The sequence below is a fragment of the Elephantulus edwardii genome, unplaced genomic scaffold (assembly GCF_000299155.1).
Source record: "Elephantulus edwardii isolate Elephantulus edwardi_28Jun2011 unplaced genomic scaffold, EleEdw1.0 scaffold00054, whole genome shotgun sequence".
Classification (NCBI taxonomy): domain Eukaryota; kingdom Metazoa; phylum Chordata; class Mammalia; order Macroscelidea; family Macroscelididae; genus Elephantulus; species Elephantulus edwardii.
The window spans coordinates 16,667,562-16,739,650 of NW_006399804.1; the positions used below are offsets into that span (position 1 = coordinate 16,667,562).

Consider the following 72,089-nt stretch of genomic DNA (forward strand, 5'->3'; position numbering starts at 1 on the left):
TGCTAATTAATCCAGAGAGAGTTTAGAACTTGGAGTGTTCAGAGCAAAAACAATTGTTCTGTTGTGGTTTTTATTTTGATAAGCAAAAGACTATCTCTAAAATCCTTCAGGCCCTATTGCTGAACTCATTATAGCAGTATATTTGGCTTTTAACAGATGTTGTTTTTCACCCTTTGAATGGGAAGGGTTATCTCACTCATTAAAACCTTGCCATTGTGCTTTGTTTCAAGGGTCTGCTGACTTAAGGAATGTTGAGGGCCCCTCACTGCCTAACCCCAGCAGTTCAGGGAAGGTCTGTGTTTTAATACTTGGATACAGCTTTTTTCTCTAAATGCTAAGTGCCATTTAAAAAAAAATTATAGGAGACACAAAATACTAAAACATCATTTACTGCATTTTCAATTTGGATATGTATCTTAATTTTCTTTAAGGATATTTTTCAACTTCTGTAGTTGACATAGTTTGCTAAAGTGGCAATGATTGATTATCAGGCCAGCACATATTCAGATATTTATAGGTTACCTAGTAGATTGTCTTCTGTATGTCAATAAAAGAGTTTAGATATTGTTAGGAAGAGACACCAAAAATGTTTCAAGGGGAGGATAAGTGAAATGTATAGAAATAATGATTGGAGAAATAGAAATCACACTGTAGTTAATGGGTTATCAAACAGTGGGGATTTGGGGCACTTCTACTTTTAAACTACTAACCTTTTGCCATCACTTTATTTGAATCTTGCAATTAAAAATAATAAAAAAGTATCAATTACGTGAAATAGCTTAAACTCTTAACAGCTATATAAAAGACCTTGACTGCTTCATTCTAGAAAGATTTAAAAAAGAAATGTAAATTTAGTAAAATAGTACATGCGGAATTTAATATATATGATGATAACGAACAAGCTAAACTGGTGCTGTCAAGTGATTCTGGCTCTCCCTGACCTGTAGGATGGAGTAGAACATAGAACTGCGAGGCAGGTTTTCTGGGTCTGTCACAGAAGCAGACTGCCTGCCGTGTCTTTCTCAAGAAAAGCAGTTTGTGGATTGGAACTACCCACCTTTCCTTTGACAGCCAAGTTTTTAAACTACTGTGTCGCCAGGGCTCCTTATTATGTATAATGATGTTAGAATTGTATTTATAAGTTTAACTCATGCTGCTCCTTTAGCACCTGTTGTTGCTGGATGCTGTCCAGTCAAGTGCGATTCATAACAACCTTGTGAACAACACATCTGAACCCTGTCCTATCGAGGTGCCTGAGAAGGCTGTAAATATGATGGGAGGAGATTGTTGGGCTTCTTCCTGAGAAACTTTTGGCAAATTCCAATTGTCAGAGAGGAATGGCCTTTAGCAGAAAATTCCCTACAGAATATGCCACCCGAGCTCTCTGTAGGTGTGACTGCTATTGCAAATAACCAAAAATCCCGGAAGATTTCAAAAAAGAAGAACTCTCCTCCAACTTCAGTTTTTTCTTAATGACTTCTAATCTTTCTGAAGTGTTAATGAGGTGCTTAGGGTCTCATAAAAATGCACTGAGGAAGCCAAAAAGCAGTAACTGTGTGATGGAGAATTTAGAGGTGAACGAGCAAGCAGGAATGTACATGTGTGCCCACATTAGTTCCGAGGAGACTCGGATGAGCTAGGTAGAGACAAGAGTTATGAAAAAAGTAAAGCGAATAACATTTGGCAACTCCCTGCCTCTCCTCGTTTTCCTCTCCCTCTTTTTGCATCAGTATTTTGACACTGCCTGACCCAAGCCAGCAAGATGAGTGTTAAAGATCTTTTTGATCTTAGGCTGAAGTTTTTCATTGCTTTTTTAGTGGAGAGAGTGGGGCAGTCACCTTAAAGGAATCTAACTCATGATGGATGCCCTGCTAAAATGATTACTTCATAAATGAAATATGCTTTATTCCGAGATTTTTAACAGTTTTTGGGCTCTGGCAAAACTGGTCATTGCACTGTGTGGTATGGTAAAAACAGTCTGTGAGAACTTACTGTCCCAAGACTTAAATGGGAACACTGGAGTGTATTTAATTATTAAGACTGAAAAGGGAAATGACAATCTTATTGCTCATAATAAAATACACAGTCTTACCATGAAAGAAAGAAAAAAAAAAAACCCACACAATAAAAGCTGTAGAAAACCTTAAAAATCCATGTGTCAGTTAGCAACATACTGTATTCTGGTTTGTTTTATGTCTTGGCTATTTACCTCTTGTTTAAAGAAAGTACTTTGTTAAGTATTAATCATAACATTAGACCTAAAGTTGTCAGTTGAAGAAATATTTACACTGAACTGCCAACAATTTGAGGAACCAATTACATCTTAAGTGTGGAATGTCAGTGAATACAACTTAGAAGTTTTAGGTTGTTTTTTTTTGTTTGTTTTTTTTTAGAAAAGTAACAATGTCTAGTCAAGATCTTGGAACTCTATTTGAAATCTCATATTGAACTTTTGTTAGCAGGGGGAAAATTAGGTTTACTAGAAGCAGATTATGTGTCTCTATTGTAGATAAGACACATTTTCTATATTTAGCTTTGTTTCATTAACTCTTCAATTATTATTCATTGTCATTTGTTAGTTGTTACAGAGTGTATTAAATATATATTTTCAAAGACATAGTATCTCAATCTGGTTTAAGCAACTCTTTCTCTTTTATTTTTTTCTCTGATGATGAAGTACTGTTAGGTTAAAGTATATATATGAAATTGCAAATATTTGACCATTTTAGTATATATCATAGTTTGACCTAATATACTTCATGCTGGGACATGAAAAGGGGAGAAGCACATAGCTCAGTAACAGTGTTGACACTGCCATGTTTCCTGGTAGTTTCCCTCACTGCTGTGTGCGTGTGTTTATGAGCTTGCATGTGTACGTTGCTATATATATTTACTGTATATGGATCACGTGAGCGCTGAGCTTTTGTGAGCTGTCTTTATTGTTTTAATAAACTATTTTTCTGACTCATTGGTAGCCTAGGAGTAAGGAACTGTGCTACCAACTCAAAGGCATGTGGTTTGAATCCACCTGTTGCTCCACATGAGAAAGATGCTTAGTCTCTTCCCATGTGATTTACTGCCACTGAAAACGCACTGAAGGGCCTGCTATGGGTCAGTCCCATCTCAATGGTACATAGTAACAATTATATATTTAAAACAATAGTGTTACACATCCCTATGTATGGTCTACCAGATGAATGTATTAGGATTGCATATAAAGTACAATTTTCCCTTACTGTAACTCTGCGTATCTGACTATTTAGTTAGGATGGATCCCAAGAAGTGGAATCACTAGTTCATAAGGTTTCAGATTATTCAATATTCTTTAATAACTTTTAGAAGAGAAATTATTTGTGCTCTCCCCTGAAAAAAAGAAAATCTATTAACATACAACTCCCCATTTGTATTCTCACAAAGAGGGGAGTCTACATAGTTTACCTATAACTCTCAGCAAAGCAAACATTGTCTAAAAGCTTCCGATAAACTGAAAAGGAAATGATGGTTTCAATTTAATTTTTATTTCTTTGGATATAGGTGTAAGTGAACTTTTCCCTATTTTTAATTGGATATATGACTCAATTTTCATTTTATGATCTGGACAAATATTTAAAAGGAAAAAAAGGTTCGAGCTGGTTTAATGAGCTGATTTTGTTTTATCTCACTGTGTTGAGGAACCTTATAACTATAATTAAAATTTCTCTTTTATTAGGATAAAAAATTACTTTTCATATGGAAAAAATGATAGTTGTCAAATAATGGTCACTCCCTTGTTTTAAGCTCCAGTGATGTGACTATTCATACTATATCAGTTGGATCATAACACCCTTAAAGGAAGGTGTTGCCTAGGTTTTATCTGCCTTTACATTCTCCAACACAGAGTGCAATACCTGATGCATCCCATGCAAAATCTCTTGATATATTGAAGTTGGAAGGAGTGTGCAGCACTTCCTTCCCGGCCTGAGTCTTCTGGCTCCCCCAGCTCCCTAGTCCTTTCTGTTGCTCTGCGTGGTGTGGCCATTTAGTTTAGCTCCACTCTCTTAGTTGGCCTCTGTGGAGTGTTAATGAGGCCAAGGTCAGAGGTTCTATCTTCTTATGACCTATTTAAGCTTTGTTCTGTGTTATGGCTACAAGCTGTGCTCTTTACTGTAGCCAGCTGTCTTGGAAAGGCATGATGTTCATCACAGGGGAGAACATGCTAGAGAGAGTGGGTAGATTTCTAGACCTCAGAGAGCTTTTAAACAACCTCTGGTTCAGCCTTCTCGATTTTCTCTTTCTGGAGAAGATTACTGATGTCCAAAAGTATAACTTTCTTTTCTCATTCAGTCAGGCCAAATCAGATAGAGGTATGCCCCATCTTTTAAAAGTTTGCTTTACACCACTTCACGTTTACAAAAGGTCTATGTTAGTACTTATTTTCACTAAACAAGAAATTAGAAAAGGATGTTAGATTTGATGAAAAAAAGATAAAAAGCCACTAATTACCATACACAATGAGTGCTATGTCACCAAACTTAGCATCTCCACATTAAGCAGCCATAACTTTGAATGTATCCATGAACTCTCTATTTTGGTGTTACTTTAGATTTTGAGTGTTTCTTGATATGATCCAGTAGGTTATTTTTTGGGGTCTGGGAAGACTAAAAAAAATTCCCACATGCCATTTCAGCCCATAAAGATTTCATGGGAATGCTCTACTTTGGTATAGTGGGAAAACTTGTGCCTATGTGGGAAAATAGAAATTCACTCCTACAGTAATGGCAGTGGACGACTCAGCTTCATGCTTGGAAGCTATTGGATTGTTAGCAACTGCCTACATTAATAATCTTTTCATTTTAGTATAAATGCTGCACACCTACTACTTAAAAAGCTTAGAAATCTACCACATGATTATATTACTTTAAGCAGTATTTTAAACTTGAAAGTATTTAAGTTCTTTGGAAGTTACGAATAATTTTTCTTTGATAGAAATCCATTTGATAAGAGTTTCCAGAAAAAGGAAATTGTATGTGAATTATTTGGTTAAAATAAACTACCTTTCATCTTCGTAAACCGGTAATTTCCAATTTCTACATTTCTTTCACTGTGAGTTGTATGTGACTGGACAACACCTAGCAACAACAACATTTCTGTCAGTGAATTGACCTTTATTCCAATTATCAAGGCTAAAATCCATTATAATTCTTCCCTTTCAAATTGTTTATTATTCTTCCCCCCCCCCACCTCTTGTATGCCCTCTGCTTTCTGCATAATACATACATTACAAGGTTTCTGACTATAGGTCCTCCGTCCTCTATTCCCTCTTATCACTGTTGTCTGTGCTTGCTTACCAGGTTCATCGTAAAGCACTCATCCCTTGTCCAATACCATTTTTGGTTTACCATTATCTACTCAAAGTCCCAATTACATTAACGTTGCAGATATGAATGGCTATTTCTAGGGTGAGAGGACGATCTGGCTGCGACATCTGTCACCCCATTGATTGCCAGGGTTGATTCTTCCAATCTGGCTGGCTAGGCTGGTGTCCCCTTCCTCCTTCACCTAGCCATGTGTTTCCCTCCCGAAGGTGCATGCTGAAGAAGACTTCCATCCCTGATAGATGGAAGACTGTCCTTTGGTTAAGGAAATACAAGTAGCTGTACACTCCCTTGCTAGAACCTCCAAACAAGCTCTCAAGAATGGCTATCTCTATATAAGTTTTTTTAATGTTTATTGTTATGGTTACTCTATTATTATTATTATTATTTTATTTTTTTTTATGATGTGCTCCTTGGAGGCTAGGATTTTGAAGCTCTGTCTCACATACTTTGGGCATATTGCCAGGAAGGACCGGTCCTTGGAGAAGGACATCATGCTTAGAAGGGTGGAGGATCAGCACAGGAGAGGAAGACCCCGGATGAGATAGATTGACATGGTGACTGTGGCAATGGGGGCAGGTGTGTCAGAGATGGTGAGATAAGCTCAAAAACATTGTGGTTCAGATCTATTGTGCCTGGGTTGCTATGAGTCGCAGTTGACTTGATGACACATAGAAACAGCATTGTGAGTTTGGATCAAGTATGACTCATAGTGACCCCATAAACAACACATCTGAGCCCTGCCCTATCTATCCTGTGCCAACTTCATAACCTCTGTCACACTCAATCTGATTGCTGCAGTCACAGTATCAACTCACCTGGTTGAGGGTCTTCCTCTCCTTTGCTGTTCGTCCACCTTTTCAAGCATAATGTCCTTCTCTAAGACATAGTCTCTCCTAACAACATGCCGAAAGTATGCAAGAGGAAGCTGATTCACCATCCTTGCTTCCAAGGATCAGACTCCCATTTATCATACACACAGTATATGTAGTTTGATTGCTTTTCAGCTTCACACAACAAATGCTTTGGTAGTTCCAAGTTACTAATGAAGAGCTGGAAACCCCAAATGATTGAAGAGGTCTGCTGAAGCCTATAAGGCATGGTACATTTGTGAACTAGTCATATTATTCAGTATTGAAGAGATAATATTAATGTTGCTTGCAGCCAAAGGATTGTAGTCAAGTGAAGCATCAGCATTGTATGATCATGTCTGTGTGTTAGGAAGCAGTGATCCAGAAGAGCCCTCCTGATAATAACAATAAAAATTACTGTTTTTCTTACCTTATATACAGTGGTGTCAGAACCAGCTCTTAGTTGACCCTCTAGTGGGTTTTCAGAGGCTGTAAGTCACAGGGGAGAAACTGCCCATCTTTCTTCCATGGAGCTGCTGCTGTATTTGAATCAAGTGCCTTTAAGTTAGCAGTGCAACTCCTAACCCACTCTTTGTCGGCATATAGTTCTTATTTTGATGCCACTATGGTTTCAGTCTTTTCTTGTTTACATATTCTTTGGAACATTAGCAAACTCTGTGTTGCTGCTAAGGAAGGAAATAGAAATGAGTAAGTCTAAGCTAGTAGCATGGGCTTTGAAGCCAGACAAACGTGGGTTCAAACTTTGGATCTGCTATTTATAAACTGAATAACCTTAGACTGTCAGCCTTAGAATCATTGTGTGAAAAATAGGAACCATCATATCTACAGCAGCAAATGTGCTGGAGTATAAAATGAAATAAAGTATGCCAAGCAACTAATACAATTAATGCACCTAGTACCTTAGAGTCTGTCTGTCTCATGGAAATCTACTGTCAGTTTTCCAAGTCTGTAAACTTTACCAGAAGGTATTGCCCATTTCTTTCTCTTGAGAGGCAGACTAGAACTGCCAGCGTTTTGGTTACCAGCACAACTCTTAAATCACTGTGCCATGATAGCTCCTTAAGCAACTAATACAGAATCTGGTATTCCAGATACTCCAGAGATAGTTGTTCTCACTATCTTCCATGTGTCCTACTATCCAGAGTTGAGAAGGTAAGTTTTTTTCCTTTTGGTTTGTGTGTATATATTTATATATATTCATTTTAGGATTTTTTTTTTTTTTTAGGAAGAGGGTTAAAAATTAATTGGAAATATTCTTAGTGAACAGAAGCTTACCCATCTATTCCAGAGGTATTTTGAGCACTTTCCAGCCTGCCATATATATCCTCAGAGGGTAAAAAGGTCACAGAATACAAACCTAGTAATGCCATGAATCAAACAGAAAACCTTAGCCAGATAAACATGGCTTTTCAGCATTGTTATACGTACACCTCCCCTTAAACTGTCTAAATTAGAGACTATGCTAGTCGGCACTTCTTTCTTGGTCTCATTCCACAAAAAGGTAATTTAAGGCAGTCCAGTGGAGGTAAGCAAGGCCATTGTTAGTACACCCTCCTTCCCAGCCAGTGCAGGGCACTTGTGCTCCTTGGCCTTCACTGCTGTTTCAAGCACAGTGTGCATTCTCATAGGTTGTCAGGAAGCATTCTAATAACACAAGAGAGAAAGCCTCCAAAAAGTTTACACTTATCTGTTTTTTTGTGAATGAATATTGTTTCCTCTTCATGAAATCTTTCTCCTGGGAACAGATAGTTTTTCATAACTTCAGATTTTCTTCTTTTTATATACTCTCTTATTGGGTTTTTTAATTAACCAATGGCTTGTTTTGCTCCAACCAAGGTAGGGAAGCAGAGGGCTGAACGTAGATTGGAGGTTCTCTGAGTTGGGTTGCTGAGCTTAGTGCTCACTCCTCACCAGGGGAACAGAGAAATACTACTGTCTTAGTTACCTGCTGTTGCTGAAACAGAAAGAGCACAGAGCTCTATCCTTAATAACAAAAAGCAGTTCATTTCTCACTGTTTAAGAGGCTCCACTGTATGCTGCCATTGAGTTGATCCCAACTCATGCTGTTATGTGTCATTAAGTCAACTACCACTCATAGTGACCCTGTGAACAATGGCTGTGAGCCTTGTCCTATTCTAAGCCAACCTCACTGTCTGACACACTTGACCTCATTGCCACAGTCACTGTGTCAATCCATCTCATCCAGGGTCTTCCTCTCCTGTGCCATCCTTCCACCCTTCCAAGCATGATGTCTTTTTCCAAGGACTGGTCCTTTCTGGCATCATGCCCAAAGTATGTGAGATGGAGCTTCAGAATCCTTGCCTCCAAAGGAGCAACCTGGTTTCACCCTCTCCAGGACAAACCTGTTTGTTCTCTTGGCAGTCTTTGGTATGTTCAGTGCTCTTCTCCAGCACCATAACTAAAAGGCATAGATTCTTCTGTGATTCTTAGTCATTGTGCAGCTCTTGGATGCATAGCAAGCAATTGAGAAGACCATGACTTGGATCAGGCACATCTTAGTCTTTAGATGGACCTCATTGTTCTTTGTCACTCTGGAGAGGTCTTTGATGGCATATTTTCCCAGTAAAACTTGTCTTTTGATTTCCTAACAACTGGAGCCACATTGTGGATCCAAGCAAGATGAAATCATTAGCTACTTAAATCTTTTCTCTATTTATTATGATACTGCCTACTGGCCCAGTGGTGAGGATTTTTGTTGTTTTTGTTTGTTTGTTTGTTTTCATCTTACAGTATTACTCTTTTTAATTTTATTTTTTATTTTATACTGGTTTACTTACAAAGTTCATATACATTGTTTTTCACACTGGATCTTTCCCTTTTCTTTACCTACCCTCTCCCTTGCCATCAAATTGTGTGACCCAATGATTAAGCCCCCCTCCCTCACCCTTTCCACCCTGCGTATCCTCACACCTCTCCTCCTTCAATCCACATTGAAGGCTGTAGCCCCTGATCATTTGCAGATCAGTTTTAGTGAGCAAGGTATTGGGTTTTGAAGACTGTAGATCTTTACAGAAGAAGAGTGCTCATCTTTTTCCTGCAAACCAGCTAGTGGATTTGAACCATTTAACTCTAGATTCACAGCACACAACATAATGCAGTGTGCCATCAGATATTGGCGTTCAGGACACCAGCTCTTGGGAAGGCTTTCCCTTTCTGTCAGCTCTGAGAAAAGGCCCTTATCTCTTTTCAGCTTCTCCTTTGAAATCATGTGGCAGCCATGTCTTTCTCTTTTTTTTGCTTGTTTGGTTGTTTGCTCAGTGTGCTCTATATCCATCTCATGGGAGACTGAGTTCAGATTTACCTTCCACTAATCCTGCCTTTGGGAGCTCAAGTGGCTTAGTGGTAAGGAGTTGTGCCTTCCCAAAGGTACAAGTTCAAATTCCCCAGCTGCTTCGCAGAAGAAAGATGAGAAGTCTCCTCCCATCTTGTGTGATTCTCTCTGCCTCTGAGAGCCTGCTGGAGGGTAAGCTATGATTTTGTTCTGACTCGATGGTACATAAACAACAATTCTTATTAATTTACCAAAATAAAGTCATTTCCAAAAGGAATTGTAACCCCAGGTATAGACATTAGAATTTATAATACATAGTTGAGCAGTTCTGATGGCTGAGTGGTCAACCCAAGGTTAGGCAGTTCAAATACCAGTGGCTTTGCGGGGAAAGGATGAGCAATCTCCTCCCATACAATTTATTGCCTCTGAAATCCCACTGGTGAGTCAGCTATGTCAGTTCCAACTTGACGGCACATAACAACAATACGTATTTTGAGGGCACACAATTAAGTCTGTGAAAATTACCCAGTTGAATAATAATCACCATCATAATATTTGAAAGGTTCCTATAGCCATGTATTATATACAGATTATTGCATATAAGTCCTTGAGAGAAGTGGGAAATCATCTTTTTATAGATGAGAAAACAGAGGTCACGTGTAGGATAAAAGACACCTAGCAAGAAGAAGAGCCGAGAGTTTCTGCTGTCTAGGCCTGTGCTGTATTTACTGTGCTCTGTGCCCCTTGCTCTGTGCTTATGTAAGAGGAAGGCTTATGTAATGTCCACCTAAGATGAGAAAAAACAGATTAAGTATACAGTGGTTCAGTGGTAAAATTCTTGCCTTTCATACAGGAGACTTGTGCTTGACTTCTGCTAGTGTTCCTCACACACAAGGCCACCACCTACCTATTAGCGGAGGCTTACGTGTTACTCGGTGCTGTGATGCTGAACAGTTTTCCACAGGCTTCCAGATAGGAAGAAAGGCCTGACAATCGACTTCTAAACATTTTTCTCTCTTTGCTGTTGAGTTGGAACCATTATAGCTGATCCTGTAATGGGTTTCCAGAAATTATAAGTCACATGAAACAAAATGCCCTTATTTCTCCCATGGAGCAGCTGGCAGATCAGAACTACCTGCCTTTAGGTTAAGCTACCGAAAACCCTATGAATCACAGTGGTTCCATCTGGTTGTGAATGGGGTTGCCATGAGCTAGGGGGCAATTCAGCAACAGCTAGCAACATCAGCCCACATAAACAGATGCATAAGTATGCACATCTCTTTTCTTAGATTGGAGAGGGACATCATGCTTGTGAAGGTGGAGGGTTAGTGGAAGTTTAGCGAAAGAGAGGAAGACCCTCAACTGCGTGGATCGACAGAGAGGGCAGCAATGGGCTCAAGTGTCTCAGCTGTTGTGAGGATGAGACAGGATAGGTCAGAGTCCCAATCTGTTGTTCATAGTGTCTCTATGAATTGTACTCAACTTGATAGCACCTAAAAAAAACCTATCATTTATGGAAGATAGAAGAGAAAAATATCACAACTTATTACAGGAAATAAAGGTCAATATTTTCCGCTTAAAGTATTGATTGATGTGTGTGCACACATCTACAGTGAATTTCTGTAAAAACAAACACAAATGATTCTGAAAATCTCTACCCAACTTGGGAGGGACTGGAGAGTATTATGCTAAGTGACCTGAGTCCCATAAGGACGAATACTGTATAAGACCACTATTGTAGAAACAGAAAGATAACTTAGTAAAACATGTATGAGGGCCCTAGGGGCGGAGGGGGAGGCAGAAGCGTGAAGGTGGGGGAAGGGGTATTGTTAATCAGAGGGTCACATAATTTGATGTGTGAAGGAAAGTGTGGTTAAAGGAAATGGGAAAGTTCTGCTGTGAAAATCATTGTATATGAACTTTGTCAGTAAACCAGTATAAAATAAAAAATTTTGTTTTTTAAAAACAACAACAACAAACCAGTTACAGGTAACTCTGGTGGCCTCGTGTGTAAGGAGTTGTACTGCCAACCCAAAGGCTTTGAATCCACCAGCTGCTCTACAAGCTAAAGATGGGCAGTCTCCTCCTTTGTGATTGATAGCTTCTGAAAACTTGCTAGAGGTTCTGTTATGAGTCGATTCTGATTGAACACATAACAACAACAACAGTACAAACATACTAGCTGCTGTCAGGTTAGTTCTGATCACAGCAGCCCCAGGCTTGTCAGAATAGAACTGTGTCATAGTTTTCAGTGACTGAGTCTTTTTAAGAAAGAGAGTACTTAGACTTTCTTCCAGGATGCCACTGTGTATGTAGGCTTGCACTTCCAACCTTTGATTGGCAGTCAAATGTGTTATCCGCCCACATCACCCAGGTTACCTTAAGTTCTTTTTGAGAGTTACTCATTTTTGAGTTCACCAATTTTAGAGGCACTCTCTCCCTCTTTGAACCGTTCTGTTAAAGTGTTTGTTCTTAGATGGAGTTGAATGTCTTCCATGCAAAGAAGGGAACTCTCATGGCCTAGTCTGTAGGGAGTTGAACTGTTAACCCACAGACCTCACCGCTCTTGATCTCCATCTGCAGCTCCATGGGTGAAAGATGGACAATGTCCTTTCTATGTGATTTACAGCTTTGGAAAACCTACTGGAGGGTCAGCTGTGAGTCATTTCCTGCTTAACAGCAATCAGTGAGTGAGCGAGTAAGTGAGTATAAGAGGATACTGCCCCCTAGATGGTTGAGCTGGTGGCGGGTCCATTTGTCCCTTGCAGTTGTATACTTGCTCAGCAATATCAGAACATTTTGCTTCTTCTGAGATTATTGTCTACTCATCCACATATCTTGGCCAGTCTTTTTGATGCTTCACTCTGAGTGTTTAATACAAGAAACCAAACCCACTGCCATCAAATTGCTTCTGACTCACAGTAACTTTACAGGGCTCTGATCTCTGTGTTAGCAGTCTGGCGCTTAACTGCGCCAACAGTAGAGCTCCCTTATTTGATAAAAGGGGATGGTAAAAAGTGGATTCTGTGAAAGAGAGTAGCTCTGATCTGGCTGGAAAATGAAACTTGCAAAGTGATCTTAGGGATGGTTTGAGAAAGAGGACTTTTTTTTTTTAAAGTAAATCCTAGAAGGTGTCCCTGGGTGCTTTGATGGGTCTTTTCCCGGTACCTCTCTGTCACCCTGTACATCACTGAGCTATGGAATTATGGTACACTAACATCCATAGGTTTGGGAGAAAGATGAGCAATCTCCATACAGTTAACTGCCTCTGAAAACCCGCTGGAGTGACAGCTACGGCCGACTCTACAGTATCCAACAACAACAACAACATCCATAGGCTATGTTTTAGTTGCCTGATTTCTGGTCATCTTAACTAAGCAGCCAACTCCACAAGGGCAAGGATGGTTAAGTAGTCTCAGTGTCTGTGCTTTATAGATGCCTAGATTATGTTTTAGGCTCTCTATCTAAAATGCCCTGGGTGATCTGTTTGCATGTTGACATGTCATTTACAAGACAAGGTATGTGATAACAGAAAGCCAGCATGACCTTGAAAATTGAAATCAACATGCTAAATGTGTTAGGCCAAGTTAGGAAATGGTCTAAGCTGCATGGTAGAAGTTAGTACTGATGTGAAGTCTTTCATAAAGCAAGTAGCCCTTTGAAGACAAACTAGAATCATTATTGCTTAATAAATCCATAATTTTATATTTGCCTAGTGATTTGCATATTTGCATATTCTTATTGGCCCTTGAGATGACCTCAGAAGATAGGAAGATTATGACGTACATACATTTTTTTATAGATCAGGAAGCTGAGGCTGGGTGAGGTAAGTGAACTGCTCTGGGTGTCAAGCTCTGGGTGGATTTAGAACCCAGGTTGTTGCCCCGTATTCTTTTAATTATGTGTGCAACCAGATTGTAAAGTGTAAAGTTGTGTAACAACCATGGTAACTTGTATATTGTGGATTTTGGAGGTGTGTTTACTCTTTGCAATAGCCTTTTGGATCAGTTAAAATGGGCATTACTCTTATTTTTTTTTTTTTTAATGAAAAGTGCTTGGATGATAGAGTTAAATGCTGCTGGTTTAAAGGTTCGTGTCTCAGGTTGAAAAGAAACTTTATTTTCTCAGGAAATTTGGTCAAGATACACAGCACAGTTTACAATTGTTCAATAATTTCTACACATGCAATTCAGTGACATGAATTACATTCTTCATGTTGTGCAACCATTCCCATTCAACTTTTCTGAAATAGTCACCCATCACATTGCCCCCTGAGCTTCCTATTTTACTTTGGAAAAATAAAAGGGCCACCCTTCTGTTGCAGCAACACTACATGTCTGGACCTTCTCAGCACCTCAGTCCTCCCTTGAGGGGCTGCTGTAATGGGTGTGGTTGCGACGAGGAGCTTGCTATTTCTTGAAGAACCTCATTCTATCTTAGGTAGGAAAGGATGCAGGGGAAGCAAGCACACTATGGCAAGGAGTAGGGCAAACGTGGGGCTGTTCAGAAATGTGTATACAGGAAGAGGTTACTGTCTAGGGTGGTTGTGGAGATGGGGTGGAAGCCCAGGCTCCGATGGGATGGCCAAGGGGTAGATCTGGGTTCAGATGTCTTGTATGTATGTTGAGTGGGACCAGTCATGTAGGTTCTCCACCAGGCCTGTGTTTTTCTCCTCCATGGCATCTCCATCTCCTGCCCAGTTCTATGTACTGAGCCCTGTGTATGTCTTATTCTTGCTTTCCACAGGCCTCTGAGAGATGAAACCCAGCGAGAAGTTTCTGACACTCAAAACACCTTTGACCTTGAATGTCAGAGTTTGAATCATTTTTGAAATATGGGGGGTTTTTTTTCATCTTTATCTAGAAAACTTGGCCATATTGGACCAACTTACCAATATGTTGATCAGAGTTAAGTGCTCAACCTGCGAGTCGACATCTAATACATAGCTGGGAGCTCAGTGGTTCAGACTCGTCTAGATATGTCACAGAAGGCAGGCCTGCCTGGTGATCCGCTTCCTAAAGATTACAGCCTAAGGAGCAAACCTAGTCCACATGCATAAGGGGTTGGGATCAACTTGACAGTAGCCAAAAACAACTTGTCTATTTTGTGAGAGCCATTCGTTCATTAACTCCTTACACATTGCAGTACCAACCAGCTTGAAGCTGGGCACAGGCCTGGTCTTCACTGTATTAGGTGGCCAGTTCAAATACAGCGTAATTTGCTTTTAAGAGTCTCAGACAATTAGAGAGACTATGTGTCCTAAGAGCTAAACTTTGTGTGTGTGGTAACCTGGATATGTGGCACTGAGACAGTGGGGGGTCCCAGTAATTTGTTCAGCTCATAGAAAAAGAAATACCTAGTGTCATTAGCACTTCCAAATCTATCTAACGGAATGAACCACACCAGACAACTCCCTAAATGAGTGTGTCAGAAAAGGCACAGTTGTTGGGGAGAGTTTTCTATTAGTCCAGTAATTGCCAGCGCTTGTCCACTTCCTGTATAATGTGGGGACATGATGGAAAGTTAGACATCTCCAAAGTTTGACAATGCTCCATGTTGACAGCTGGGGCTTTTATGCTGCTGCAATCTAGTGTGTGAGGAGTGAAGACACGCATGGTCAGCAGAATTGTGTAACAGACCGAGCAGACTTCCCATGGACAGGAAGCGCACGAGGCTTCCTTTCACCTGCACACCAAGTGGCAGGCATTTCCTGGACATTGTTCATGGTGACGGCGGCAGCTCTATTTCTGTCCACCACCCCAGTGTCACTGGGGCTGGCCTAGCTCCCTGAAGAGCCTGGCTTTTGTGGATGTCTTGCCAGGCCAGAGTCTCAGCCTCTGTGGAGTCATTCACTCCCTCCAAGGAGATGCCAGACCAAAATCTGCCCCACCCTGTTAACAAAGGGGGCTTAGGATATTAGAGGCTCTGGTATGAAAAGAAATATGGCTGCCCCACCTCCTTTCACACAAGCACCCTTAAGTAGATTGCCATCATCTTTATTTTCTATTAGTGGTCTTGCTGTTGGGTGGCTCCATCCCAGGGGAGTGGCTTCTGGGGAATGAATGTACCGTGACAAGTTCTGGGTGTGGACACACTTGACTTGGAGCTGCCAAGCTTCCCCCCAAAACCCTCTGGGGTGCAATTTGATTCTTGATTTCTTGTGGATCAAGGTTGTGTGGTGGTCTGGGTGTGTGCCCTTGATGAGTGAGCTGTTTTCTCATTGTGAGCCCAGAGCCTTACAATCAGATAGATGCTAGTTAACCACCGTGTGGGAGAGCCTCTGGATACCATTTAGACTGCTTTCCTTCCAAAACAGAGCTTGGTTCTTTGCTGATTATAAAGAATAGGCTTTGCCTGTTGTGAGCAAAAGGTAGGTTTGTAACTCCACACAGGCAGGGATCATAAAGAATAAGCTGGATGTTGGTAGCTTCTCTTTTTAGAAGCAAGAGGCACTAATTGCAGTGTCCTGAATCTGTGTTTATTTTGTCCTTGCTCCACATGCCTGTTGACTTTAGATGAGTAGAGGGCAAGGGAATGGTCTACTCGGTTAATCATTTCCTTACTTAAATCTGCTACACGAGGCATTCATCAAAAAGTGAAGCACTCTGATTCACCACCACATCCTGGAGGGCCATTGTGGCCTCCACCCCACTTACCTGAGTAAAACTGGGTGTCGCTTCAGGGAGAGCTGTCCATGTTTCTGCTTTATCTCTGGAGACACCGTCCAGGGTTCATCTGCTGTGGACTAGTTTGATGCAGGTGCTTGGGAGGAAGAGACTCAATTTCAGGGAGAGCTGGTGAGACAGAAATAGTGATTCCTCACAGACTAAGTTCTCTCTTTTTTGCCTTTCAGTGATGGATTCTGCCAGCAAGATATTTCCAGCAGTTGAGTTTTGATAAACCCAGCGCACCATGTACAGTGTGGAAGATCTCCTGATCTCTCATGGATACAAACTGTCACGGAACATGCCGGCACCACGCAAGGACAACCATGAGCAACCTCAGCCTGAGAGAACGAGGACAAGAGCTGGTCATGGCATGTTGAACGGGTATGAGAACGATCCTGCAGCCTTTGCGCAGAGTAAGAAAGCCCTCAGAAAAGGATGTGTGAGCGACTCCGAGAGCCGCCGAGGCACCCCGCGAAGCCACGGGGAGCCCCCAAGTTCGGCTTTCAGAACTTCGGAGGTGGGGTAAGTCTCATAGTTTACTCATCATTTTGTTTTGGTTTGAGGCGTTGGCAGGGAATTATTTATATATGTAAACTCCTTTAGCACCGTGATACTGGCTGGGGGTCTGGGGAGAAAAGAAGAACTCGGGACAGAAATATTTTTCCACTGAAATATTTGTGATGTCCCAGTAACATGAGCACAGGGCTTGGTTCATACCAGACTGTTAGTAAATTGAAGGTGAATACCAATCACTTAAAAATGAGGAAGACCCTCAACAAGATGGATTGAGGCAATGGCCACAAATATGGCCTTAGACATACTAATAGTCACAAACACAATGCAACACCAGGTCATATTTCGTTCTGTTATAGGGCAGGTTGTCTTGAATTGGAACTGACTCAGTGGCAGTAAAGAAGAATAGCAAAGGAATTCTATTATGCTATACATTGTATTCTAATGTTCTGCTTTTTTATTTCCTTATAATCTCTTCATATGGCCTTAATTAAGTGAAAGCTTGTTCATGTCTTACATTAACGTGGCTTTTTTTATAAAGATATAGCAATATTATGTAAGTTTAACAAAGTAGAAAGGGAATATGATTCCTGTCTATCTATAAAGAAGAAACTCTTTTTTTTTCTGCTTTCATTGGCTTCCAACCATCTTTCTCTTACATATGCATTCATCCTGATGTGGTTATCCCATCTGAATATGGCTGCATCTGTGGATGTTTGCTTTCAGTAATAAACTAAAAAGAGGGTAGTTGGCCACATGAACAGAGTGGCTAAAAGAAAAGAAATAAAATGCCAATGTAGGCAGCATGCCACAGAGCCGGCCTGGGAGAGGAACCTTTAAACTCCCATCAGAGCCATTTTAACCTGGAGGAAACCTTTGTCATCGCTTCATAAAATTGTGTTTGTACTTTAATGCTGTGTGAAGACTGGGGACAAACTGGCTGTGGGCATAGAGAGCAGATGATGTAACTGTGGAACAGGCAAGAAGTGGATAAAGGAAGCCAGCTGAAGCAGAGTTCCCTCCTTAAGAGGAGCTAACAGACGGAATGAATGAAGCCTAAATGGAATGACCTGACCCGCTGTGGTGGTTGTGGTTATTCGCTGCCATCAGGTCATCTCCACTCATGGAGACCTTGTGTATAACAGAACACGATGTTGCCAAGCCCCGTCTTCAGATGGCCAGTGTGTTTGACCCTTTGTTGAAGCTGTTTGGCAATCCGTCTCATTGAGGGTTTGCCTTGCTTTCCCAGATCCTCTACCTTGTCAGTCCTTATGTCCTTCTCTGTTGCTTGATCTTTCCTAATGACAGATGCAAAAGAAATGAGCTGAAGTTTCACCATCTTCTAAGGAGCACTCTGGTTATATTTCTTCTGATACAGACTTCTTCCTTTTTCTGGCAGTCCATAGTATATTCACTACTATCATTATTTTCACTGTTGTGTACCATTGAGTTGTCTGACATACTTTGGGCATGTTGCAAGGAGGGACCGGTCCTTGGAGAGGGACGTCATGCTTGAAAGGGTGGAGGGACAGAGAAAGAGAAGGAGACACTCAAATGAGATGGATGGTCTCGGTGACTGGTGTAATGAGGGTAAATGTGTCAGGGACAATACAGTTGGCACAGGATAGAGCAGGGTTCAGAGCTGTTGAACATAGGATTGCCGTGAGTCCCAAGTTACTCGATGGCACATAACAATAACAACCACGATCGAGTCAGAACCAACCCAAAACGGACCCTCCAGTGGGTTTTCAGAAGCTGTAAACCACACAGGAGGAGATTGCACCTCTTTCTCCTGTAGTGTCACTAGTGGATTTGAACCGCTGGCCTTTGGGATTGCAGTGCAGCTTCTTGTCAAGTCATTTCTGACTCAGAACCACAGTGTGCCCCACACAACAAAAGACTGCCAAATCCCGCACTGTCCTTAAAATCTCTGCTGTGCTTAAGTCTATTAAAAAAATCAAGCACATTGTCTTTGATTTGGAATTGACTCATAGCTGGCCCTCCTCAGGATTTCTGAGGCTGTAAATGACAGAGGAGAGATGTTATTTTTCTCCTGTGGAGCTACTGGTGGATTAGCAGCAGCACAGCTCCCCTGTGGACTACCCCTCCAGAGCTCTAAGCCTGTCAGTGGTCACCTTTCCAGAGCAGATCTTTGTTATTAGTTGACAGTTTCAGGCGGAAAAATAATGGGAGCGATTTTTGTTCTTATAGTTCAAAGCACTTAACACCTTGGCTATTTAGTCAAAGCAAAGGAATCAGCTAGCTCTTTATACTCTGTTGTTCAAGCATTTTTATGCTGATGAGTCAGACCTACTTCTCCATGAGGGGGCAAGCACTGCCAGTGATTGTGACAGATACAGGAGGAAAACACAAATGGAAAAGGACTTGTACCTCTTTTATTTAACTTTGTCCTTCATAATGCATGTCTCTGTCCGTACTGCCCTGGGCACATCTCATATATGCTAATGCATCTCATTTATTCTTTCCTACCATGGTAACAACTTGGGAAAAGCAAGAAGCTCAATTTCTAATGAGACTAAGATAGGAAGACTGGTGTCCCTGTGAATATGCTCTATGAACTTGAGGGGACAGAGACGGGTCTCAGAGAGGGAGATTATCGAATCCTCTTGAGAATTCCGTGTTGGAGGTATGCTTTCCAACTCCTTCCACTGTGTGCTCAGAGTTTCCTTGTGGTAACAGGAAACAGGTAACAGTGGCCCGGCTTCTGAGTGGACAGACCTGTGAGGGGAATTTTTTCCTATTGTCAATGCAAGAGTCAGATACATGGATTTGGGCAGCACTGGGATATCTTTTGTATAATGACAGCATTCGATGAAGTTGACTGATTAACTTGAGAGATGGATGATGTCATTTGGCTTGTAGGTTGCGTTGTCAAGAAGGGGTGGGGGGAAAGCCTTTGTGTTTGCAGAAACCCACCCCAGCCTTAGACTAGCTTATGACTTCCTGGGTTGAGATGAAAAAATGTTTTCTTTCTTTAGTGGATGGTAGAGAACTTGTCCTTGAGCAAACAGGAGGCAAAAGGAAAGGTGGGTGTGGAGCAAATTTACTTTTCCATATGTGTTCTGGGAGATAATAAGTTAATACTTAAAGATGGAGTCGGGTTTGGGAGAGAAAATGCAAAGAATGATCTATGACACTGGCTTACATGAGTTTTGTATCTAAGTAAAGAGTATTCGGATACATATAAGGCACTGGACAAATGAACCTGTAATCTTACCACCTGGCCCACACCGCAACTTCTGCTGGTATTATCTCAGACTCGAGCATGTGGGGTCTGAATGGCTTTATGCAACTCCAAGCTTTCAGAGTGACTAGGGTGTCATGACGTTTCCTCTCACTGCACTTTTTGGCTGGATTGCTATTGGCCCTACAGTGTAGCCCTAGACAACGGGGAGGTCACTTCTCGGAGCTCCAGTGATTCCCAGGGGAAGAGGGAGGTCCGAGTGGTCTGAAAGTTCTCAAGAGCTGAATGACCATAGGCTGTTTGGGTTCATTCTGATAGGATGGCAGGATCGTCAATACAATATAGACAAAGGACTTGAATGCTCCTGGCTCTTCCAAGGTCACCCAGTGAGGTGGTGGAGGAGGTCCAGCTCTCTGACCCATGAGCCCAGGCCTCCAGGCAGGGTGGGGAACTGCCGTGCTAAAGCAGTGTCAGCCTGGCTGAATTCTTGCCATGGCAGGCTAGTCCCATTTCCAAGGGATGCACAAATCTGTGAGAGGTCTTTTGTGGTTGTCTTTTGCAGGGTGACCTTACTTCCTTGTCCTCCTTCTCCTCTATGGCACCACAGATACACAGCAGCTCAGAGGACAGAGCCGTGTAGAATCCATCCATCCAATGACTCTTTAGACAAATGCACACAACCCTTTGGGTACATGGTTAAAAATAATGAAATCTCTGTAGATGTTCACTGAAATTAATAAAAAAAAAGAAAAAAATTTTTGAAAAGCAAAAAAACCCCAAACAAAACAAAAAATAATAATGAAAGAAAAACGTCATAATGTTCACAATCAGGGGTTTAGCTAGAATATGAAGATTCTCTGGTGAGAATGATCAGAATTTGTTTCTTTCCTTCTCTGTTAACAAGAGTTCCTGTTAGATCCATGATGGTGTAGTGGTTAAGCTCTTGGCTACTAACTAAAAGGTTGGTGGTTCTAAATCACCAGCTTTTTTTTTTTTTTAAGAAATCATTCCCATTCTTTTTTTTTTTAATTATTATTAATTTCAATGAACATCTACAGAGATTTTGGAATTCCGTTCATTCATTGTTGCACTTTTCTCCCCCCCTTCACCCCCAGTTCGCTTCTCTCCTTGAAAAGCAAAAGACAAACTCCTTCATTGGTACACAATCCCCCCCACACACACACACATCCTCACTCCCACCCCAAGTATACTTCACTCTGCAGCCCTCATTCCAGACTCTTATGATAATCATAATGCCAGCAGCTTTGTAGGAGAAAAGACTTAGGGGTATGCTTCTTTGAATGGTTACTGCCTATGAATGGATAACAAACTATGGTACATTCACACAGTGGAGCACTGTGCAACAAACACTAAAACATGGTAAAAAAATAACGAAGTCATGTATAATATGGATGCATCTAGAGGACATTGTGATAACTCAGTCAGTCAAAAAGGGACAAATATTGCATAAGCTCATTGGCATCAGTCATCTTGGATGGTTACCAAGAGTGAAGTAAAACAAAGTAACCAGATCCTAGGTGTGTATTAAGACAGGTGAAGGGAAAGGCAATATCTAGGAAAGGAATGAAAAATCACTAAGACAGGGAAGAAATAGAAAAGGAAAGAAGGATTCATCAAAATCCGAATTAGAGGGAGGACATAGGAAAAGTTCAGTTACATTGTGGGTGTTAAAAATTAATTTTCTCGAATAAAATGTGTATGAATGGTTGAATGAAAATTCAACTAGCTTTATAAACTTTCACTCAAATCACAGTAAGTGAGGTCTATAGTACAACCTCCCTGCCCCACAAATAGTAAAAGATTGCTAGGGAGAAAACTCGACAGAAGCAGTTCTCCTCCGACCCTAGGTTTGCTATGTGTTGGAACTGATTCAGTAGCACATAGTAATAACAAACGTACATGTATTTATAGATATAACAAATATTCACCTACAACAATTTTACATACTAATACATGCATTTATGATATATAAGTAAGTATTTACTCTAGACATAAATGCTGTTGTAGTGTGCTGTTGAACTGGAACGGACTCATAACTGACCCTCCAGCAGGTTTTTCAGAGGCAGTAAATCTCACAGAAGGAGAGACTTGGAGACGAGAGGTCATGTGATGGCAGGGACAGATGGAACGAGTCCCCTAGAGCAATAACCCTGGCTCAGGGATCCTTTACTGGGGAGACCTATACTGAAGAGACCTGTTGGCTCTCAGCTCTCATGTCCACTTCTGATGGGCCAAGGTTATGCCCATTTCCTGCTTACGGAGGCTTTGTGTGATATCCCCTGACGTCCCTTCTGCAGCCTCTTCTACTCTGCCTTTACTTGGGTGAGTTAGCTCTTTTATATCTTTTAATAATCCTGAAGATCAGCCAGCTCAGATTCAGAAGTTCCGCTGACTCTGTGCCTGCTGACTCCCTTTCTGTGGGGAGTTAGCAGGTGAGAACAACTTGGAAGGCAGTGCCCCTGCTTTCTGCAATGGGACCTTCCTAAACTTGCCTCACACAAAACCTCCCTGTCAAAACCTTCTCCACCTCCTTTCCTATTTCAGCCCAGGCACTACCACAGCTGCTACGGCGTAGGACTGCTGGATTTGGTCCCCTGGGCATTGTTTCGTTTTCTTAATTGTTTTGTAAACCAAAAACCTGTATTAAGAATTCACAAAGTCAGAGATGAATTAAAGATGGCGGCACCAAGTGTTCAGGAAGCAAATTCTGGTGCCAGGAGAAAGTCCTGGAAGGATGTTTGAGAATGAGAGAATAATTCACTTTAACAAACTGGACCTGGGGAAGTTGTTGAACTGAGGCCCATTGGGATAAGTTGGGGTTTCCAGTGGGAGCTGAGGTGGAGAGGTTTTTGGGTGTTTAGGAAACAGGGAGTACAGCTAGTGACTGTATGGCCAGCAAACACTGTCAAGGAAGGTATAGGAAAGGTGGGAATAAGAAGCATAACCAGGGCCCATTAGAAGTGGCTCAGAGCCAACAGGTCTCCTCAGTATAGGTGTCCCGGTAAAGGATCCCTGAGCCAGGGTTATTGCTCTATGGGACTCGTTCCATCTGTCCCTGCCACCATATGACTACTTGTCTACAAACTGTCAGAAGGGAGGGCATGTGATGCTCACTTACAACACTTGGCTTTGATTCTGCAGGTGGTAGTGGTCACAGAGGACCCTGAACCTTAGAGTTCCTAAAGAAACAAACTATACGTGAGAGTGTGTGTGTGTGTGTATGTGTGTGTGTGTGTGTGTGTATAAAACAAATGCATATATCTGTACATAGGAAGCTCTGGTGGCCAAGGGTAAGAAGTTGTGCAGCCAATCTTAATTAATGCAGTTCAAATCCACCAGCTGTTCTGCAGAAGAGAGGGTGAATCTCCTCCCATGTGATTTATTGCCTCTGAAAACCTGTTGGAGGGTCAGGGATGGGTCAGTTCCAGTTTGACAGCTCATAGCAATAGTTAACTTTGGCTAATGATGACTTATATTCATATTCTACCCTTGACTTGACATGATGGTTTAGTCCATTGTCTTGTCATTTAGACTTTTGAAAGATGGACTCAGGGGGCCAGTAGATGCTCCAACCTTGGTCCACTCTACTCATCAGTGGATAGGGTGGAAAGAAGGGACATTGAGTGGACAGGAGAACAGCCACTGGCCAGCAGGGTGATCATGTACCTTGAAACAGGTTTCCATCTCCATTAGCAGACCATTCACGCTGTAACTGACCAAACCCAACCAGTTGCTGTCCAGTTGATTCTGACTCACAGTTCCTCGCAGGGTGGAGTAGAACTGTGCCATACAGTTCCAAGGCTGCAGTCATTACAGAAGCAGATTGCCACATCTTTCTTCCCTGGAGCAGTGGGTGGGTTCAAACTACTGACCTTTTGATTATTGGGGTTGCTCCTGTAACTGCAAGGACCTGGCATACTTGCTTTTTTAAGTTGTTTACTTCATAGAAAACATGTGTAGTTGGTGAATCTGTTTTAAATGATCTCGGTAACAGGTTGCAGTGATGAAATGGGCTGCAGGCTTTGCATGAAAATAATTCATATGGTATGGGGTAGGGAAGGGAAAGAAACACCAGTCATGTCAGGTGCTATTATTACCGTAATAACAGGCTCATAGTTAGAAAAGCATCAATGTCTGTAAGACAAGACTGCAGACAGGGTTCTGCATGTGAAACTTTAAAACTAGATTTTCAGTACATCCTGGTTTTTGCCATATAAACTCCGACAGATAATTACCAAGTGTTTTTTACGGGCACCATTCCTGGCTTTCCTCTGGCAATATGAAAGAGGATGCTTCTGAGAGCTTACATTTGTATCTTCACTCAAACATGATAATGAGAAACGCTCTTTTAGTTCACTGGTCCAGAAGCAGTCCACTGCAAGCTTCTCAGGCTGTGAGCCTTCCCAGGAGCAGACTGCTTGTCTTTCTTCCTCAGAGCAGCTGGGGGATTCAAACCAGCAACCTTCTGGTTAGCAGCCCAGCACATAACAGGAGCGTATCTATTTATGCACCAGCTGACTTGTTGCAAGTCTTGCTTGTCCAAGCACACACATATGTACATCTGTGCACACGCACATGGTGTGTATGCACACATGTACATGGAAATTGTAAGGGGAAGGGAGACAGGGAAGGGGCAGGTAAATAGAAGGAGAAATCTAGGTATTCTCCATCCATGGGGAAAGCTGCCTGCTTCAACTGCAAGTCTCCAACTGAATAATAACTGAGCTACCATGAAAATATGCAAAAGCTTGTTATCAGGAATTCCAGCTTCCTTAATGTGTTTCCTTTGGAATATTGTAATCAGAGGAAGCTGTAAAATAACTTAACATAGTGACTTTGAATCTGAAAGTCACACCATAATAGGTCCTTCTTTGCTCAGCCCCAGGAATTCCGGTCAAAATGTTTTTTAGTTAACCATGAGGATGGCTTGTAATTATCTCCTGTCATCAGGGGCGGTTGGGACTAATTAGAGACTTGGCGATGTAGAAGAGGCCCTGATGGAGTGGTCTGGGGCCCTCATCTTGGGTGGTTTATATGCGATCAGTAAACACCCGTTCAGTTCTCCTCCATCCTGCTACTGGGCACGCCAAGGAGTTCATCTCAGAGGCTTTGTTAACTTCTTGCAAATCACATCCTGCTTGTAACGGTTTTCAAAAAAAGGAAAGCCTGGAGTTTAACATCTGTTTCCATGTATCTCTTTCTCTTAATAATACATCTATATATCCACAAAAACTATTTGTTTTTTAGTTGCTTGTTTTAGACCTTAGTCTTTTCCTCCCTTCCATCCACTCAATTCCATCCCATGACCACCCTGCGTGCGTCGAGTAGCATTGTGCTAGCGTTTTCAGTGGCTGATGTTTGAAAACTGGCTAAGCTTTCTCCTGAGCTTGCACTGAGGAACTCTACGTTTTCCCGTTCCTGTTAGCAGCAGTGTGTGACCATTTGCACCACCCAGGTATTCAAGAATAGATGTCTTGTTTCTTTGTCCCACTCACTTTTTACTCTCCCAAATGAATGGAATAATATAACCTGCCTCACGTAAATCAACATACTTTAGACAGAGCCTAGGGAGTATCAAGAGTCCAGTGAGGTGGTGGAGGGACACACGCCCTCTGGTACAGTTTTCCAGACATGCTCCCAGGCCACCAGTGGGCGCTGTGTCAAAGCAGTACTGTCCCAGCTGGCCTCTCTCTGTGGGAAACCTGTTCCCATTTGAACCACTTGCTGTCAACTGTGTTCCTGGTTGTGGTGGCCCCTTGTGTGTCAAAGTGCACCTGTGCTCCAAAGAGCTCTCAGTAGCTGATTTTTTTGGAAATAAACCACCCTTTCTTCAGGAATGTCTCTGGGTGGACGCAAACTCCTAACCTTTTGGTTAGCAATGAGCATGTCTGTGTATCTAGGAGCTCTGAAGTGTTATGTGTGGTTATTTTGACACCTTCACAAGGAAAAGTCTATCGTTTTTGTTCTGTTGTGTCAAAGAACATGCATGAAGATTAATTCTCTTGTTTAGCTGCTGCCAGTGTGTCTATTTTCCTCTGAGCTAATTGTTCTTTGTCCACAAGCATGTAACCCTTGAGGAGTGTCTGGGCTGGATTCTTCTGCACGTACCCGCATGGTGCTTCACCAGTCCTGGTTTTCCCCTACAAGAAGCAGCTTGGACTCTTAGCATCTGTGTAAGAAAATTCTTCAAAGTCAGAGCAAAGACATCAGTAGGCAGCAGAGTCTGCAACTTCCCATTCCATTGGTCTTGGTAGTCTTGCCATCACCCACAGAATTGCTGGTGCTGAGGTTCTTCACTTAGGGACTTGTTTCATTAATAAGCTAGGAAATACCCACGTGAGAGACACTGGGTGGTAAGGGTGGGAGAAACGGATCAAGGAAAGAACTAAGTAGATATTCAGGGCTGGTCACTTTGCTTAGAAAAGAGCTTGGAAGTTCTCGGAGTCCCTGGAGACACAGGAAGAGCCTAGACAGAAATCTGGCTGATGGATTGACATGTCCCCGCTATGTGACCTCAGGTCCATTTGCTAGCTTTCCTGGGTCTTATCCCCTCTTCAATAGAATAATTGGTTCTGACTCAATGGCAGTGAGTTGATTTTGGGGTTTATAGGACAAAGATAATGACTAGAAGGTCTATGTCCATTGAGGCTAGACAACTTAGATGGCCTGCTGTACTCTTCCCTGGTGACCACCTCCTCTACTCATGATGGGGCTTGGTTCTAGAGAGCATTGATTGGAGCAAAGGGCATTCAGCAAAATGTTCACTGAAAAAAGGAGTGACAAATGAAAGTAAGGGGCTTGAATAGTCCTGTGGAGTGGAAAGGAAGTAAGACTAGGGCTTGATTTGGTTTGTTTCTGTTCTACAGTGGCAATGTATGAACTACCTCAGTGGAAATAGTTTCATCGAATGAAAATCTGGTAAATCTTGACACAGAAAAAAAAAGGAAAATGCCAAAACCATCTGCCTTACCTATTGCGTTTACAGAAGAGAGAATGCTAGCTCTTCCTGCTTTGCTTTCATAAACTAAATATTAGTTTGTCCTACATCATTATGGAAATGGGTGTAGCTTTTTCCTTAGAGACCAACTACCAGCTGGGAGTGGCAGTCATGTTCTGACAGCTATATCATTATTTCCTGTTATTTTGAAGTCCTATTGATTACAACTTGGGAGAAGACAATACGATCTGAAATAATCATCAGTTAAGATAAACAGTCAGTTCTTCTCCTCTCTTCCCTTTTGTGCTACCCACACCCCATGCCCTGGGTGATGAGGGTCAAAGAGTTTCAACATTGTCTCCTGTATTGAGAATTTAAAGGTCTAGGGTGAAGCCAGAATGTTCCCTGGAGTCAAGGATTCTGAAGCTTCGTCTGACATATTTTGGGCATGTTGCAAGGAGGGACTGGTCCTTGGAGAGGGGCATCATGTTTGGGAGAGTGGAGGGAGGACGGTGCAGGAGAGGAAGACCGTCAATGAGATGGATCGATTCTGTGACTGGAGAGGTGGGAATAAGTCCATTTGAGATGGCTAGGTTGGCGCAGGATAGAAGAACATATAGAGCTCTTGTACATAGGGTCGCTATGAGTTGCAAGCGACTCGATGGCACATAACAACAACAGGGAGCTCTGGTGGTCTAGTGGTAAGGAGCTGCACTGCAATCCTGAAGACATACAGTTCAAATCCACCAGCTGCTCCTCAGAAGAAATATGGAAAATCTCCTCCCATTGCAATTAAACCACCTCTGAAAACCTACTGGAGGGTCAGCTATGGGTCAGTTCTGACTCATTGGTACACAACAAGAAGAAGAAATATCCCCAGATCGTGTAAACAGTTACTGTGCTTAGCTATTAACCAAAGTATTGGAGGTTTGAGTCCACCCAGAAGTTCCTCAGAAGGAAGTCCTGGTGATCTCCTTCCAAAATATCAGCCATTGAAAACACAGTGGAACTCAAGCTCCTCCAACACACATGGGCTCTTCTTTAATCTGAGTTGACTTGAAGGCAACTGCTTTTTTAGGTTTGGTGTATTTTAATTCTCAACTCACTCATTGCTGTCAGAATCAACTCATAGCTGACCCTCCAATTAATTTTCATCAGACTGTAAATTATACAGGAGGGGATTGTTAATCTTTCTCCCTCAGAGCTGCTGGTGGATTCAGATCACCATGGAGTCTCCACCTTTGGGTAAACAGTGCAATTACCTATTGTTTATGACACCAGAACACCCCTGTATTTTAATTAGGTTAACCATAATAATAGTTAGAATTAAGTGTTTATTTATAATGAGCTTATACTAAAATATATGATCTCACTTATTTAATACTTCCAACAAACTTACAAAGGAAGGTTTGATTTCCAACCAGGCTGCTACTTGGAGGCAAGGACAATGATGCTTTGTCTCGCATACTTTTGACATGCTCTTAGTAGGGGCTGGTCCTCAGAAAAGGGCATCATATGTGGAAAGGTGGAAGGTCAGTGAAAAGAGGAGGCTCCTCAAAGAGTTGAATTGACACAATGATTGCAACAATGGGTTCAAGTATAGCAGAGATGATGGGGATGGGACAAGATAGGGCAAGGTTCAGATCCAGTGTTGCGGGTTGCTTGTGGTCTACCCAATGGCACTTAACAACAACAGTGGTAAGGTATGCCAACCCAAAGGCAGACAGTTCAAATCCACGAGTAGCTGCATGATAGATGGTAAATCCCTTCCCATGTGATTTATAGCCTCAGAAAAACCGCTGGATGGTCAGCTATGAATCAGTTCTGACTAGATAACACATAACAACAATAACAATACAGGTGTGAAAACAGAGAAGTTTGGTACGTTGCTGTAGCCAGACACTATGGTAGTGGAAGCAGCCTGCCCCAGAGCAGATAAATGCAATCTCAGGACAATTTTATAAGAGGAATACAGACATCTTGTTGGCTGTGGTAAGAGGCATGAAGCCAGAACGTAATCCTTTGTTGTTTGCCATTAAGTTGACTTCAACTCATAGCAACCCTAGGGAGTCCTGCTGGCTTAGTGGTAAGGAAATGCTGTGTCCACCCAAAGGTATGTGGTTTGAATCTACCAGCTTCTCTGTGGGAGATAGATGGGAAACCTTCTCCTGTGTGACTTACTGCCTCTGAAAACCCACTGGACAGTCAGCTATGTTGTGTACCAACTCAGAGGTACACAACACAGCAATAAAATAACAACCTTCTAGGACAGAGCAGAAACTGGTGCCTGTAGTTTTCTAGGCTGTAATCTTCATGGGAGAAAATCAGCTGATCTTTTCTTCCATGGCCCATCTTAGGGTAGCTCTGGTTGACTTAACTCAGCTCTCTTTGAGGGTGGGCTGCCTTTGCTCGGCTCCCCCAGCCCTTAATGCCAGGCGGTATCTTTTTTCATTACATTTTTCCCAACCTAAGCTCTTACTTTATAAATCTAAGAAACTAATCAGAATGTGATTAGAAGCCTGTCCTAGAGGGGGGTGCAGATATTAAGCAGCCAGATGGGAAAGTACTACATCTGGAGATGACAAAACAGCTTCTGTCCCTCCTTCTGCTGAGGCTTTTCCTGGTCTTGAAGGTGGAAAACTATGTCTCTGCTGATTCTTGTCATTCCCTGGGAAGATACTCCCTAAAGGACTGGCTTCCCCTTAGACTCAAAGGATAAACTTACAACATGATGGTATACCAGCTGATATCTTTTCCCTCCTATAACTGTGAAAGTATTTATCCTTGGTAATGTTTGTGTGGATGAGAATGTTTGCACATGTCCTTAGGGGGAACATGTTGCCAGAATGAAGAAAGGTTCAGATGCCTTCTTGCCTATAAAAGCAAGGTCATCAGTGTGTCCTTAACGTTTTAATTAGTAAAATGTTATTTGTTGTTGTTAAGTACCATTGAGTATAGAGTATGACTCATAGCAAGCTTGTGAACTACAGATCTGAACCCTGTCCTATCCTGTGCCATCTTTACAATCTCTGATACACCTGAGCCCATTGCCACAGTCACTGTGTCAGTCTTCCTGGCTGAGGGATTTCCTCTCTTTTCACTGTCCCACCCAAGCATAATGTCCTTCTCCAATGAATAGTCTCCCCTAGGAACATGCCCAAAGTATGAGAGATGAATTTTTATCATATCTTTGCTCCAAGGAGTACTCTGGCTGGACCTTCTCCAAGACCTGTTAAAGCACAAACAGTCAGTTCATGGGATATTCAGCACTCAATCTATTTTTAAGAACTGTGGGTTTGGGGTCAGAAAAATGATTAATACACACTCTACTCTTAATTAGTTTGGAGGTTCAGGCTTACTCAAAAGCACTTGGAAAGAAAGGGTGGTGATCTACTGAAAAATTAGCCATAGAAAACCCTGCACAGTTCTGCTCTCACACATGTAAGCTTGTGATGAGTCTACAAGAAGGTGTTGTCATTAAAATACCCAACTTGAATCAGAAATGAGTGACTTGAGAAATAGGCTTCCTTCACTCTTACACAGGGAGCTCTGTGGGCCTAGTGGGCAAGGAATTGGGCTGCCAAACCAAAGTTTGAACCCACCTGTGGAGAACCACCAGGCGAGAACGTAATAAATCTCCCATGTGATTTACAGCCTCTGAAAACTCACTAGAGGATCAGCTATGAGTTGGTTCAGATTCTATGGAAATGAGTTTGGTATTGGTTTTCTCTCCTAAGTGCACTTGAGGGAAGTACGTTGTTCAGCAGGGACACGATTCATTATCAGCTTCTAGTACTTTCCATTGAAGATGGACAACTCCGTTCATGATGGCAGTGGCCCACATTTTGGCCGGCCCTGGCCCACATTTTGGCCGGCCCTCAGCCAGTTCCTTTACTTATTCTCTATTATCTCATACCTCTTTTCCTTACTTTTTATTCTTTGCTTCCTCCCACTTCCTATTCCTTTTCTTTCTATGGATGGATGTGTCGCTGGTTCACATTGTGATCTGCACACAGAGAAGGAAACAGGACCAGACTGTTTTGATTTTCCTGGGCTTATTTGTGGGAAACATATGCCAGACTTTTCCTCATAGACTGTCTTGGTCTGGAAGCACTGCTGAAACCTGCCCAGCATCCTCATCGTGCACCAGCCCCCGCTGACAGACAGTGGCAGCTGCCTTGGAGGTGCACTGGCCAAGAACAAAACCTGGGCCTCTGAGTGAAAGGCAAGAATTCTACCTCTGAATAGTTCACACAGGCAACACCTACCCTCAGAAATACTCTTTTCAATGGTTGATTTGCTTGTTTCCTGATTTTTTTAATATTAAGAACACACACTGCTAAGACTTTCATCACAGTTTGCAAAATGGGTTAGTATTTCACCTGGATCAGTATTGCATTCACTTACTAATTTGTAAAAAAACCAAAACCAAGGTTCAATCCCAAACCACATTGGCTGAGGCAGGGCCTCTTGAGTGGAGTCTCAGGCCTAACCCTGCAGACAGGAAAGATCTTGATGAGACTTTGCAAAATGAAAGTGTATTAAAGTCCCTTTCCAGAGAGGTCTTTGAATGCTGCTGGAAACCACAGAAGAGCCATGTGGGCCCATTTCTAGTGCTCAAAGTGATACAAATATTATATAGCCTTGTGGTGGAGCAAGTTGGCACCACTGTAGGAATAGTTTCCAGCATGACTTCTTTGATTGTTAGCTAAGCCAGCTCGTTTATAGCAACCTGACCCACTCTTAGGAGTTCAGGCACCTTGCTGTTGAGTAGCTGTGGCTTCAGGTGCTTTCAAGCAGGTGCTTTTCCAAGATGAATCCAAGTTGGCTGCTATTGTGCCCATTCTTGAAGGCAGGGAAGCTGACTTGGTTTCTTTTTGTTGTTCTCCTTGTTCATGTGTCTAAACTGAGCATTATTTGCAAGTTATAACATTTTATTGTGCTTCCTCTTGCAGATCCATTATTAAGTTTCTATCTTAAAAATAATAACAAAGTATGAATCTCCAGTAATAGTCTCCCAGGGCTTTAATTTGACTGAATCTTTGTTTTTTATCACTTAGACTCATTATTGTGGCGTTGGGGAAAGCAGCAGTCTGATATGTCTTTTGTGGACATGTCTCTGCCAGTGCAATGCTCTGTTGTTGTTAGGAGCTGTCAGGTTGGCTCTGACTCAGGTGACCATTGTGTATGACAGAACAAAACACTTCCCTGCACTACACCATCCTCACAATTGTTGCTGCCTGAGCCTCTTCCTCTTTTTTACTTATTTATTATTATTTTTGTGTGCATGTACCGTCAAATCAGATCTGACTGGTACAGGAGGAGATTGCCCCTCCTTCCCCGGCAGAGCATCTGGTGGATTTGAACCGTGCGCCTCTGGGATTGTAGTTGCAGCTCCTTGCCACTAGGCCACCAGAGCTCCCCTCTGAGCCTCTTCTTGCAGACACTTTGCTGTTGTTGTTAGGTGCCCTCAAATGAGTTCTGACTTGTAGTGACCCTTTTGTCCAGTTGTCTGTAACACCACCTGGTCCTGAGCCATGCTCACCATCACTGGGATGTTTAAGCCCATTGTTGCAGTCATAATTTCAGTCTGTCTTATTGAGAATCTTCCTGTTTCTTCTGGCCCTCTTTTTTTCCAAGCATGATATCTTTGGTCCCTCTTGATCACATGCCCAAATACATGAGACAAGGTCTCACCATCCTGCACTCTGGCTGTACTTCTTTCAAGATAAATTTGTTTGCTTTTTTCATTGTACAGTCAATATTCTTCACCAGTACCATGATCCAGAGGTATCAACGCTTCAGTGCAATGTACCATTCTTATTCATGTTGAACTTTCTAAATAGCCATTTGCATCCCTTGAGGTTTTCAGAGCAGCTTTGTCTCTTTTGGCTGATCTTTGCCACGCCTCACCACTACACACCTTAATCTCATAGCTGTATATTTTCCTTTTCCAAATTAGCCGACTAATTACCTTTGCCAGAGGGTTATTCCCACATTATAATATACCAATTATGACAAGGTGTGCTGAAAAGGAACATTGCAGGCTTCAGGCATGAACAGCACTGGACACAAATTCCACAGGGAACTGCAGCTGTTACCATTACACAAAATTCTCTTACCAGGGATGGTGAACACAAGTCTAAAGAGAAGCACAGACAGGCCCTTAGTGGTGCACATGGTTAATGTATTTGACTGCTAAACTGATAGGTTGCAGGTTTGAGTTCATCCAGAGGCACTTTATAAATAAAGGTCTGTCCATCTACTTCTGAGGAAAAAAAACCCAAACAAACCCAAGCCATTAAAAACCATCTATGGAACAGTTATACTGTGACACACGTGGTCATTAACATGACAGTAGTTGGTTAAGGAGATACTCTCAATGTCTTCTGCCAGTGTAGCAGAAGGATGTCTTTCTTCAGAAGAGTATGATGTTCTTCATGCTCACACTGTCTAAGTGAGAATGGCTTGGCACGTCTGCATGTAGGGAATGGGCTTTTGTTATAAAGGGTGGTAAGTCACCCACTTGTCCAGACCGTGACTTAAGGCGTGAAGGACATCGAGAATAATCAGCATCTGTCAGATACCAGTTGCTAGCTGGAGGGACATTGCTGGGCCTGGAGCCCATGTTAGTTAGGGTCTAGCCTTTTAAGTGTGTCCCTCCACTCCATTCTGACTTCCAGTGTGCTGTATGACCAAAGAGGCTTTTAGACCCTAGGTGATTCAAATCTGGACCAAGTTCAGAATTTTGTTCATGGAGGAAGGAGAGGTCACAAATTCTCAACAATGAATAAGTTTCTGTGTTTTATTTCCCATTAAATCCCCAGTTCATCCAGGCAATCCAGGCAGGCAACACAACTTTTTTTTTTTTTTGCTAAGCCACATGTCTCTAGCCCCAGTGGAACTAAGCTCAGATGATAGGCTGGGTTGCAGTGCACAGGGATATGCCATCTCTGTGAACCCAATCCTAGAGCATGTGAACCAGTTAAAAGGCCCTTTCAAAAATGGAGTCTGAGTATGCCCTTACTTTTGTAACAAAAGGAAAAAGAAAATAGGAGTCACGCAGAAAGTGCCTCCCTTTCATGATGATATGCTCCATGAACAGATCTCATTTTCCTTAAGCCCTGTTGTCTTCTACATGCTTATCTCACAAATATTTCCTAAACAGATTTCATTTCATCACCACCACGTCTCTCTTCTGAGATGAACAAGGAGCTGTTTGCAAATGTGACTTGGGTCTTGTCTGTGGCCTCCCTCGCTGCATAAAGACACTGTTTGTCTCGTTGGGCTTGTTAACACTTGGGCTGTCTAATTCCACTTTGTTTTCCTTATCTTTTGTCCCACCATGTTTCTGTGTACTCATCATGCTTTAATAAAAATCCCTCTGCTGACATTAAAAAAAAAACAAAGAAACATAAATCATTAGTTTCCTCTTTTTTAAAAGAAAAAAACACACCCTTGATCTCACCTTATTTCCTCAAATGAGTTAGGAAACAGACTCTTGGCTGAAACTACACAAGTTCCCACATAGATGTCATACATGGAAGGCAGGAGGGTAGTCGCACTTGATAACTTATCTGGAGGAGAAATTTACTGAACAGGTATGTGGCAGCTCTGGTGGCCTAGTCCGTAGGGAGTTAAACTGCCAACTCAGGGATGACACATCTCAGGCTGTTCAAATTCACCAGCAACTCTGAAGGAGAAAGATCTTCTGTGTGACTTACAGGCTCAGAAAACCTGCTGGAGGGTTAGCTAGCTGTAAATTGGTTCTAAACCAATGGAAATGAGCCTGAGTGGTTTTTTGGGTTTATTTTAAAATCATCTTCCTACAAGTTTGGTGACATAGTGTGCAACGTGTAATGTATTGAGCTACTAACCGTATCTTCTCCATCACCACAGCTCAATTCTTCTTCTGTCATCCTTTTTTATTGTCTGGTTCTCAGATACATAGCAAGTGATTGAAAGACTGTGGCTGATTCAGATCATTGTTCCTCAGTATGTAATTGAGAAGAGTCCTGAATTTCCCCTGGACTGCCAAAAACCAAACAGATATGTCTTGAAGAAAGTGCAGCCAGAGTGCTCCTTTGAGGCAACTTTGTCCCACAAACTTCAAGCATGTGGCTAGGCTATTCTTTGGAGAGGGACATCCTGCTTGGGAAGATAGTGGGGCGGCAAATGAGAGAAAGACCTTCAACCAGGTAGATTGACACAGTGACTACTGCAGTGGGCTTAGTGTGTCACAAATTTTGAGGAGGAATGGAATAGATAACAGGGTTCAGATCACTTGTTCATTGTGTGGATAGCTATGAGTTCTTACTTAACACAATGGCACCTAACAACAGCAGTAAACAGAAGGTCAGTAATCAAATCCATCAGTGGGAGAACAAAGGACCATCTTTGCCCATAAAGATTTAGTTTTGGAAACCTGCTGGAGGGTCTCTATGAGGTGGAACTGACTCAGCATCAGTTGTGTTGCTGTTGTGTACCATCAACTCTGAAGTGACTCATAGCTGACCCTCCAGCAGGTTTTCAAAGGCAGTTAATCACACAGAAGAGATTGTCCCTTTTTCTCCCTCAGAGCAACTGATGAATTAGAACTATGTACTTTTGTGTTGGCAGAGCAATCCTCACCACTAACCCCCTAGACCTCCCCCTACATCAGTAGATATTATTAAACAGAAGGAGCTCCGCACTCAGCTGCTAACTGAAAGGTTTTGAGTTCAAACCCACCCAACCCTCCTGTGAGAGATGGATCTGCTGATCTGCTTCCTTAAGGATTACAGTCTAGGAAATCCAGTGGGAGCTCTAGTGTGTTGTATGAGGTCAGTATAGGTTGAAATGGACTCAGTGATGTCCAATGACAATAGCCTTGCCTTGTGGACTCCTTCCATGCTAGGTACAAAGCAGGGTGAATGCTTCTTAGTTTCTGTGTAATGTGACTATTTTATATAATAAAGTACTTACATTTTCCCAGAAGTGTTTTCCTTAAGTTGCAATTTTAGCATATTATGTTAATTCAGAATGTTTACCCTTTTTGATTAAATTTATATGGCAGTTTTGACAAATTTTAGGTAAAAATGTCACATTTTGGGGAGAGGAAAGAGACTGACTCCATCGGAAACTGACCACTTTGCTTCTCCAGGATAGGAGCTTTTTATAGTCTGCTTGCATTCTTCTTGTCCTATTTATGTCATTTTTTATTTTTCTTCTGATTATGTGCATAGCACACATGCAGACAAATAATACTTTGGGATTCTGATCACCTCTCTAAGCACATAGCATGTTTATTGTGAAGACAATGACCTATCATTGTGAAAATAAGAATATGTCACATAGAGCTGTTTCTTCCATAAAATTGGAGACTTTAGAAAAATTTGGTTGGCCTGTGAGGAGTGAGAATGGTATTTAATAAGGCTCTGGTGGCCTTATTAAAAAAGTGGTGATAAGCTGCGCTGTAATCCCAGAGACGTTCAAATCCACCAACTGCTCCTCGAGAAAAGGGTGAGCATTCTCCTCCCGTGTGATTTACCTCTGCAGGGTCAGGTGTGGGTCACAGCTCGGTGGTACACATCAACAACATGGTATACACAGCCTGCTTGCCATGGACCTCAGGATGGAGGAGATCATACACTTCCCAGTGATTTATTTTGTTGTTGTTGTTGTTAGGAGCCATTGAGGGAATGACGACTCACACGGATCCTGTGAATAACAGATTTAAATCTTTCCCTATCTTGTATCATTTTCATGATCTCTGATGCGCTTTTCTTGTTAAAGTCACTGTGTCAATCCGTCTTGTTCAGGGTCTTCTCTTTCTCAGACCCTCTAACGTCCCCACCGTGATATCTTTTTCCAAGAATGTGCCTTTTTCCTGACAACATGCCCAGAGTCTGTGAGATGAACTTTCACTTTCCTTGCCTTCTAAGGAGCACCCTGGCTGCACTTTCTCCAAGACAGACGTATTTGTTCTTTTGGGATATTTTGTACATCCCTCCATGATATAAATGGTTTACTTGCTTGGCTGTTAACATGGAAGTTTGCAGGTTTGAGTTTACCTGGAAGCACCTCAGAAGAAAGGCCTGGAAATCTACTCCCAAAGTCAGCCGCTGAACGCTGTCTAGAGCACAGTTCTACTTGGTCACACAGGGAGTCACCGTGTGTCAGAACGGGCTCAACAGTAACTGGTTCTTCCAACTGTAGTGTTTCATTAACTTGGAATTTTTACATCTTTTCCTTGGACACTGCACAGTCTAGGACCTTTCACCCAGTAGGAGCTGAGAATCTGTAAATGGTTTTTCAGATTACTGATTGTCAGTGAGGTCACTGAGATGTCCCAAGGGAAGGGACAGTGACTTTCAGGCTAGCAAAGATCCAGGCTCACCTGGGCAAGACCATCACAGAGGCCAGGGCCAAATAACCTCTTCACTCGCAACAATCCCCACAGAACCTGACCCACGCAGTGCTCTATTCAGCATTCAGAACCTAGATGCTTGAAACATGATTTTGACAACAGCAACCAAGAATTGTGTCCTCTAACATGGCCAGTGTTAGGACAGCTTGCACTGTGTATGACAAGGAAATGCAGAAGCATGAGGCTGCTCAGTGGACAAGGTCTTGCTTATAAAGGATTTTAATATTTCCTACATTTTCAGCTTTTTACCCCCTACTATGAGGCGGATTGATTCAGTGACTGGGGTAATTGGGATGGGTGTGTCAGAAGCAGTGCGATTGGCACAGGATAGAGAAGGGTTTAGGGCTGTTGTACATAGGGTTGCTATGAGTCGCAAGCAACTCGACAGCACATAACAACAACAATAACAAATCGTTTATTTACAGAATTTGAATACGAATTTGAGCAAATTCTTATCATTTCCCTTACACCCCCCATTAAATTGGGGAGCTTTAAACTAAGGTTGAGGGTACTCCAGTAGTCAGTAGGGAGCGGTGCTACTAATCCAAAGATGACATCTCTGGCAGTTCCAATCCACTGGGTGCTCTTTAGGAGAAATATAGGTAGTCTCCTCCCATGAGATTTATGGCCTGTGAAACCCACTGGAGGGTCAGCTAGTTATGAGCTGGTTTCTGCATTATGGCAATGTATGAGAGAGAACTAATATTAATTTTAAGTAACTTAAAGGGATAGTGTCAGGATATGACAGGCTGGGTATCTCTGCCTTTTAAGGGAAAGAAGTTAATTACAACCACAACAGTAATTATAATACCTTTAAAAAAAAACAAACACACATACACACACACACAACAACTATGAGCTCTGTTGAGAAGCCGCTTTTTGGAAAGACTTCACCCAGAACCCAGTGGTCCCTCCAGTTCATAGGGTTCACAAACATAGTAGCTATAAGTCCCTTCTTATTCCTCATTGACTTCACTCTCTAGAATGCTATTGCTGAATAGTAAACTATGTTTTAGAAATAATTTGAAACCACAAAATGTGAAATGACACATTAAGCACATTACAAAACCCCCAAGCACAATCTTAGCAGTAACCAGAGAAATAGTCTTTTAAACAATGAGAAATAATAAAAAGACCCACGTCAGTAGTTCAGAACCATCAGTGATTTTCATAGTCTGCTTCCATAGACTTTCACATCCTTGCAGACCCTTGGAGGTAGTTCGATGGCAGTGGAAGCAGAAAGAGAATGGATGATAGTAACCAAAATTGAGAAATGTCCAGTAAAGACAAGCTGTCCTCTATGTGGTAGGTGGGAATGCAGATGGAAATGGTTTATCTAGGGTCAGGTTTGCACACAATATGGATACAAACAAGTAATGATTGATTTGTCCCTTTTCTAATAATTTTCTCTAAATGATCAAAGACATACATAAATACACATTTGTAAATCATTACTGTTCGTTGCTGTCGAGTTGATTCTGGCATATGGCAAATGACAGCCCTGCCCCCTCTAGGCAAGGTAGGGTAACTCCATAGGGTTTTCAAGGCTGTGAGATTTTGGAAGCAGATTGCCAGGCTTTACTTCTGAGGCACCTCTGGGTGGACTTGAACCACCTACCTTTCAGCTAGTCCAGTTCTTAAGCAACACTTTGCAAATAGTAGTATTTCTCAAAATGTGCTAGGATAGAATCCATCTAAATGTCAACTAATAATAGGAAAGTTAAATCACATAATCATTGTTAGGTGCCTTCGAGTTGAGTATGACTTATAGCAATTCTATGAACACTGGATCTGAACTCTGTTCTGTCCTGTGTCATCCTCACACTTACTGATTCCTAGAGCCCATTGTGGAAGTCACTGTTCCAATCCACCTGGTTGGGGGTCCTCCTCTCCTTTGCTGACCTTTCACCCTTCCAAGCATCATGCCTTCTCCAAGGATTAGCCCCTCCTAGCAACATGCCCAAAGTATGTGAGACCTTGACATGCAGCACTCCGGCTACACCCTCTCCAAGACATATCTGTTTGTTCCCTTGGTAGTCCACGGGATGGTCAGTGTTCTCCTCCAGCACCACGGCTGAAAAGCATCCGTTCTTCTTTTGTTATCTATATTCATTGTCCAGCTCACAGATGCATAGCAAGTGAATGGAAAGGGCCTTAATCAGACGCACCCTAGTCCTCAAATGGCATAGATTACTTATCCGTTAAATATGCATAGAATATTACCTATCAATTAAATATGCAGAGACTATTGAGGTTTTCCAAGGTTGTAAATCTTGTGTGAATCAAATCACATCATCTTTCTGCTCTGGCGTGGCTGGTGAGTTTGAACCACTGACTTTTCAGTTAGCAGTCAGTTCTTTAACTACTGTGCCATGAGGGCTTCTTTAGTGAAAAACCAAGAACCAAAACCAATTTTATAAGATATAAAGTCTGTATTCTTTTACGTACTAGGTGCGTACACTAGGTGATACATGTCAAAACAACTCTTAAGTAGAAAGCTTACAAGCAATTTTGGTGCTTTTCTGTTTTTGCTAAGTTTTCAAACATGATTATAAATTACTTTTATGATTTAAAAAGTCAATGGTTATTTCAGAGGGTTGAACCATTTGGATTTCCCTAGACCCTGGTCACTCATAGGTAGTAACATAGCTTGACTTTTGTATGTAGTCAAACAGTATTGATCAGATTCTTTCTCTGGTTGCATTAGAGCAGCAATTCTACCAGCTCTATATATGCTCGGATAATCTGGGGAGATTTAGATTATACTTGAGGCCTGACTCCTTACTAGGTTGTCCAAAGAGCTGGGGTTGGCCTGGGTTTAAAAGTGTTCTTAAAAATAATTTATAAAATGCCCATTTGTAAGGTGTACAGCTAGCTATATGGGGACGGGCTGGCATTTGATTCTACCGTTTCCTACCTCAGATAGAGTTCTGCTTCAATACAACCACCTCATATTCTTTAGAAAACTCCAAGTTGATTCTGACTGTAGTCAGATTCCAAGTCTCTTAGAATGCTGTTTAAAACTACAGATTCCTAGGGACTAATTAGTCACTTGGTCATTGCTGCCTAGCCAGAACCAACTCATAGCTGACCCTCCAGTGAGGGTTTTTGGAGTTTGTGAATCACACAGGAGGAGCTTGTCCATCTTATACTTTTGGAGCAACTGGTGGGTTTGAACTGCTGCAGAAATGTGACCTCTCAGCTACCAAGGTAGCTTTCTACGGACCATGCCAGACCTTTTCAATTTGCATAGGTTTATATTTGTATCTCTCTTCTGGGAGATTGCTGCCATCAGGGAAAGGTGGGACATGCAGGAGACCAGGACCAACAGTCTTGGCTGCACATTGGAAGTATTTGCGATCTTGAGAAGACGCTGAAGCCTGTCCTCCATTCTTCCTCTCAGCGTTTGATGCACTAGATTAAGATACAGTCTAGGTGTCAGGATTTTAAAATTCCACCAGTTGTTCAAAGTGAAGTCAATGCAGTCAAAGTTGAGAACCACCTATCTTACCTGTTCTCCAGGGGTAATCTCCAACCTAAAGTATCAGAGTTACCAGAGAACTTATTAGAAATAGGAAGTATTGGGTCCCACTCAGACATAAACCCAAGCAAAACCCGTGGGGGTGGAATTTATTCTGGCTCACGTCAACTCCACATGTGTCAGTGTAGAACTGTGCCCTACAGTAGATTTGTAGAAGGTGATCACCAGGCCTTTCTTCCATGACACCTCTTGGAAGACTTGAACCTCCAAGCTTTTGGTTAACAGCTAAATACATTAGCTATTTGCATCATGCAGAGGTTCTCTAAACAGGTCTCTTGAATGAGGAACTGGGTTTCAACCTAGGAATCTAGGTTTTAATAATGCTTGTGGGTGATTTTGAGGTACATTAAAGTTTCAGAACTAATAGGATCAAAGAAGGAGGCCCACTGGCACTGTAGTGAAAAGCTCTCGCTGCTCACTAAAATAGCTGTGGTTTGACCCCACTAGCTAGTCTGTGGGAGAAAGATGCGGCATCTGGCTCCCATGAATATCCAAGTGCAGGGAAGATGAAGGAACTCTGGTGGCCAGGAGATCAGGCGGGGCCGTCTCCTCTGTCCTGTTGGCCACTGCGAGTTTGAATGAATTCTCTGGCAATGTGTGGCCTGTCACAAAGCTGTGTTGTTAAAAGCTGGCTTCCAGACCTTGCTTCCAGAGATTGCTTAGTGGGTCTGCACCGAGCCACAAATCCACACTTAATTGGACCTCCAACAGCCCCAGACCACACCTTGAGAAACCCTCAAGCAGGGCTTGCCCTTGCTCCCTTCGGCATTTTAAAGTTCTAAGGGCCTTGGCATCTCTTGAGCTCAGCCAGCATCCCTGGTGTTCTTGTGGTCAGCTTGCCACTACTGCTTCTAGGCTCTTGATTGCAAAACATGTGGCCATCTTCCAAACTAAACCAAGAGGACATGCTGCCTTTAAAGTTAACAAGTATCGTGGTTGGGATACATTTTTGAGAGAGGTACTGCCCTGAGTCTCACTTGGAATGCTGCTCATGGAAGCTGAGATGGACATGCTTCTTCTAATCTTGCCCTCCCTTTGTGTGATGCTTGTGTCTTCTTTTATTTTGCAGGTTTTATAATCAGCCACCATTGGCATGGTCCTCTCAGCCACACACAGGGAATGACCAAGCCTGTTGGAGAAGAAAGGGACAGGAGTCCAGTGGCTTGTCATATCCGAGGGACCGAGAAGACCTGGAGGTCAGAAGACTGGCCCAAGCCCACAGTCGTCCTGGGCACTGGAGGGAAGGCCCATGGGAAGTCAGTGCAAGGACAGAGAACGTGACCAAGAAGGCAGCTGTGGAAGATGAGCTGAGGATGCCAGGCACTGCCAAGTGGCAGCATGTAAGCCTGGAGAACTGGAGCCAGCCCAGAAAGCTGGGGAGGCAGATGTCCGATGGTGGCGGGGAGAAGTTGTTTCAGGACCCGTACTCGCTTGTGCCAGGAGAGCACGCGCTGAATCCTCAGAACAAAGGGAAATCCCAGTCGTTACCCAGAGTCCTGTTCCCCGAGAGCCTGAGTTGCATGGAAATGCCTGTTTCACTAAATGACGGACACTTGCCAGGTGTCCCTAAGATGCCACTTTACCCTCCAAATTGCACACCAAACCTGGAGTCCACAAGGAGCACTGAGAAGGGGGGCTTGACACCCCCTTTCCCACAGCCCAAGTTTGGGAGACCCTTGAAGCCTCCATCCTACGAGACACACCAGCAGTCCAGGGGAGGGGTGGACGGCTGTGAACACCAGGACAGCCACCCTGCCGATGACCCGTATGCCTCCTACTGGACCAAACCTGGTGACCCCCAGCAGGAGCACTGTGGGTCCGACTCTAGCCTGGAGCCCCCAGTCTATGTACCTCCGCCATCATACCACTCGTCCTCCCCACACATCACAAACCCCTACCTGGAAGACACATCCAGAGCTGCATGTGGGAGTCGCAGCCAGCAGCACCCCCAAGCTGAGAAGGCCAGCACCAGCTGCCAGGGTTCTGCTACGTCCCTGGGGACCGGGGATCGACTCCGTGTGAGCCCAGGCTCTCCTCGTGGACTCCCCCAGGACTCCTGCCCCTCCCCTACTCGTGACAGCTCCGTCCAGTACATCCCCTTTGATGACCCGCACATACGACACATTAAGCTAACACACCCCCAAGGTTACTTCAAGGACCCCAAGCTGTATGATAGACCATACAGCACTGCTGCTCCCCACGAGCCAGCTCCCAGGAAAATGGAGCCAGGGAGTGCCTTTTTGAGCACAACAGCTGTGGCCCCTGCCATTTCTGACCCCAATCCCAGATGGTTGCCCAGCCATCCTCTCAGGGAAGGTGACCCCTGGGGCTCTGCTGACCAAAGAGACAGCCACGCAGAGAGAGGACAGCGACTTAGCACAAAAGGTGCCCAGCGTGGACAGTCAGTCGGCCCCACTCCTTCCCCAAACCCACCAGCCCAGGGTACCTGTGAAACCATCACCCAGCTCAAACAGTTTGAAACTGGGCTCCTGACCAAGAAAAGTTCAAAGAAAAAAAAGAGCGGGACTGTGTTTTGCTTGGTTTCCATCCCAGTAAAACCTGAACCCCATCTGCCAGAGCTTGATAGGAACAACAATGACTTAAAGCAGGGCGCTGATAAAAAGAGCGGGCTTGATAAGAGCCCTGAGCTGCAAGAACAAAGTCTCCTGAGCACGTCTTCCACCGACCTGGAGCTGCAGGCCCTCACAGGAAGCATGGCCTGCGGAGCACAGCCAGGAAAACAAGAGCTGGGGGAAGCCAGAGACAAACAAACAAATGACCTAAGATGCAGTCCCCCTGTGAGACACAGAGGGCTCAAGGGTTCTGGCCCATGGCCAGGGTACCAGCTCAGAGACCAGCAAACGCAAACAAGTTTCAACGAAGAAGCCAAGAGCTCAGAGCTCCCCAGTGGCGTGAAGCCAGGAGGCCCAGAGAACCCAGTGCTGACTCCAGGCTATTACAGCTCTACTGCCTCTGACCAGCCGACGCATACAGCACCAGCTCCCGTGGACCAAAGGCAGAGGCCAAGTGCGCATCACTTAAAAGGCCAGATGTACCTCAACCTCTCAAGCAATAGTGCTTTCTCCAGGACACCCTCAGGCGTCAGTCAGGCCCCCGAGTCCAAAGCGCACCCACCACAGCCCCACCTGGGTGGCCTGGGACACGCAGCCAACCCTGCTCCCAAGGACGAGGTGGTAAAGGGGGAGCCAACCAGCCCGTGCAACACCCAGCAGTTATTTGGCCAGTTTCTTTTGAAACCAGTGGGCCGTCGTCCCTGGGACTTAATAAGCCAGTTGGAAAATTTTAACAAAGAGCTTCAAGAGCAGAAAGACAGTAGTGGTAGTGGCAGTGAAGGCAGTAGTGAGGAGAGAGAAGGTGAGGAACAGGATGACAGTACTGACTCCAGGTGGAAGGGAGCCGGCTTCGGCAGCTCCAGCCTGGTGGTGACAGGCGAGCAGCAGCCGACGATGCCAGTGCTGGAGGAGCCTGGGTTTAGGTCAGGAGGAGTGAATAGTAAGTCTGAGAACTGGAGTGAGGAGCAGAAGGCTGGCCCCCTGCCCCTGGGGTTCCAGCAGGCTGAAGACAGCAGAGGGGACCCGTTCAGGTTGGCAGATGGAAACTGGATCACAGAGAAGAGAAACCAGGAGGTTGGCACCAGGCAAAGCAAGCTAGCAGTCAGCCTAGGCCCTGTGAAAAGAAGGACAGCATTTAAATTAAGTGACACAAAGCCAGCTGCCCCGTTCTCCCCATCCGAACTGAGGGAGCCGTGGGAAAGGCAGATATTCACGGAGGATGCCCCTTCTGTGAAACCGAGGGAAGGGGCTGCACCAGAGGCAGAGAGTGGGGACAATGAGGACATGGGGTTTCTGCTCTCTCTTGCTAACAAAAACCGAGGACTCTCAGCTCCAGACTTACGGTCCATGGGGCTCCCTACGAGACCAGAGCAGGGTACCAATGAGATAGATGGCATTTTAGAGAAAGTGAGTGCTTTAGAAATCCCCCCAAATGAGTCCCTGCAAGAAAGGGCTGAACGGATCCTGGGCATTGAGGTGGCAGTGGAGTCCCTCCTACAGGCCAACAAGAGAGCTGGACACAATCCCCGCCCCGAATCTGGTGAAAGTGCCTTCAGGACGGAGTCGCCCAGGGAAGAACCACTGACCAGCACAGTCCAACGAGATGGCCCTGCTGTGACGAAAGATGCCTTTTATGGCCGGAGGAAGTGTGGCTGGACAGAAAGCCCTCTCTTTGTTGGAGAGAGAGACATCACTAGAAGGACTCCCTGTGACTCTGCCCACTCAGGTATGGACGGGGATAGTACCAATGACACCTCCAGGCCTGAGCCCCCGTCCAGCCCCCAGGTTCCCAGATGCATGGATCATAGGGACTTGGAGACCAAACCAGCCTTCAGGTCCACTTTGTTCCATTTTGTTGAAAGGATCCCAGGCCCAGAAAAGAGGGGCAGAAGCACCTCCAACGTGATTGAAAGTTTACAAGAGAAATTGGCCTCCCCACCACAGAGAGCAGACTCTGACAGACTGATGAGAATGAGAGAGGTGAGCTCTGTGTCCCGGATGAGGCTCCTAATAAGTTCTAGGAGCAGTGAGTCCACAGAGGAGATGGAGGACCCCAAGGTGGAGAGGGGCCAGGGGGAGCAGTCCAGAAGCCACGTTTCTCTGAATGGTGGGGACCTGCCTCACAGAGTGGCCTCCCTCCCCAAGAACATCACCATGCTGGAAGACAGTGGGCATCTGGCAGTGCAGGGTGCATGGAGGAAAGGTGACCAGGACTTCTTTTGCCCAGGTGAGGTGCTGAGTCAGAGCACAGACTTGCAGTGTTTGTTTGCATTCCACAGAGTCCCTGGTGCTACAAATGGTTAGGTGTTCAACTGTTAACCATAAGGACGGAAAGGTTGGAGATTTGAATCCAACCATGAGTACCTTGGAAGAATGACCTGGTAATGATCTACTTCCCCAAAAAATAGCAGATATTGAAAACCCTAGAAAGCGTAGTTCTAGTCCAAGATAACGTGAGACCACCATGAGGCAGAGTCCACCCAACGGTGACCGAGGTTGTTAGGTGACTCTGAGTTAACTACAACTCACAACAAGCTCCTGAATAATATCTCTGAACCTTGCGCTGTCCTGCACCATCTGCACATCCCTGTCATGCTCAAATTGTTGTACTCACAGCATCAGGCCATCTTGTTAAGGGTCTTCCTCTCCTTTGCTGACCCTCCACTTTCCCAGAATGAGGTTTCTTTCCAAGCACAGGCCCTTCCTGACAACATGCCCAGAGTATGTGAGATAACAGTTTCACCATCTGTGCCTCTGATGAGCAACCTTGTTGCCCTTCTGCAACTAAACATTCTGGTTAGTTCTTTTAGTTCTCCACGGGCATTCAGGACTCTTCTCCAACAAGGCTGATGGCTGATGAAAACGTGCCTATAGAGAAAAGATAAAGTTGAATTGTTTTCACCAAAAGAAATCTCATTTTACAAAGAGTTATCCAAAAGCTTCCTTTTCCAATTCAGGTCTTATGTTGTGCTTAAGATGATTATATAATTGTAGAAATTATATCAACTACCTTGAGAAGTTTGAAGCGGTAAACCACTTACGCACTCAACTTTGGGACAGGCACCTTGGTGAATGCTGTCGGAATCCACAGCATTTCTGCCCTATTATACCCTCTAAAATAATGGTTCCGCTCTAGTTCCACTCTGATACATGGACTTGTGATGGTCAGAATCATCTCAAAGGCAACTAGGTGGATTTTGGCAAATTGACTGTAACAATGTACTTGAACACGACAGATGATGAGGACTGCGCAGGGTAGGGCAAGGTTCAGATCTGTTCGTAGGGCCTTTATGAGTTGCACTTGACTTAATAGCACCTAACAACATTTGTTTGTGTTTTTTTTTTAAAGTTGGGGAGCGCTGCAGCCCTCCAAGTTGCATTTTACATCATTGCCTGGACCTCCGTGCCCCCCCCTCTTTTTTTTTCTTTTTCATTTTGCTGTGTAGCCCCTACCAGGCTAGCACCATCTCTACCTCTGTTTCTCTCTTTTTATTTTGGAAACCCAGGGATCAAAAAAATAGATGATAAAGAGCAATTTTTGCTGTTATACCTGAAAGAATCCAGAAATCTGTTGCTAAACAGAAAAGAAAAAGAAAAAAGAAAACACACCTCCTACTCCAACACAGTATTTTTTTCCGAATGTCATGGAGGTGTTAGCCAGTGTCTTTCTGCTGCTTATGCAAAAGGCATTATTGGAATAATATATTTTGTCAGGGTCCTCTCAGATCATCTTCTTGTGACAAATCTGGTATTTGTTGGGGAGGAGAACTCTACGAATGTGAAACCTTTGCCAGTATGGTAGAAAAAGTATTATGTGGGCTATTTTTAGGACTGTTGGCATTTATTGTAAGTATATAGATGATTTATCCCCTCTTCTACCTCCTCAACCCCAACTAGGTGCCCACTTATTTTTTCATTTAAGCTTGGGAGCTTTCTAAAGTGAGTCTCCCCGTCTTCTTAGCACTGAGGTGAACTGTTCAGCATCCCATGTGTCCTTTGTAATTTGGGACTAAAGAGATGCTTACCTATTCGATCTAGAAGGTTAAGCCCTCCCACATCTGAGAATTGTAGAAATTTTAAGAGTAGAAAGAAATCTTACTGTAGTTAAATGCCAGACCCCTTGCTGTCAGCTTAACCCTGACTCACAGTGACACCTTCCCCTCTCCACATCAGGTCCTCAGTCTAGAAGTCTTTCCAGGAGAAACTTCCTCCCATGGAGTGACTGGTGTTTACAAACCAGCAGCTTGTCAGTTAGCATCCTAATGCACAACACACACCACCGCCAGAGCATCTTCATTAAACCCCAGCATGTATTTCATATCTTAGTTTGTGGTCACAGGTTCTAGAAGTATTTTAAAGAATACAATTCTAGTTCAGTCAGATCACTCATTCATTGTCATCAAGTTGCAATGGACTCATAGCTGACCCTCCAGCAGATCATCAAAGACCTTCAATCGCACAGATGGAAGTTACTCCTCTCCCTCCTGAAGAGCAGTTGGTGGATTCGAATCTCTCGGCTTTGGGTTGCCAGTGCACCTCCTCACCCACTAGACCACTAGAACTCCCTAGTTTAATAGTCCCTCACTTAATAGTTTGACCACTTGCCATGTAAACAGGGTTGGATAGATATTTGAAAACATCTGATAATGCAAATTTTTAGGTTAGCCAGCATTAAAGTGGCACCCTCATGGTCATATTTTGGTTACTTTTTTTTAGTCATAGTTACTAACAGAAATTTTAAATTCTTTTTCCCCCCGCTCCTTGTCTGATGGATTTGTTCTTCTGAGCACAGAGGACTACGGTGTTAACCAAATATCTCTGGCATTCTTAAATGGTTAGCAGGGTACTACTTAGAATACATTTTTTACATATTTTATTGCGCAGTTGGCCAGCCATGTATGCACCTGTACCTTTTTCATGGTGGTGACCAGGCCAAAATTGTTCCTTTAGAATGGAGCTCTGGCAGCTTAGAGGCTAGAGAGTAATGTTGCCAACCTGAAGGCAGTCAGTTCAAATCCACCAGCTGCTCTCTGGGAGAAAAGATGAGCAATCTTATCTAAGCAATTTACAGCCTCTAAAACCCCACTAGAGGGCCACCTATGAGTCAATTGGACTCAATGGCACGAAGAGAGAGAGAGTCCTTTAGCGAGAAATGTGAGTCATATGAGGCTATAAAACTTTTCCACTCATTATTTTTACCTTCGAATATAGCCTTGTTGCTATGCTGTTGCTAAACTTTTGAACATTTCTCCCCCTTTTGGTGCACTCTATAACTTTAAACATAGGATCCTCATCTCCATTCCAACCTCTTTCTGCTTCCCTGGCCCATGTGCTTGGGACCAGCTTATTATTCAGGGCCCCCTTAAATTCACGTTTAGTTCTGGAACTATAGAATAAGATTCTAGTGTGTATATATATCCATCACACACAGTTCCAGAACTTTATTATGTGTGCTGTATTAAATATTGTACACATTGTAGTGTACTTAAACATCTCCATTTCACATGGCAAATGGTCATTTCAGCTGACATCATTTTAGCAGTCTTTTTTGGCTCGGCCTGAGACATCATCAACTCGAAGCTAATCCGATCACAGGATCCCATTTTAGCTGCATGGATTCTATCTCTTCAGGAGTGTAGCAACAAGCACTGACTGGCTCAGATGCTGCTAGTCTCATCGGACTCTTGCAGATTTTCTGAAGAGCTGGAGGTGAACAAGGAGACCACCTGCTTCAGATTTCAAGTAGGGTAAAGCTGGGAGGCCTGAGAGTGCCAGACATTGCTATTTTACCACTTTTTGTGGCGTTTTAATGGGACCACTAGAAAAATTGATATTACATCTGTGCCTTGCCTTGTATTTGTTTTGGACCTAGTGCTCCCTGATCTGAAGAAGTGGCCCTTTCATTGTTCTATGGAATTCTTGCCCTTAACTTTACCCATGGGCATGGGTACAGAATGAATGTATGATGGATGTATCCCCTGGGTCCCCAGAACTGAGGTGAATTCTTCAGTGTTCCAAGCTATTATAGTTTTATAATTATAAACTTCTTACAGGCCTCCAAACTAGCCAGATGTTTGACTTTTTCACATAGTCAATCCATTTAGGGACTGGCTTGCCCTGTTCTCAGCAGAGAAAAAGACATCTTTACCTGTGGGAGATCAATCACAGAATCAACACAGCATGAGGCTGAGTTCCCACAGATGCTAGCACTGTCCTCTGCTGTTAAGAAGTGCTGTTAAGTACAAAGTGTCAGGAGAAGGCCAATACCCTCAACTGTCCTCTTAGTCATGGCAGAAATATACTGCAGATGAATTGGAAAAGTGTGAAGAGGGCCTGGTTAAACCTATTTGCTGCTGGATAAACTGGAATTTCATTGATCCTCATAATGCATGCTTGTCCCAATGGACTAGAAGGTCTTGCTTTATAATTACTCTTCTATCACAACAGTATCTCTTGATAACTTCTGGGCAAATCACAGCCCCAGAAAAGCAGTGGAGGTTCAGCTAAGAGTCAGTTCCAGCTTGACAGCAGCAAGTATAGTTAAGAGTTTCTGCTGCAAGTTCCATCATCGCCACTGTGTACCCTCTTAACATGGCCATAACTTGGGAGGGCCTCAGGATTGCCTGCATTGCAGAGGTGGGAGTTTGGACCTTGCCAGTCTCAGTAGCACCCAACTGCAGCAAGAATGAATGGGAGTGCGGGATTCTTTTTGGTATAGTGTGCCATTCTGGAAATTCAGGCCATCTGGGCACACTGTGGCAATTCCCAGAAAGGACAGAGAACAGCTCAATGTATTGACCCAGTCTCCTACACACATGTGTATGTGTGTGAGTGTATGTATGTGTGTGCATATGCCAAGCAGTCAGGATTTCAGGGTCCCTTCCTTATAGGGAACAGTACTGAATCACAAAGGTAGGCCTTCTGATGGCAGCTTTCTATCAGTTAGAACTTTAATTTACCAAAAGGAAAAAAGTTGTGGATTTAAAAATCCTCCTCAGCATTAGCTCAGCATATTACTACCAATTTATTCACATTGGATTTAGAGTTACTTGTTCTTGTTGTTATGTGCTGTCGAGTCGCCTGTGACTCATAGCCACCACCCTATGTACAATAGCTGCCCTGTCCTGAGCCAGTCTCATTGAGTCTTGACACTCCTAACCCCATTTTCCCAGTTATTGTATCGTCCATCTCATCCAGGGTCTTCCTCTCCTGTGCCTTCCCTCCACCCTTCTGAGTGTAATGTCTTTCTCCAAGGACTGATCCTTCCTCACCATGTATCCAAAGTATGTGAGACAGAGATTCAAAATCCTAGCCTCCAAGGAAAAACTTGGTTTCACCTTCTCCAAGACAGACTTACTTGTTTTCTTGGTGGTCCATGGTATGCTCACAACTCTTCTGTAGCACCACAACTCAAAAACATCAATTCTTCTGTCATCCTTAGTCATTTTCCAGCTCTCTGATGCATAACAAGTAATTGTGAAGACCATGGCCTGGATCAGGCACATGTTAGTCTTTAGACTGAAATTGTTGCTCTTCCATACTCTGGAGAGGTCCTCGACAGCAGATTTTCCCAGTGCAATATGAGTTACTTATATAGTTTAGTAATTTAGAGTTACTTATATTCCATTCGCATTTCACCATCCATGTTTGACTTATGATCATAGAGAATCAGACCAGTTGCCCAACTTGTAGTGACCCCACGTGTCACAGTAGAATGGAACGCCATAGGGGTTTTCAGTGGCTGATTTGGGGGAAGTAGGTTGCCATATCTTTCGTCAGAGACACCTCTGGGGGTCTTGAACTTCCAACCTTTTGGTTAACAGTTAAGCATATTTGAATCATCTAAAGTTCCAAACACAACCCTCTAGAGCAGTATTTCAGCAGTTGTATTTTACTCCTTATGTGAAAACAAGACTTTGATGTGCCTTAGGAGTAGCTTTTACACACTTATGGATCTTGGAACATCATTCTTTATGGTCTGAGGACTAAGCATAGAGTGGGCCAGTTGAATATACCACTAATTCTCTCTCTCTTTTCTTTTTACAGATTCATATGATCCTAGCAGAGTGGAAAGGGTTTGAGGAGATGAAGTTTGGGACCACATCAGTGTGCTGAGTCTTCTCTTATTTGAGTCTTACCTGCACAGCTGGCCCACTTGCAAGCTAGAAATGACGGCTGTCAGGGTTGGTGCATCCTTCACCACTGCCACTAGGACTTTAGTCATTCCTACAGAATTGCTTGCTGGAGATAACGGAATAGTCCATGGAAACCATCTGTTCTGACACCATAAAGACTGCATCCTTGCATTTCGATAAGAGTTTTCAGACTCCTTAATGATGGGCTTGGCCAAGTTGGTATATGGTTTGGGATACATTTGATAATATGGTTTGGTGAAAATGTTTTGTGTGAACATTTGGACAGGGGTGATCCAGTAAAATGATTTTGAAAGGATCTTGAATGTTATAAGTTCCCATTCCTTATCTCCACTCACTTTAAAAGAGTCAGGGGTTCCACAGTCTTTGCCTGGGATTTCAGCACTTTGAGCTTAGGGTAAATATGGAATGAATATGTATGATATATTTCTAATCAGTTTGGCCTTCTGCTGCTGGGAGTAACTTTCTCTATGAGTAACTTGCCATCAGAGAGTAAAAGCAATATCTTTTAAGTTCCTAAAAGGTTAAAGTTTGTACTATAATGTACCAAGAGTATTATTTATCTGGCAACGGAGTACTTTGATCATTTGCAAACATGCCATTGTCTGCTTTGCACTCAGTATTATCTATTTTTATTTTCCGTATGGATGTTTAGAAATTCTTTATATGAAAAAAAATAATTGCTGGTTTAAAAAATAGACCATTTTAACAAAGTAACTATATTTCTTTTTACAAAAAAAATATGCTATTTTTCTATGATGTGAACAATTGTTAGGTGGCAGATTTTTAAGGAAGTGTTATTTTATTTAAAAGAATTGGTATCCCTCGGTGTGAAAGGAACCCAAAGAGGTTTCTCACTTGCTTTAAAATGTAGACTACGATCCTGACGCACTTACAAAGGCTGCGATTTTTATTTTATTCTAAAAAGGTATTGCAAATATATACATTACAGGGTTAATAAAATAAACTCTCACAAGATTTTTTTTAAAAACAACCAAACAACCAAATGTAGTTGTAAGAGACTATATTTGAAAAGAAGCCTCCCTGAACCAGCCAACATCCTTGCAGTAATTTTTGCTGCCGTATCAACTGTAATTACCAAAACGTGGTTTCAGCCGTGTGCGTCTGTGGGGGTCTGCTGTGTGACTATGCTCTCTTGCCCCCTGCCATGTCCCATACAAGAAATAAGTATTTTTATCTAGAATGCTCCTTAAGTTAGTCTCTGCATATTTTTTTTTTAAAAAAAGTGCTCGGAGACATTTTATGTATGCCTTTACAAAAGTATTATGAGGCCTATGTATTCTACTGTGTTTAATATTGCATTAACCTGCACAAAGTTTATGCATTTATCCCTTCTAAGTAAGGTATTTTTCTTAGCTAACCTTTCATAAGGTGTTGATAAGACCCTTTCCCCCTCCTTTTCCTTATTTTTTTTTTTTTGTGAAACCACCTTATCTAATTTTAGACATTTCAAATTCCTAAGATGTGAACTGTTGGGTGGTCTGTAATTTGGCCCTAAAACAACTCTTGCTGGGCTGCCCTTGCTTGCCTTTATCTGTACCATATGATTTTATTCCACAAGAACATTGTGTATTTGGACCTTAATAAACAAAACAGACGCTATCTAAGTAATTCTGAAAGCAGTCTTTTCAATACCCTTATCTGCAGTCTTCGGTCTTACCCATCACTCAGAGCCACTTCTTTCCAATCTGAGGCTCTTTGGAAAAAGTTAGAGTAGGCTCTGGTCTTCACAACAGCAATAAATGAGCCAAGTCTCTGCTCCAAATGGCTCAAATGGATTTTTCTCAGGACAGATTTAGTAGGTAAGAGGTCACTTTGCTAGAGTTGGTTAATCATTCAAATCTTCTGGGAGAACTTAAGTGAGGGGTGGGCAACCTGAAGGTTGTTTTAGAGTCCACTCTTTCTCTTTAAATACAGATGAAAGAGTGTGTGTGTGTGTGTGTGTGTGTGTGTACGTACATGTGCACTTACATCTAAACACATATGTATGCATATTTACCAATGCAGTAAAACCTGTGGAGGCTAGAACCTGTGTAAGGCAGAAATCTAGATGAGATGAAGTTTTCCTATTTTTCACTAATGAAAAGCAGTGGAAAAGTAGTAAGACTTAAGTACGAAGATTTTAGTAGCAGTCAGGGTAGTAGCACCCTGTCAAAGGCAGAAAACCAGCAACATCACTAAAAACAAGGCACTTGCATTGAGTTCCAGTTCTCACAGGTTTTAAAGTAATATATATGTGTGTGGATATATATAGTTTTGTTATACTTTTTTATCATAAGAAAAATTGATACTTTTTAATCAAAATATTTCCATTTTAATCTTACTCCTCAGAAGAAGAAAATACTACATCTTGTCTTGTTTGGCTGGCAACCAACAAGTTGGTACTTTGAACCCATTAGTCCTTTGCTATGGAGCAGTTCCAACTCTGCCTCACACAGACTTGCCATAAGTCAGAATAAATCTGATAGCAATGTATCTATCTCAAGTGAACCAAAACATGCTCCTCTTTAGATTTGCTTTATCCTCACTTGTTTTAACTTTTTTGAAATCATTTTTTATTTATGTTATTAATTATGTTATTAATATCTATGCTTTTAACCTTAATTCTGTAGAGAACTCCAGTGGCCTACTGGGTAAGGACTTTCTCTGCCAACTTAAAGGTTTAATCCACCAGTTACTCCAAAAGGGAAAGATAGGCAATCTCCCCCTGTGGTGTTTGCAGCCTCTGAAAACCAATTGGAGGATAAGGTGTGAGTTGGCTCCAACTCGATGTCAATGAGTTGTTGAACTTTTAACTACATGTTGTTGTCTTGAGTCGAGCATGACTCATAGCGACCCTTTGAACAAAAGGCCTGAAGCCCCTCTACAACTATCAACATTTATCAAAAATCAGAGATTCTGGAGGCAGGTTGTTTAGGAAGTGGACACCACTCCTGCTTCCTGCATAGCAACCCCATATAATGAATGATTGCCAAATTAAGTTTGTTGTTATGTGCTGTCAAGTCACTTGCAACTCATAGTGAGCCTATATACAACAGCCCTGAACCCTGCTCTGTCTTGTGCCTACTTTATTGTCTCTGACTCACTTACTCCCTTTACCCGAGTCACTGAATCCATCTCATCAAGGGTCTTCTTCTCCTGCACTGTCCCTCCACCCTCCCAAGCATGAAGACCCTCTCCAAGGACTGGTTACTCCTTGCAGCATGCCCAAAGTATGAAGTTCAGAAGCACAAAAATTGACACCGAAAACTCAAACTCAATAGGCAATTGTGTGATTTACAGCCTTGGAAAACCTGCTGGAGATTCAGCTGTGACTCATTTCTGACTCAATGGTACATCACATTAACAGGATTTATAAGAAAATAAACTCAAATAACTTGAAAGATTTTGTTTTAAATGTTCATATTCTAAGATAAATAGTACAGCCTCGAGCACTCGTGGCCTAGTGGCAAGTAGCTGTGCTGCAACCCTGAAAGCACGTGGTTCGAGGCCACCAGCTGCTCTCTGGGAGGAGGATGGGTAATCGCCCATGCAACCCACTGGAGGGTCAGCTGTGGGTCAGTTCTGGCTCAACAGTACACAGCAACAACCACCAGAATAACTTTTCCAGAGGTTTTTAATGAAATACTGTTGATTTGTTATTTCTACTTCTCATACATATACAACCCTCCTTTATTATTTATGGCTGGGAAGTTTTCATATTTGTCACTTCCCTCCTTCTACATATGAGCTTTAAAAGTTTGGGGCTTGTAATATTAAATGTTCTAATGTTAGCCACGTGGACCAAAAAAGTACATGTGAAGTGAAATTGTATCTCTTGATTTACAAAAGGGGAGAAATTATGTTAATATGGCTCTCTCTGCCCTTTAGGAAAAGAAAAAGACAAGTTCTGAATGACTGAAAATCAAATATCAGTTCTATCATTTTCAATTTTATATTTCTCTAAGCCACAGAGTTCGGGGCTCTGACTGTGTATTCTGTAGGGAGTTGCACTGCAAACCTAAGGATTTTACGTCTCTGACTATTCAGATCCACCGCATGGCCTTGTAGGAGAAAGATGGACAGTCTTCCTTCCATTGCACTGTATACCCTCAGAAACCCAACGGAGGTCACTATCAGTCAACTTGGACTCTACAGTAGTGAATGAGGGAAACCCCAGAGAGCCTTCTCCAAAGATGCAACCAGCTCCTGATGGGCCCTTCACCATTCTTTCCCATAATTCAGGCCTCTCAAGATTGCTTTTGGAAAAGTCTGTCTAATTCTGGTTTCCTTGCTTTTAGAATTGCAGATGGAGGTTTTGGTTCATGTGGAAATTCTTAGAGCTTTTCTGTTCCACTGTGCCTGTTGGCAATGGGCTGTCATTCATGGGACGTCAAGTGTTTCCCACTCAAATGATTCTGAAGCAAGGACTGTAATCACTTTTTTTGGCAACAGCAAAGTGAATTTCCTCCCCCTTCCCCACTTTAGGGCTTCTTGTGAGAAAAGAACTGAAGGGCCAATGTTGCAACTTCCACTTCCCACCTCTCAGCCTAAGGGACTGATGGAAGATAATATCAACCCCCCATTTCCTTCTGTGATCCCCTAGAGATTCTGTTTGTGTGTTTTGGCCATTTCTCTGTTTAAAGTGATTAAATAACCCTCAATTAAGTGTCAGAGTAGCTATCTTGGAAAGGGAGAAGTGCAGCAGAATTCCCTCTCTGTAAACATTTGAGGTTAGAGAAACACCCCTGGTTTTTAAGTTCTTGTAAGCAATTACTTTAGTTTTGGGGGGACCATTATCCTGTCAAATCTGTCTGTTCAAAGGAGCTGGAGTCAGAAAGGGAGTGTTTCTTTAAGCAGAGCTTATGGCAGGTCGGGACAGTTTCTGCATTTTCTATTTTGTTTTTAACCACAGATTCTGTGCATCTGTTCGTGGGAGGAGAGTTGCCACTCAGGACAAGATTTAAGAGACGCATTCCAAATGACCTTTACAATTCAGCATGGTGGGAGGTCCTCTCTAAAAGACACCAAGCTAAGAAGGGAAAGATGATAAATAATGTTAAAGGAAAAATAATCCCGGCCTGCATGTTTTGTTGAGAAAAGATAAAGTGGCAGTGGTGGTAGGTGAGACTGTAATTCAGATCAAAGTGGCTTGGAAAAGTTGATTTGAGTCTACCCACCTGCCTGTTGAAGCCGCCCTTGGATGGCTCTTCAGCGGTCTGGAGTGGTGGGCCCAGCACCTGACTCTTGGCTTGACTGAAGAGGCACTGTCACGCTTGTGTATATTAACACAGCAGAGGGTGGGAGGACCTGATTCCACACCTTCAGCTGAATTACAGAGCCTCAAAGGCAAGTCCAACATTTCCAGGCTTTTGTCCCAATGCCTTCCTTGACTGGGGAGTGAGCTGAAGTGCTCACCCTGAAATAAGCCCCACACTCCCCCTGTGATGAGCCGGGGGGGGGGGTCCCCCCAGGCCTGGCAGGCAAGCCAAAGCAGAAGCACTTCCCTGCCTCCCTCCCTCCACCCAGATCCACAGCCAGAGCCAAGATGCACAATGTTCTCCATCCCAGAGCAAGAGGGAGACAGAAGCAAGTTCAGGTTGAGACGCATGTGGCAGGAATTAGAAATTAAAGCCATATGTCCCAAGCAAGGGAGGAAAGCAGCAAGCTACAGATTATGAAAATCAATGACGAACTCTCCACCTGGGCCCGTAGTAATTCTACCCTTCACGTTTGGGCTTGTGGAAGTGAAAAAAAATCAGCATCTCAGAAAACTCCCAAACATCTAGCTTATTAAAATAAGGCCCCGTAGCCCCACAGAAACTATCTGCTCCTCATTTCTTTGGGGACCACTAGTACATATGGCTGGTGGGGTGGGTCTCAGGAGAGAGACATCCCTGGTAACAAATGGCTTGTCGTCAGCCGAGGGTCATTGCCTGGCCTCGCACAGGGGGCCTGGTGCTGAGAGGTGCTGGTGGGTCAAGAATGCTGAGCAGGGCCAAGGTGAAGGTGGGCGTGGAGGGAAGGAGTGGATACAGTGAGGGCCAAGCACAGATGAATGTCTTCAAGGCGCTCTTTGTGTTCTCTGCGCAATGTAAATACTCTGTTGCTATTTCAGGGTGGCTGGCCAGCTCATAACACATATGTTCCAAATAAAGAGTTTTGCATGAACTTCCCTGTATCCATTGTCTTTGGCTGTGTGTGCGAGAGCTGCCCTGTTTATTTTAAAGATGGTGGGTCCCAGGGGTTCCCCACCTGCCCCTCTCCCCTGCAAGCTGTGAGGGGAGCAGCTCAGTAGTAAGGGTGCTCAAGGCAGCAGGGTCCTTTACGTCAAGGGTTCATGAGTGCTTCCAGGAGTTAACACATCTGTGTGCCTCCCCAAAGATTGGTGGGCATTGTAGGAAGCAGGCTAGAGGCATTTTGGACACTGGGTTCAAATTTTGGCTCCAGCATTCACCATATGGCCTTGAATATGGTTTCTGTTCTGTCTGTTTTCTTATTATTTGAATATAGGAATGAAGCATAAATAAAAGCCCCACAGGGAGAAAGAAGTACCTGTGTCAGCCTGCAGGTTGTTGGTCTTCCTTTGGGGGTTTATTTCCTCATTCCAGTGCTGGAATCTAATGCAGAGACTGCGCCCATCACGTTCTCAATCTTTGGTTGGTTTTGTTTGTTTGTTTTTAAGTGAAGCTCCTAGAGCAATGTTGGCTCAGTGGTAGAATTGTCACCTTTCACTCTCGAGACCCACGTTTGATTGCTGCTCGGTACACCTCACACACAGCCACTGTCCATCTGTAGTGGAGGCTTATGTGTGTTTTTTTGAGGCTAAACATGTCTCAGGAGAACTTTCAGACTTGAGAGGAAAATGTGATTTGGCCCCAAAGAGCAGGTCATGAAAACCCCCAGGTCATAATGGGACATTGTGGAATTAGTAAGGGTGACACGGGACGAGATCCACCCCATTGGAAATGGGGTCGTCATCAGTCGGGGCTGAATTGACAGCAGTCAACAACAAATCAATCAACTTACAGGTTGTTACTGAGGATTTTTTTTTTTAAAAAAACAACCAACTTACCCCTTCTTTGTAAAAGTATGCCTCTCAATTCTCCTCCTAAGGAACCCTGATGGCATACTAGTTTAACTAGCACATCAGGCTGCTAACTGAAAGGTCAGCTGTTTGAATCCTCCACCCCCCGCCAGCCACTCAGTGGGAGAAAGATGGACAGCCCTCACCCACAAAGATTTGCAATCTTAGAAACCCAATGGAGGCCCACTGTGAGTTGGAACCCACCCTATGAAAGTATGTTTTTCTTTTCATTTTTATTCTCCTGCTGAAGGAGCTTTGAGGACATAGTTCATAGCGTGGTGCGCAGCTAACTAAAAGGCCGCACGTTTACAGCGGTTCAGAATCCACCAGCCAGAGGGTGGACAGAAAAAAGATGAAGCAATCCACTCCTGACTGAGATTTATGGCCTCGGAAACCCGATGGAGGGTCGGAACCACCGCAATGGAAGTGAGAGAGATGGATCCCTCCACCAGCTTTTGAAGACTGTTTATGTTGTTTGTTACTCTTCTCCTCAGATGTGGGTCTCAGAGCTCAAGTGATCCAGGGGCTCTTAGAAGGCTGAAATGTCAGATGGTGTTAAAAGGTGGGTTTTAAAATAAAGGCTCTTCTCAGTTTTTCCATGATTGAATCTACATTGGAAACATAACTGCAAAAGAGATTACGTGACCAAATTTACCACTGTGAGATTAAACACACCAGCCTGGGAACCAAGAGACCCAATTCTGACCCAACCCAATGGGCCTGGCTCTGCCATTAACTTAGCTGTGACTTTGGCCACCTCCCTTACCTGCTGGGAACACTTTCCTCTGTTCAGAGGAGAGCTGAGGAATGGAATGAAATTAACTGATTTCTTCTCTGAGATTATTACTTTTTTGGGGGGCAAAAGTGGAATTCTATAGGGGTCTTTTGTCTTGCCAAGAGAGTCTGGAGGAGAAATAAAAATTTGAAAACCAGAGATAGCTATGTGTGAGAAGGGGGACCTTGTCAGCGCTGGAGTGGGAAGCCCAGTCCTTAGTCCTTTCATCAGGGTGGTCCATTTCCCCATTCCAACCACCCTTCACCATTCTCCCTGCTCCCCAGATCCATGGACCGGCCAAGACTCTGAAGATGTTAAATTCTCCCACTAGGGCCCTGGGGTGTCTTTGGCCTGAGAGTCAGATCAGCCTGAGTATTCCACAGTGGTCCATACAGACCTCTTTTCTCACAGTTTGGTTGTTTGGGTTCTTTAAAAAAAAAAAAGCAAAAAACCAAAAAAACAAATGCATTTCAATTTAGAGACATTTGTATCCCACCCACTCAGCCAGCCTTGGTGCCTGCACCCCACGCACGGTCAATACCTGGGTGGCCGGCTTACATTTCACAGGCTGCAAATGCTTTCCGCCACCCCATTTCTCAGCGTTTTGGAGACAACTGCCTGGAAATCTTGCTAAGCGCCAGCCCTCACAGGCCCAGTGGGCCTCTCGCCTCGTTTCCGCTTGGAGAGGCGAGCTCTTCCTTGAGTTAAAGGCAGTTTGTTCCAGATCATTCAGACTTCATTTGCTGTTTCTTCTCTTGGCTTCCTCACTCTGCCCTGTGCCTTCTCCTGCCTCAGGTCTGTGTATGTTCTTACCAAGCTATGGCGTGTTTCCAAGGTTGGGATAACAAAGTTGGCTTATATGGAAATTAACTGAGACAAGAAATTGCCTACAATTTCTTTGAGTACTTAAAATGTTCTTCAAGGGGAAAGCAAAGAAACATGAATCCTGCTGGGTGCCAGGTAAGTTAATTCAGCCTTCATTAATTTAATGTGTGCTATATTACAGAAGGTGAAACTGAGGCACAGAGAGATTAACAATTGGTCAAGGCACACAGCTAGCAGATAAGCAGCAATTCAACCCTATTTCAATCACTCTCAAATCCCATGCTGTCTATCTTGCCCTTCAGCAACATCCCAGGAGGATGAGAGAATGATCCTCCAGTTAGTTGGGAAAATAAAAGGTAAAATAAAATAAATAAAAGGTTTTAGAATACCAAATATACCAGTGAGGATTTAATTCAGCTGCTCAAGTTAGAAAATTAAAAACACGTGTATCAAACAAGACAGAATTTTTTTTCAGGAGTCAAGGAAGAAAGTCAAAGGCTCTATGGAACTCATGGACTCACCTTAAACATCCTTGCTTGGTAGCTTTTGACCTCAAGGTGACCTCATGGTTCAAAGTGGCTGCTGGAGTGCCAGACATCTTGACCATTTTCCAAGTAGCTGATGGAAGGAAGATTCCTCTAGGTTTGTCATCTTCTTTTATAGAAACTTCCAGAAGTTCTGTACTTTTTTGCTTAGATTTCATTTGCCTAGATGGATAAACTAACTGCAAGGGAACCTAGGAAGGACAGCCTTTTTACTGGGCACCACTGTGATAATAAAGTCAAGATTTTGTTACTAATAAATAGCAGACAACCTAAAGATATTGACAGGCAGCTGGAGCCTCTGCCACATTAAACTGCCTGCAGGTGTTAGCCCCGGGGCTGAGGAATTTTCACACAGAATGGAGGCCCATTCCCTGTCCCTGTGGAAAGTTTGTGTGAAGGGAACTCATAGGAACTCCTGAAGAAGTTGACTCATAAAAGGTAAAACATACAAAGTGAAGCTGAGTTTTTAATAGCAACTGCAATCCAACAAGAGAGCAATTTAGGAAAAAAACAACAACCCAGCTTCTTTCCAGTCTGATCTTCACTTTATGGAGAGATGTACTTTCCAGTGACAGAAATGACAGTACCACTCTGATGGCCCTTGATTCACAACAGGTAAAGGAAGGAAAGGGCTGAATTTTGTGTGAATGGGTCTGGGTACCATATTTCTGGATTTTGGTACAACACACTGCATCTCCTTCAATCAGTGTTGCTCCATGGAGACCTCACCACACCTTCAGCAAGGGCTGTCACCAGAGTGTGTCCCCAACTGCCTTCAGGAGCAAACCTCCCTGGGGTTTAGGGATTGGGACAACTGAGGTATAAGGAGGGCTGTGCTAAGTGTCCTGTGGAGATGTAGAGGGCTAGCAGCTAGCCACTCCTGTCCTCACTGGAAAAACCCCAAGGGGTTTGCATGGGTGCCTTCTGGTCTGTGCTGGACCATTGAGCCCTCAACATCCTGCCGCTGACCACAAATGACCCAGAACTGGATGCTGGAGGGCTCTAGATATCAGGTTCTCCTGTTGAATATTCTGTTACTGTTTTGTTCTTTCAGCCAATATCAGTCACACAGAAGGGTTGTGCATTTTCTTTTCCTTTTTGCCATTAGTGGGAGTTTTTGGTTATAGGAGTTTCTCCCAGCTCATTCCGGAACCAACAGAGCTTTCCACTCCCCTGGGAGAGAGGTGTTTTTGGACCTGCATCTTACCTGAGGGAGTTCTAGTGGCATTGTCTGTAGGGAGTTGCTACTCTTTCCCCAAACAGCCTGGCTGTCTCCACAGGAAGGGCCGGTGGGCATTGGCCAAAGGGAAGATCTCATTACTGGAGAATGCCAGGACAGCTCAATGAGCCTCTTCTGACCTGTCTACCATCCAAAGACCCAGCAGGTTTATCTGTCCTTTAGTCATCAGAGGGTAATTTAATGGGCCCCTATTCCTATTTGCCACTATGACTGTAATTCTTCTATTGTAGGACAGTGCTTTATGTTACAGCTAGAAATCAAATTCCAGAGTTGACTCAAGTATCACTGGACTGAGATTCACTCTGAAGTCTATGTACTCTGTAAACCTGAGTAACTAATTGGTAGCAGATTATCTCCAGTTTAACAGAAGAGAGGATGGTTTTAAAGTTCCCTAAAAATTACTTTAAGACAGAAGCAAACCTCCAAGATGTACCCACTTACTTCACTTCCAGATATCCAAACCCTAGGGTAATCTTCCACATTAAATAAAGCTGAAGTTTTGTATCACTGTTATTTTTGTTACGTACCATTGAGTCTGAGCTGACTCAACTGAGCCTCCAGTGGGTTTTCAGAGGCTGTAAATTGCGTGGGAGGAGCTCACCCCTCTTTCTGCTGCTGGTGGGTTCAAACCAAGTGTCCTTCGGTTGGCAGTGAAGCCCTTTACTTCCTAGGGCATCACAGCTCCCTGGGTAAGCACTTTGTCATTGTGCCTTTATGTCAGTACAGATTCATGGCTGATCCTCCAGTGGGTGATTTGGAGGCTGTAAATTGCATGGGAGGAGATTGTCCACCTTTCTCCTGTGAAGCTGTTGATGGATTTGAATCCCCTACCTTAGGTTATTAGCACAACCCACTAAGTTGCTGCAGCTCCTTTTGCAAACATGGTTGTAGTTGTGTGCCGACGAGTCAGATCTGACTCCTAGCCGACCCTCTGGCTGGTTTTCAGAGGCAGTAAATTACACGGAAGGAGATTGCTCATCATTCTCCAAGGGAACATTTGGTAGATTCAAACTGCATTGGGATTGCAGCACAGTTAGGGTATTACAAAATAATGGTGTGGGAATGCTGAGGCTGGACCATTAAATATATATGAGACTTAAATTTATGGGGAAAATAGTATGCTCTTATTAAACTGTCACTTTTTATGTATAAGACATAGGTTTGATTCTAGACCAAGGTACCACATACCTGTCTGTACCAACACGTGTTTGTCAGCGAGGCTTGCATGTTGCTAACATACTGAACTGGTTTTGATGGTGTTTTCAGACTAAGACTAGGAAGAAAGGCTTGGAGGTCTACTTATAAAAATTCCTGCTGAAAATTCTATTGATCACAGTGGACAGATTTCTCACTGACCATGGCGGGGGGCGGGGGTATTGTGAGGGGCTGGGTCTTGCTGTGTTGTGTGTGAGACCTCTGTGAATTAGGGGCTGGCTCTGCAGCAGCTAACAGCAACATTAACAACCATGGATTTTATAGTTTGCAAATGCCTCATGGCAGGGTTTTTTGGGATAGAGTCTACCAGACAGTGTATGTTCAAGGGTTGCCGTCTTTCCACTGCCTCATCCCGTGTCTGCAGGCAAGTTTAACGCTCATTGAATCCAGGCCCATCCTTGGATTCTTATCACTCCACCACAGCTTATACCTGAGGGTCAAACTGAACTCAGACTCCCTGCCAAAGACAAAAATCGTTAGCACCTCTCTTTGCCTTTTGTTAACGTAAAACTTCTGAAGATATTTCACTAAAATCCCAACATGAGGAGCAGCTTTGTTCTTTGGGATACATTTGTCTTTTCCTAACTTCCAAAGGGATAGTGACATGGGAGCAAATAGGAAATATATCTGGGGTTTATAGAATCCTAGGGGAAAACCCAAACAAATGTCAGCACTTGTTGTTAGGTGCTGTTACATTGACTTTGACTCATGGTGATCTGTGTACAACAACAAAATCCTGCCAAGTCCCAGGCGACCTGCACAAGCTCAATTGTGCTTAAGCCCACTGTTGCATTCACGCCATCAATCTACCTCTTTGAGTGTCTTCTCCTCTTTCACTGATCCTGTCCTTTTCCAAGTATGATGTTTTCCTCCAAGGACTGCCACTCCTGACAATAGGCCAAACCATGTGAGAAAAAAGTCTCACTCTGTCTCTGTCAGTTCACTGGCAACTTAACAGTGACACCTTGATGGGGTTAAGCATGACAGATACAGCACTCTGGGAGAGGATCAGAGAGTCAATCCAGCTCAATTTTATTGGGAGCTGCAGCATATTTATATGCATCAAGGTAAATAGGAAGACAGGATAGGGTGGGCTTACAGACATGGGACATGAGGATTGGTTAGGAGAACCTCAGCCTCATGCGGGCCACCCCCAGCTCAACAGAAGCAGCAGCCGTCTTCCCAGATGGCAGGCTTTCTCAAGCCTGTACAGCCAATCACAGGGGAGCTTTCTCTACCCTGTATTAAGGGCTGTTGGGAGGCTTGCATTTATCTGGAGTTTAGGCGATCTGTCCTGGCCAGAGGCCCTCCCTTCCTCGCCAGTGTTCCTCAACATTACCCTCCTTGCCTCCAAGCACTCTAGCTGCCCTTCCTCTAACATACTTGTTTGCCCTTTTGACAGTCCACAGGGTGTTCACCACTCTTCACCAGCCCCACAATTCAAAGTCATCAGTTGTCCTTCAGTCCTTCATATGCATTGGTTCAACTTTCACATGCCTATGAAGCAATGGAAAATACCATGCATGGCTTGGGCCCTGTGTGTCTTAAATCTTTCAAATGGCATTGTTATTCTTTCAGCACATTAAAGAGGTCTCAGGGAGCAGGTTCACCCAGCGCAACACATCATTTGATTTCTGGACTTATTGCTTCTCTGAGTGTTGATTGTGGGTCAAAGTAAAATGAAATCACTGACAGCTTTATTCTTTTCTTTAATGGCACTTGTTCTTAGTCATCAAGGATGATTTTCTAGCAAATGGAGTATCAGAGCCGCCTTCAGAGCCAGCGCCCCTCAACCTAGGGTCAAATCCCTGAAGGTGGAAGGGACCCCACACAACTCAGTGACTCACCGCAGTATCTTCATGCAGGGGCCTTGCTGTATGGGTGGAATAGTCCCCTCAAATTGCCCATTCTTATAAAGTTTTCATTTTGTTCTTAGGCATGTACACAGCAAACCCCATACTCATGCAGCCATATCCATGTGGACAATTCAGCAGAACTGATCCTGTTCTTGAAGTAACCTCTTTTATACTCTGCCTCTTCTCCAGGACAGAGGATTCCTCTTCCTGTGTCCTGAGCAGAGTCGGCTCACTTGCTGTTTAAACACTAGGTGGCAGTGTATGTCCATACAAAGAAAAAGTGATTCTGAGCATGCATTCCATTGCTGGGATTCCATCCACTGGCTGGGCCAATTAACAGGCATGTTCTCTTGCAAACACAACTCATGGGCAGAGTGCGTGTGTCCCTTCACATTTGGGTTGAGGTGTGTCATTTCAATTGGCTGAGAAAGGAAGACTTTCAACCACACACTCTTGTTGGTTTGTGAAAATGTGTAGAAAACCTGCATGTCCTTTGTTGAAAGCAGAACCGAAACAAAACTCACTGCCTTTGAGTTCATTCTGACTCTTAGTGATCTTGTACTGGGATTCTGTGGTTGTAAACCTTTAGGACAATGTCTGTTGTGAACTCTGTAACCCAAAGGCACATCTCTCTGGAAGTTCAAATTCACCAGACATCCAAGGGAGAAAGATGAACAATGTCATCGCACATGACTTCCAGCCTCCCAAACCCACCAGAGGATCAGCTGTGAGTTGGGTCTGATCCGACAGTAGTGAGAGTTGAAATCTTTAGGGGAGGGGATTGCTCATCATTTTCTCAAAGAGCAGCTGGTAGACTAGAAATGTTGGCTGTTCAGTTAACACAGGTGGCCCTCACAAAGGAATGAGCCAGAGATTTATTTTTTTTTTCCCCCACTGTGACTTTAGCATAGAGAAGGTTGTTGGGTATATAGTGCTTGGTGCTTGAGAAGGGTTCAGTCAGTGTTAACAAGCAGTTAATAAACTAGACTAGGAAAAAAACCCATGCTAAGCATAACCTCTAGCACGGGGCAGTGTGGGGAATTCCCTGGCCTCATAACCCCCAGCTCAGTCACCTTCATTGTGTAGAAAGAAACCACTAGGCACTGAACTCTTTGTGCAAGTGTGAGGGCCTATACTCACCACTCTCAGGCCCGCTTGTCACACCCTACACTCATACACCGCCTCGATCGCTAAAGGGGAAGGCAGGGAAGGGCATGGGCCCCTTCGTTACCATTTCACAGCTGAGCTGGTCCTTCTGGAACAGGCCACAGAAGAATTTTTGACAACTTGAAACAAAACTTGGTTCTTTGACACACACTTCAGCTGTTTTCAAAGCAGTTGAGAAGTTTATGTTCACAGCATCATGATTTGCAGTTTGCAGTGGGTGCCAAGGAGGCTCAACTGGCATCAGAGAGCTTCTAGCTGGGGGGCTGGGTGGAGGTGGGGGACAGCACAGGATCTGGATGCAGATTTTTTTAACGGTAGACATGGAGGTTCAACAAGCAGCTGGTGGTCTTAGGCTGATGGCTGAGTTTCTTCTTGCCTCAGATTTCTTAGCTGCATAAGTGACATGATGATTTTGATTTTGCAGGAAAATCGTCAGGATAAATAAAACAGGAATGCACTATGTATACGTTACGCTTACGCTTTACTTCATCACTTCTCTGTGGGTCTCTCTCCTTTCTTTGCATCTTGTCAGCAACGTACATGCTTCGTTTGGTGGCTTAGTCCCAGGGAGTTGTACTGCTAACCCTAGGGCTGTCCCTCTCTGCTGGTTTGAATCCACAAGCTGCTCTGAAGAGGAAAAAGGAGCAATCTCCTCCCTTGCAACTTACAGCCTCAGAAACCACAGGAAGGTCAACTATGATTCACTTCTAACTTAATAGCAGTGCATGAATGTGTGAGCTTTTCGAGGATGTATCTTCTGTGCAGCCAGAAGCCTTGGAAGATAGAGTTTCTCCCTCCAGAGGAGAGAATAGATTTGTTTATGGAGTTCCTACGTAGTACAAATTGCTAACATACTCGGCTGCTAGCTAGAAGGTTGGAGGTTCAGGCCCACCCAGATGTACCTCAAAGGAAAGGCCTGGCAATCTACTGAAAAGTGAGCCACAGAGCACACAGCTCTATGCAGCGTCCACACAGTCAGGAGGAGAGCAGGGGCCAAGTCGATGGTGACTGATGATAGAGAAGAAAGAAGATGATAGAGAATGAAGTCAGGTAGGTCTACTCTCTGTTATAAAACATTAGTTTCCTGAGCAGGTTCCCCTCCCATATCACAAGCCTCGATAGCTTGTGTCCCTCCCACTGCCATGGGATCAGTGCTGACTCACAGAAACTGCAGGACAGACACAGCAGAACTGCCCCATAGGGCCCACAACAGATATGCATCTCACTCCCTCAAAGCAGCTCTTGGGTGCAAACCACCTACTTGTGAGTTAGCAGGCAGGCACTTTAAATACGGTACCACCAGGGCTTCTTGGGAGCTTACGAGTAGGATAAAACATCTTAGAGCCTTCACAGGTCTTGACAATCTAGAGATCCATGTTTTCTGGTCAAGTTTTTGACAATTCTACGCATGGTAGATATTTTTAGTGGTTCCTCTGCCCCCGGCCTGATTTTGGCCCTGAGGTAATGGAGGTTCAAGAATTTAGGAACATCTCCAACATTAGCTACAACATTGGTGGACAAGATACCTCAGTCTAGGAACAAAAAAGAGTGATTTCGTTAAAAACACCCTTTTCTCAAAATCTCTTTCTCACCCTGAGTGGGATTATTAGGATTCAGGTACATTTTAAAAAAGAATTCTTTTTAATGCCTTCAAGAGAAAATAAAGGTGTTTTTGTCCTATCTCTCTCCTCCACAGAGGACTCTGGTGTTATGGTCCATAAGAGGCATCAGAGTCCTGGAGCTAGCCCAGAGGCCTCTCTCTGGGGATTTGAATTGGCCTCAGGGGAGAAAGAGGAGCCATTTCCTCCCAAGAGATTTACTGTCTCTGGGAAACTGCTGCAGGGGCAGCTGGATGCCACATGCACGGCAAGGACTGACTGGCTTGCCCTCCTCTCACCATCAGTAGACAGCTGCCCTTCAACGGGCTCCATCTAAAGAGGATCCAATGGAAAGCCTTGTCGCCCAGGCCCGCATCATCCTCACAGTTGCACCATGTAGCCCCACTGCGTCCGCCCATCTCACACCACGTCTTCCTCACTTTCACTGCCCTTCTGCTCCATCAATCCTATCATCCTCCTACAACTGGTCCCCGCTGATAACTTATTTAAAGAAAACAATCCAGACAAGGTTCCATTGAGAATCAGAAAGTGTTTACTGGCTAATTTTTCAAAGGAGGTCACCAGGTCCTTCTTAGCTGTCTTAATTTGGACATTCCACTGAAGCAGTCTAGCCATAGATAACACTGCTGGGATTTGAAATACCAACGGCATAGATGCCAGTATCACAATAACATGTAGGCTACCACAGTAAGACTGACTGATCTTATTGGCCTCTGATGTTATTGGACCTCAGAGGAATTAATTTGATTACTCATCTTTCTCCCACAGACTGGCTGTCAGATTTGAACCACATACGTTTAGGTTGACAGCACAAATCATTACCACTAAGAGCTCCCCTGTGAGTGTAGGGGGTTCAATTTTATGGAATTCCCAGAGGAAAGGGCTGCTTCTGCTCCCGTTGCAGCTTCATCAATGACGAAGGAGCTGGGACAGGCTTGCAGAGATAGGGATCATAGGAAGTCCTTGCTGATGTGTGCCAGAGGGTCCTTGTTTGGGCTTCATGTCTGCTGGGATTACAGAGGAAGTCATGGAGAAACTTCTGAGGAACTTGGGGGCCTCAAAGCAGTTCCCTCAACATGACACTTTAGGGGAGCTCTGGTGGCCTAGTGGCAAGAAGCTGCACTGCAATCCCAGAGGCGCATGGTTTGAATCCAGCAGATGCTCTGCCGGGAAAGGAGGGACAATCTCCTCCTGTACCAGTCAGATCTGATTTGACGGTACACAGACACACAAAATAATAAAAAAATAATAAAAAAATAAAAAAACCAAAAACATGACACTTTATTTTTTTTTTAAACTGTTAAGAAAATGTTCGTGGTTTTATTATATAATGAGGCATTGAAACATCTGAACAAATCAATATCTGGGCGGTGAGGCAGCTGCTTTCTCCTTCACTTCTTTGGGTTACTACAGCAACTTGTCAGTAGATTAAAAAGAAAGAAAAAAAGACAACCTTTTGCATTACTTAAGTCTTTCCACGGCATGCGCTGGTACAACACAAACTTCTCCTGTCAGATGCAACTAGTCTAGTGTCCAAACATCACGCACTGTGTTAACACCTCAGTGGCAGCAGCGCACCACACCCACTCCCACCTCGGCCTTGCTTGTTTGTGTATGATATTTGGAGCATCTGGAGGAGTGTGAATAGTATCGGGAAAAGGAGGGAGGAGGAAACAGCATTGATGCCTGGCTGGGACGAGGTCAGCCGAAGTTGTGCAGAGAAAGCCTGAACATATCATTGGTGCAAACCCAAGCATCATTGATATTCTTTAACAGGAACATCTGGTGAAAGCCCATGATGGGGTCTTCATCGGCCTTGAGCTGGCCCACAACCATGCTGAGGATACAGCTATCTGGCGTGGGCTGATGGTCCTGCGACGTGATGCTGTGCTGGATTTTCTGGAACGGAAGGCTAGACAATTTCTCCACAATGGCAGCTTTCCCCTGGAACTGTTGTCCTTCCCACGTAAGGCATGATGTGTCAATGTAAAGCAGAGCATCTGGCGACGTGATCTGATCTGATGATCTATTTCTTTGCTTTTTTGTCATTTTGAATTTTTTTTAATAAAAGTGAGACTCTGGTAGAACACAAAAGGTCATTAGAAAAATTATATGCAAACCGATAAATGACTGTAGTTAATAATAGGGCACCATTTTCAATTCCTTAGTTGTGACGACTGTATGCTGTTGATAATGTAAGACATCAACAATTGGAAGACTGGATGAGAGAAGAGAGGTGTAGTCAAACTTTCTGTGCTACTTTTGCAACTTTTCTGTAACTCTAGACCCATTATGACATAATATTAAAAAATGCCACCACTGTCAATTCTAATCCGACATCATTGGGTTTCTGAGATTACCCCTCTTCTGAGGAGAAACTGGTGGATTTGAACTGCTGACCTACAGTTATCAATCTACTGTGTTATACACTATGCCATCAATATTTCTTATTCTGAAATAAAGGTGATTTAAATTTAAAAAAAATAATAAATCCAGAAAAAAAGTGATGTCTGCAGGCACTTCCGTTTCAAACTATGCATGTGTGTGCGTGCATGCCTGAATGTGCAAAGAAGGAAGGAGAGGAGAGGAACAGAAAGCCACTTCTAAAAAGATTTTTAAAAACTGGAAAAGACTGATGTTTGGTATTTTGAAAGTAGCTCAGGCTTTCAGACAGATTTGAAGGAGTTGCACTGCCAACTCAAAGCCAGGAGGTTCGAATCCATCAACCACTCCATGGGAGAAAGATGGGCAATCTCCTTCCATGTGAATTACAGCCTCTGTAAACCCACTGGAGGGTCAGCTATGAGTCTGTTCCAACATATGGCAATGAGAGAATGAGACAACACCATTTCTGTTATTTCTTTTGGTTTAGAGTATTGCTCAGATAGGCTAATATTGATTCTAATAGGTAGCAGGGTGCCATAGTACACACCCTGGCCTCATTGTGTGGTGTTCTAGGCATCACCCACAGTTCTGTGTGGGAACTGAGTCCTCATAATGTGACCTCCTCTAGCTGGGATGTGTAAAACACACACCAAGGGATTAAAAGACTTCACATCAAGATGATCTTACCACTAATAACATGAAAGAGAGCGCTGGTGACCAAGTCTACAGGCAGTTGCACTGCTGGCTCAAAGGCAGAAGCTCAAATCCATCAGTGACTCCATGGGAGAAAGCTGGGCACTCTCCTCCCATGCAATTGACAGCCTCTGAAAACCTGCTGAAGGGTCAGCTCTGATGGGTTTTGACTGAACAGCAGCGAGCGAGTTGTATAGAGAAACGGAATGTAAACCATGCCAGTGGTTTTATGCTATAGAATGAAAATGATAAAGATTTTGGCTATGTTGAATTGTGTAGATTATTTGTTTTTTAACAATTAGAAATGTATTCTCTTACAATTTGGAAGGTTGCAAGTGCAAATTCTGGGTGTCAGCTGTAGGGAAGGCCCACTTTCTGTGGCACTTCTGAAAGGCCCTTGTTTCTTTCTGCGCCTGTGTGTAGGCCTGGTACTCCATGGAGAGCTTCGTGTGTCTTGGGGAAATAGTTGTGATTGTTATGTGCTGTTGAGTCAACTGTGACTTACAGTGACACTGTGAACATCAGCTGAGTCTTGCTCAATTCTGTGCCATCTCATCATCTCTGCTCAACTAGAGGTTTTTGTTGCAGTCACTGTGTCAAGTCCATTTTGTTAAACATCTTCTTTGGCTGACTCTCCACTTTTTTCAAGTACAATATCTTTCCCTGAAAATGAATAACACCTATTCATTTTTGAAACTTTTAAAAGGGCTGTTTATAGAGTTTATAATAACAAGTGTATTTATTGGGCAGTATTTTAAAAAGAGGCAACTAAGTTAGTAACAGCAGAAACTCTTCCAGGCATGTCTAGCCAATGAAGGAAGAAACATTCTGTTTTCTTAATTTCTCCTCCTTAAGGTTTCAAGCTTGATGCATTGCACATAGTAAGCACTTTATGCACATTGCAAACCCAATTAATCCTCCAAAGTTTTTCTAATGCAATGGCCTTCTCCTACAAAACCGTTGCAATGCTGCTCCCTGCTGGTCTCTTATGTATGTACGCATGAAAGTACAGAAATGCTCCTTGGAGGCAAGGATTCTGAAGCTCCGTCTGACATGCTTTGGACATGTTGAAAGGTGGGACCAGTCCTTGGAGAGGGACATTATGCTTGGGAGGGTGGAGGGACAGCGCAGGAGGGGAAGGCCAT

The 72,089-nt window shown here is 43.4% G+C and overlaps 1 protein-coding gene across 1 annotated transcript; it reads left to right on the forward strand.

The window, feature by feature from the left end:
- The first annotated feature begins 16,430 nt into the window (after window positions 1-16,430).
- On the forward strand, window positions 16,431-51,465 carry KIAA1462 (KIAA1462 ortholog). The gene is made up of 3 exons (XM_006887116.1): window positions 16,431-16,708; window positions 41,881-45,611; window positions 51,431-51,465. The coding sequence occupies exons 1-3, from the start codon at window positions 16,431-16,433 to the stop codon at window positions 51,463-51,465; spliced, it is 4,044 nt and encodes a 1,347-aa protein (XP_006887178.1).
- The last annotated feature ends 20,624 nt before the right edge of the window (window positions 51,466-72,089 follow it).

Coding starts and splice junctions, on each gene's coding strand:
- KIAA1462 (XM_006887116.1), top strand. CDS start 16,431: ATGTACAGTGTGGAAGATCTCCTGATCTCTCATGGATACAAACTGTCA. Junction 16,709..41,880: donor TTCAGAACTTCGGAGGTGGG/GTAAGTCTCATA, acceptor TTTATTTTGCAG/GTTTTATAATCAGCCACCAT. Junction 45,612..51,430: donor CCAGGACTTCTTTTGCCCAG/GTGAGGTGCTGA, acceptor TTCTTTTTACAG/ATTCATATGATCCTAGCAGA.